The sequence below is a fragment of the Mesocricetus auratus genome, unplaced genomic scaffold (genome assembly GCF_017639785.1).
Source record: "Mesocricetus auratus isolate SY011 unplaced genomic scaffold, BCM_Maur_2.0 Super-Scaffold_6730, whole genome shotgun sequence".
Lineage (NCBI taxonomy): Eukaryota > Metazoa > Chordata > Mammalia > Rodentia > Cricetidae > Mesocricetus > Mesocricetus auratus.
Genome location: NW_024429184.1, coordinates 26637778 through 26709866, shown reverse-complemented (window position 1 = coordinate 26709866; position 72089 = coordinate 26637778). Strand labels below are relative to the sequence as shown.

General features: G+C 38.4%; 1 pseudogene; it reads left to right on the top strand.

The window, feature by feature from the left end:
• Positions 1–37386: 37386 nt before the first annotated feature.
• On the top strand, positions 37387–38011 carry LOC101841020 (annotated as a pseudogene).
• The last annotated feature ends 34078 nt before the right edge of the window (positions 38012–72089 follow it).

Genomic DNA, 72089 nt, shown 5'->3' with positions numbered 1-72089 from the left:
CAAAAACAGTTTCCAACAATTTTAATAACCAGTAACATATTAAAATCCTTCCCTCCATTAATACCTAAAGTGGTAAACTTTGGATTGAGGAGAGGGCATTTTTTTCTCCCATGCTCACCCTTTAACCAAACAAACACGGCAAATGAACCTATTCTTAAGCACAGATACAGCTTGTATTTTTAGGACAGAGTGTGTCTAGGAGATTTTCCCACTCAACTACAGCCATTTCTCAAGGTTTATGCTATTCATTTATCTTTCTGAGGACAGTGAAATGGGTGAAGAACCAAATATCAAAAGGAGATGAGTAATAACTGAAGCCGAACACATAATGAATAGGTAGTGAGGGTTATAAGCACACATTACTTGTCTGTATCGTAACTGAGGGAACCATGGATATTAAACTTAGAGGAAAAGAATACATACTAAGACCCCAAATATCCTCAAATATTTAATAAATTTTCACATGAAAGGAACATTAAGTGTCTTCTACAAGATACCTGACATCCAAACTATGTTTTCCAGATAAAACTTTTAATAAAGCAAATTATGGCTCAGTGATAATATAACCATGAGTTTAGGAAGTCATGCCACCATGTCAGGCACTTCAGGAGGTGGGTGAGCAGAGCCAAACTGAAAGTGGGGATTCTGTTCTTACAGCATATGCTAATAAGAGATAAAAGTACAAACAAGTTATTGGTTCTCATTTTGTTACAAATGAGGAGATCAGGGCAGACAGAAGCCTGAAACTTCAAAAGACCTGGCCTCTTAGGAGAGGCAGGGAAGTCTCGTTGAGTAGAAAAGGATATAAGCAACCACCAGATGAAAATCCTGCAGATGAAAGAAAAACAAAGACCAAGGCCAGGAGCATCAGGAGCTTGGCTTGCCCACTGCAGAGAGAAAACCAGGCCGATGAAATAAGGGTGAGAACAGTGTGGTAAGGGACAGAAAGCTAGAGCCAGACTCGGCAGCACTTCACAGGCCTGGTGAGGAGTTTGACTCTGATTTTCATCCCAAGATCATTGGATTGTCTCCCATGTGCTTCAAAACAAAGGCGTAAAATAATCAGAATGTGACAAGGGAAAAGAATAACAGAACTCCAGCAGGAGTATCTGAGCCTATAAATAACTGTAAATGACTTTTTTGTCTAGACACAAAAGGAAAGGAGTGATGAAAGGAAACAGAAGACAAACATGGCAGCCATCCACAAAAATAATTAATTCTCTCCTACTGAAATTAACTAGGGTTCTGTGACAGAAAGAACCCAGGAAGGCAATCAGCAATAAATTGCAGGGCACACCAAACGGGACAAGGAACAGAGAGTTTTCTATGAAAGAAAAAGGTTTTCACCCAGCTCTACCACTGAGGTATGATAATATGAGAAACTCAGCTCTGGGGAAGGGGTGAACCACTGTCAAGCCAAAGAGCAAACAGGGAACACTAAACTGGGAAAAGACAGCTGACTCCATGTTTACCAAAAGTTTGGAAATATTGTGAGCCCTAGCAGTGATTCAAATAATTCCAAGGCATATTCCCACTGAGAATAAAGTAAGAATAGAGCCTTATGTTGGGGCTTCCAAGGCAAAGTTGATTGTAGATGGTGAGAGTGGACTGGACATGTGAAGGACTGAATTCTGTATCCTCCCATTGGCATATGCTGAAATACTAGTTAGCCAGGTGATGGCATTTGGAAATGGGTTCTTTGGAAGGACCTAGAGTGAAACGTGGTTGTTCAAGTCAAGCATTCAGGATTCTCTTGCTCTGGTATGACTCCTAAAGACCTTGCTCAGAACTTCTCTGAGTCACACAAGTCAGGAAAAGCAGCAGCTTCCTGCAATGCAATGGGAGAATCCTTAACTAGAGCGAGCCATTCTTTTCCCTGGATTTCCAGGCCTCTATAACTGTGATAGATAAAAATCAATTATTATCATTGAAGGTCCGGTCCCCAGTCTGTGGTATTTTGGTGTGGAAACTTAAGCAGTCTAGTACAAGTAAATTGGTCTACAGTGAAAGGTACAATTCACTGGATCTTGTCTTTGGTGCCAGAGTTCATAAAAATGAGATGCTCAGTTAAAATCAGCATTTAAAAGAAAATCCTAAAGCATAAAAAATAGTCAATAGCTAATTGTGTTAATTTTTAGAATACTAGCTGTTCTCCTTGGGAAATAATAAGTATTTCCTCTCCCTTTGATATTGAAATTGAAACATGTGCAAAGATGGGATATTGCTTCCAGGTAGAAGCTTTAAGATACAGGCATTGTGCATCATGGTCCTTCTGTAATGTTAGCCCTAGGCCAGAATTCCTGCTGCTTGCAGCTAACCTCTATGTCCATGAAGCATGAGCAAGAGGTACTGTTCTTTACTGATGTACATCACCCGGACTTGGGATTACCTGTTACTATAACAAATTGGAATGTTCTGCTTTATACACTAATTATCTAGGCCACAAATCTGCAAAATTGAGAAAGATACTTAGACATTAGACTACACACATGGTCATTCTTTGGGCATGACTTCTTTGTGTGATTAAAGTCTAACTGTAATTCATTTTGCAAGATGATTGCAAGGATCCTGGAGCATGTTTTAAAACCAGAACACTCACTGTTGATGTTGGCTCCAGTACTGGTAAAAGTCCAGAACATCTCTAAGTAAATATTTCTGTTTCCTACCAAGAGTAATCTTGGCTGGCAAGGTAGAGATAAACTAAGTGTACAGAGTGTAGAGTGTTAGGAGCATCAACAACAAAACTTAAAAGGACCAGCTACAATTAGAAACACATTGGATTCTCTAACCCCGCAGCCTGGAAGAATTGTAAGATAAACTCCCGAAGTTTCCAGTAAGGCACAGAGGGCTGAAAGAAGAGTCCCAAACACATTGCACTCTTTTATCTTCCTTAAGACGTCTCTACAACTCTTGTGTGATGCTTGATGCTTGAGAAGTAGCTTCTCAGTGGATCTGACTGCCCCAAACTACCCAGATATTGGTGATGGTAGCACATCGGTGAGTCAACAAATCGGTGAGAGAAGGAAGAAACTGAAAAATTATGCATTCTTAGTTGAAAGGCAGAATGAATCTTCATAAATACATTGTGTGTGCTCTGGCAATAGAGAGGGTGGAAATCAAGTTACCAGGTGTGGCTGGCCTGTTTGGTTTTCACAGAGCACTATTCAGTAGGCGATAGGCATAGCATATGACCATATATTTTCTCATTCCTGAAGTTACCACATCTTTCCCATGAAAACAGCTTCAGGAGCTACACTGAAGTACTGTTTCCATTTTACAGACAGAACAACAGTTGCTCTCTTGAACTTAACATCTGCCTTGGAGCCAATGCCTGTACACCCTCACAGCTTCTTAGAAGATGACAGGGACCAGAGATTTCCAGACTATGAACTTTTATAGAACAGATCTCTATGGCCACTTTGGACTTGAGGATGAAAACATCACAGAAAAACACGGTTTCAGAGACCAATCCCAAACGACCCACCAATATAAAAGCATTTTAATCCCTAGATGCTCAGATGTGATGATGAGAAAATAGGAAAGGACATTCCTGCCAGGTGTAATCAATGAAACCACATCTCTGAAGTGTGCAGGGAGCCATGGAGTTGGCCTGTCCTGGCTGCCTTGAGAAGCATGTGTCATATGTTTCTCAGGTTAGAGTCCATGGTTCTTGGGACACAATATGCCTTCCAGTACCTGAAAGACCATCACACTCCCTCAGGCAGTGAAGCATTCGGGCCTCTTTGTGTTTCTCTGTATGTTCCCTCAGAAGTCAAGGAAACATGGAAGCTTGGCAGGACAATTGGTCTTAGACATTAATTTGTATACCTTGTATGGCTTACAAACTTCATTGTATCCTGGAATCTACAACTTTATTGATCCAGGCGTTTGCCACTATATTCTGTTTCTGATAAAGGTATAAAAAGTTAATTGCCCTCCATAAAATTGTCACCTCCTCAGTTTTGCTGTGGCCCCTCCAATTTGTTTGACTTAATTCCTCAAGGCTATATTGTAAGCAAGCACAGGTTCTTACAGACATGACTTTGTTTTCAATTATTATTGTTACACACACACACACACACACACATACACACTCCTACTGAGACCATTTAATATTGTTCTTACATACATGTGTCTAAGGCTGATGACTTGAGACTGTATAAACTATAAGGAAGAAGACTGGGTCACCCTCTCTCAGTTGCCATTGATGGCTTTGTATCTCTTCATAGACAAGCCAGCCTTGTGAAATTTCCCCCATCTATATTAGCATATTGACTAGCATTGCCATTGTATATCTCTGTTTAGGAAATCATGTTACTGAGGTTTCATAGCTTCAGAAGAAACCACTTCAGAGCAAGCATCAATGGAATTCTGCTAATTTGTGAAATAGGGTAAATACTAATAGATGTCAGAATTTTATGGGCACCAGTCAAAAGTTCTATTTCTTATATCCCGAAGCAAGAAATTATGAAGTTTAAAAAGAAGCAGAGAGAACTTATTAAGAAATCGTGTATTTTGAATACCTGAGAGCCGGCAGGCCATTCTAGCCAGGGAAGAAGTTAGGCTAGCAGAAAATCTCCACATCTCCCTCTGCACCCCATGAATTATTCCTATCTCCATAACAGACCCCTTCAGCATCCCCCTCAGCTCACTTAGATGAGCTGGGTGGGTATTATGATCTGATACTTACTACCCAGAAACACATGGAAGCCCCCAGTGGCCACACTTATCAGGATCCAAGAATTTGCTGACAGGCAACACATAGTCAACACACTCTCCTAAGAACCAGAGAGGGCAACATAAACCAAGGAACAAGAGACCCACTCAATAAAGACAGGACCAGATACCAGCAACTAGAATCATTATCTTTTCAAACACAGATAACTATATGCCAGTGTGAAAAACACAATCAATAACAGCCAGAACACTATGTATCCACTAGAGTCCAGCACCTACCATAGGAGGGTAGCTGAAGCACATGCAAAAAGCCTTAAAACAGCTTTTATGTCTGTAACAGAGGTTCCTGAAAAGGAAATGAATGAATCCCTTAAAGAAGTGTGTGACAACACAAAGAGTAGAAGGGAAAGCATAAAAGAGTTCAAAACCTGAAAGTGGAAATAGAATCAATAAAACAACCCAAACTGAGGGAAATCTGGAAATAAAAACATAGAAACTCAAATAGGAGTCTCAGAGTCACCAACAGAATGCAAGATCTGCAAGAGAGTCTCAAGCATTGTAGACACGACAAAAGAATGGATATGTTAGTGAAAGAAATGTTAAATCCAAAAAGTATAAATAAAGCCTGGTACAAAATTTCAAGAATCCTAGGATACTATGAAAATATAAAAATCTAAGGAAATAGGGATAGATAGAGGGAGAAGAAGACCAGGTCAAAGGTACAAATATATTTTCAACTAAGTTAAACAATAAAAATTTCCTAACCTATAAAAGGAGATGCCTATCAAATACAAAATTGTTAGTATTCAGGCATCTGTACTGTCCTGTCATTGGAGTTCAGATAGAATATACCCTAAGCTTGAAACACTAAGAACACCACCTATGCACATTCACTATGTTCCCTTTTAAAAGGGTCCTGCCTAACTCCCATCCTCTCTCTCTTTCTCGCCCTCTCTTTGTCTGCGCCCCCCTGTCTCTCTTCCTCCCTCCCCCCTCTCTCTCCCTTTCTTTCTTCTTCTCCCCCTCTTTCTTTTTTCTTTTTTTTCTTTTTTATCATTTTTTATTTTAATTTTAAATAGCTTGTTTTACATGTCAATCCCAGTTCCCTCTCCCTCCCCTCCTCCCGCACTCCCCTTCCACCCTCCCTCCCACCCTATTGCCAAATCCTTCCACATAGGGGATATCTAGAGTCTATCATTTTACTCTTGGTAGGGTCAAGGCACTCCCCTAAGAGTCCAGGCTGAGAGAGCATCTCTCTTTGTGCTATAGGCACATGAAGACAGATTGTATACCAGGGATAGACACTGATCCACAGCTCAGGGCCCCATAGGTTGCCCAGGCCTTCTCGCTGACACTCACACCTGGGGGGTCCAGATCAGTCCCATTCTGGCCTCCCCACTGTCGGTCTGGGGTCCAAGAGCACTCCCCTATTCAGATCAGCTGTCTCTGCTGGTTTTGCCAGCCCATTCTTTGCCAATTTGCTCATCACTCCTCTCTCTCTGTCACTGGGTTCCTTGGGTTCAGTTCAGTGCTTAGTTGTGTGTTTGCCTCTACTTCCATCAGTCACAGGATGAAGGCTCCCGGATGGTTATAGACATCAAGTTCATTATCAGGAATGGGCATTCGAGGTGGTCCTTCCACTATTGCTTAGCTTGCCAATTGATGTTATACCTGATGTCACTCTGGTGCCTGATCTGTCTTCGATCCTATGATTCCCTCTTCCCCCTATTCTACCCCCACCCCCTCAACTTCCTGTTCCCCCATGACCAACTCCCTTCCTCTTTACCCCCTCTATTCTTCCCAGGTCCCACTACCCCCCCACTCGCCGTGTTCCCCATCCATTCAGAGGATCTTGTCTCCATCCTCTTCTCTTGGGTACTATGCATATATGCATATCTTTTAGGTTCTTCCCTGTTTCCCAGACTCTCTATCAGTGGAAGTGCAGACTGGCACTATCCTGATCCATATTTAAAATCCATATATGAGTGAGTACATACCATGTTTGTCTTTTTGCGACTGGGTTACCTCACTCAGGATGGTGTCTTCCAGTGCTATCCATTTCCCTGCGAATTTCAAGATTCCATTGTTTTTTTCTGCTGAGTAATACTCCATTGTGTAAATGTACCACATTTTCTCTATCCACTCTTCAGTTGAGGGGCATCTAGGTTGCTTCCAGGTTCTGGCTATTACAAACAATGCTGCTATGAACATAGTGGAGCAGATGCCCTTGTTGTATGAACCTGCCTCATTTGGATAAATGCCTAAGAGTGGAATTGCTGGGTCTAGTGGTAGATTAATTCCCATTTTCCTGAGGAATCTCCATACTGATTTCCAAAGATGCTGTATGAGTCGGCATTCCCACCAGCAGTGGAGGAGTGTTCCTCTCTCTCCACATCCTCTCCAGCATAAATTGTCTTCGGTGTTTTTGATTCTAGCCATTCTGACAGGAGTAAGATGGTATCTCAGAGTTGTTTTGATTTGCATTTCCCTGATGGCTAAGGATGATGAGCACTTTCTTAAGTGTCTCTTGGCCATTTTAGCCTCCTCTACTGAGAATTCTCTATTTAGCTCTGTACCCCACCTTTCAAGTGGATCCTTTGGTGTTTTGGAGACTTGTTTCTTGAGTTCTTTGTAAATTTTGGAGATTAGCCCTCTGTCAGATGTAGGGTTAGTGAATATCTTTTCCCATTCTGTGGCCTGCCTTTTTGTCTTTTTGATTGTGTCCTTTGCCTTACAGAAGCTTTTTAGTTTCAGAAGGTCCCATTTGTTAATTGTTGATCTCAGTGCCTGTGCCACTGGTGTTATGTTTAGGAAGTGGTCTCCTGTACCAACTCGTTGAAGAGTATCTCCCACTTTTTCTTCTAAAAGTTTCAGTGTGGCTGGATGTATGTTGAGATCTTTGATCCATTTGGACTTAAGTTTTGTACAAGGCAATAAACATGGATCTATCTGCAGTCTTCTGCATACCATTACCCAGTTATGCCAGCACCATTTGTTGAAGATGCTTTCTTTTTTCCACTGTACAGTTTTAGCTTCTTTGTCAAAAATCAAGTGTTCATAGGTGTGTGGGTTAAAATTAGGGCTTTCGATTCGGTTCCATTGGTCTACCTGCCTATTTTTGTGCCAATACCAAGCTGTTTTCAGGACTATAGCTCTATAATAGAGCTTGAAGTCAGGTATGGTGATGCCTCCTGAAGTTCCTTTATTGTATAGGGATGTTTTGGCTATCCTGGGCCTTTTGTTTTTCCATATAAAGTTGATTAATGTTCTTTCCAGGTCCTTGAAGAATTGTGATGGAATTTTGATAGGGATTGCATTGAATCAATAGACTGCTTTTGGCAAGATTGCCATTTTTATTATGTTGATCCTACCAATCCAAGAGCATGGGAGATCTTTCCATTTTCTGGTATCTTCTTTGATTTCTTTCTTCAAAGACACAAAGTTCTTGATATACAGGTCTTTCACTTCCTTGGTTAACATTATCCCCAGATATTTGATGCTGTTTTTGGCTATTGTAAAAGGTGATGTTTCTCTGATTTCTTTCTCAGTCACTTCATCATCTGTATATAATAGGGCCACTGATTTTTTTGAGTTTACCTTGTATCCTGCCACATTGCTGAAGGTGTTTATCAGCTCTAGGAGTAACCTTGCGGAGTTTTTGGGTCACTTATGTAAACTATCATATCATCTGCAAATAATGAAAGTTTGACTTCTTCTTTTCCTATTTGTATCCCCTTTATCTCCTTTTGTTGTCTTATTGCTGTAGCTAGAACTTCAAGTACAATATTGAAGAGATATGGAGAGAGTGGACAGCCTTGTCTTGTTCCTGATTTTAGAGGAATTGCTTTGAGTTTCTCTCCATTTAGTTTGATGTTAGCTGTTGGTTTACTGTATATTGCTTTTATTATATTCAGGTACGTTCCTGTTATCCCTAATCTCTCTAGGACCTTTATCATGAAGGGGTGCTGGATTTTGTCAAAGGCTTTTTCAGCATCTAGTGAGATGATCATGTGGTTTTTCTTTCGCAGATTGTTAATATGGTGGATTACATTGATAGATTTTCTAATGTTGAACCATCCCTGCATTCCTGGAATGAAGCCTACTTGATCATGGTGGATGATTTTTCTGATGTGTTCTTGAATCCGGTTTGCAAGTATTTTATTGAGTATTTTTGCATAAATGTTCATGAGGGAAATTGGTCTATAGTTCTCTTTCTTAGTTGTGTCTTTGTGTGGCTTGGGTATCAAGGTAATTGTAGCCTCGTAGAAAGAGTTTGGCAGTGAGCCTCCTGCTTCTATAGTGTGGAATACTTTGACGAGTATTGGAATGAGCTCTTCTTTGAATTTCTGGTAGAATTCTGCACTGAAGCCATCTGGGCCTGGGCTTTTTTTGTTTGGGAGACTTTTGATGACTGCTTCTATTTCATTAGGGGTTATAGGTCTGTTTAGATTATTTATCTGTTCTTGATTTAGTTTTGGCAAGTGATATCTATCCAGGAAATTGTCCATTTCCTTTAAATTTTCAAATTTTGTGGAGTACAGATTTTCAAAGTATGCCCTGATGATTCTCTTGATTTCCTCAGAGTCCGTTGTTATGTCCCTTTTCTCATCCCTGATTTTGTTAATTAGCATGTTCTCTCTCTGTCTTTTGGTTAGTTTGGACAGAGGTTTGTCTATTTTGTTGATTTTCTCAAAGAACCAACTCTTTGTTTCATTGATTCTTCTCAGTGTTTTCCTGGTTTCTACTTGATTGATTTCAGCCCTCAATTTGATTATTTCCTGGCGTCTGCTCCTCCTGGGGAGTTTGCTTCTTTTGTTCTAGAATATTCAGCTGTGCTATTAATTCTCTAGTATGACTGTTCTCCAGTTTTTTCATGTGGGCACTTAGTGCTATAAACTTTCCTCTCAGCACTGCTTTCAAAGTGTCCCATAAGTTTGTGTATGTTGTGTCTTCATTCTCATTGAAATCGAGGAAGTCTTTAATTTCTTTTTTTATTTGTTCCTTTACCCAGGGATGGTGCAATTGTGCATTGTTCAATCTCCATGAGTTTGTAGGGTTTCTGCGATTTGTGTTATTGTTGAATTCTAATGTTAATGCATGGTGGTCTGATAAGATGCAGGGGGTTATTCCAATTTTTTTGTATCTGTGGAGATTTGCTATGTTTCCTAATATGTGGTCAATTTTAGAGAAGGTTCCATGTGGTGCCGAGAAGAAGGTATATCCCTTTGTATTTGGGTGGAATGTTCTATAGATGGCTGTTAAACCCAGTTGGGTCATAACTTCTATTAATTCTTTTGTTTCTTTGTTAAGTTTCTGTCTGGAGGTCCTATCTAGCGGTGAGAGCGGAGTGTTGAAGTTTCCTACTATTAGTGTGTGAGATTTTATGTGCATTTTGAGCTTTAGTAATGTTTCTTTCACGAATGTAGGTGCCTTTGTATTTGGGGCGTAGATATTTAAAATCGAGACTTCGTCTTGATGTATTTTTCCTTTGATGAATATGAAGTGCCCTTCTTCATCTCTTTTGATTGATTTTAATTTGAAGTCTAATTTGTTAGATATTAGGATTGCTACGCCCACTTGTTTCTTGGGGCCGTTTGATTGGAAGATCTTTTCCCAGCCCTTTACTCTGAGATAACGTCTATCTTTGGTGTTGAGATGTGTTTCTTGTATGCAGCAGAAGGAAGGGTTCTGTCTTCATATCCATTCTGCTAGTCTGTGTCTTTTTATAGGTAAGTTGAGGCCATTGACATTGAGGGATATTAATGACCATTGATTGGTGATCCTTGTTTGCGCTTGTTTTATTGTTAGTGAAGTCATTTTGTGTAGTTTCTCCTCCCTTTTTCTTTTAGTGTTTTGTAAAGTATGATTCTATATTGCCTGTGTCTTTGTGAATGTAGTTATCTTCCTTGGCTCTAGGTTTTCCTTCTAGCATTTTCTGTAGAGCTGGATTCATGGATACGTATTGTTTAAATCTGGCTTTGTCATGGAATATTTTGTTTTCTCCATCTATGGTAATTGAGAGCTTTGCTGGATATAGTAGTCTGGGCTGGCATCCTTGTTCCCTTAGCGTTTGTAGGACATCTGTCCAGGATCTTCTGGCTTTCATCGTTTCCATTGAGAAGTCAGGTGTAATTCGGATAGGTCTGCCTTTGTATGTTACTTGGCCTTTTTCTTTAGCTGCTCTTAATATTTTCTCTTTGTTCTGTAGGTTTGATGTTTTGATTATTATATGGCGAGGTGACTTCTTTTTCTGGTCAAGCCTATTTGGTGTTCTGTAAGATTCTTGTACTTTCATAGGCATATCTTTCTTTAGGTTAGGGAAGTTTTCTTCTATGATTTTGTTGAATATGTTTTCTGTACCTTTAAGTTGAAGTTCTTCACCTTCTTCTATACCTATTATTCTCAGGTTTGGCTTCTTCACGGTGTCCCATATTTCCTGGATATTTTGTGTTAAGGATTTGTTGGTTTTGAGATTTTCTTTGGTTGACGATGCTATGTCCTCTAATGAGTCTTCAACACCTGAGATTCTCTCTTCTATCTCTTGTATTCTATTGGTGATACTTGCATCTGTAATTCCAGACCATTTACCGAGCTTTTCTATTTCCAGCATCCCTTCATTCTGTGTTTTCTTTATCGTTTCTATTTCAGCTTTCAATCCTTCAACTGTTTGAGCTGTTTCCTTAATTTTCTTGGTTGTTTTTTCTTGGTGCTCTTTAGATTCTTTGAGAGATTTGTTTATTTCTTGAATTTTTCCCCCATTTCATGGATTTTTTGTTTGTTTTTTCTTCTATTTCTTTAAGGGATTTCCTCGTTTCTTCTTTGAGGCTCTCCATCATCTTCATGAAATAATTTTTAAGGTCTGTCTCCTCTTCTTCATCTATGTAGTGCTTTTCAGGTCTTGCTGGTGTTGGATCCCTGGATTCTGGTGGGGTCGTGTTGGTGTTTCTATTGCTGAGTGATCTCTTATTCTGTCTTCTTCCCATCTCTTCTTCCAGTGGGTGCTGGTGGGGGCTTTCTGTCTCCACTGGTCTCCTTCCTTACTGCAGCTGAAGCTGAAGCTGGCCTCGCTGGGGTTGGGGTCTTGGAGGGGCTGATCTCTTTCCTGTGTGGGCGGCTCTTCTGAAGCTGGGCTCGCTGGGTTGGGGTCTTGGAGGGGCTGATCTCTTTCCTGTGTGGTCGGCTCTTCTGAAGCTGGGCTCGCTGGGTTGGTGTCTTGGAGGGGCTGATCTCTTTCCTGTGTGGGCGGCTCTTCTGGAAGCCAGGAGCGGCCCCAAAGATGGAGGGGGATGGGTGATGGGTGGGTGGTCCCAGCCGGAGACCCAATCTCACCTGAAGCTGGGCTCGCTGGGTTGGGGTCCTGGAGGGGCTGATCTCTTTCCTGTGTGGGCGGCTCTTCTGGAAGCCAGGAGCGGCCCCGAAGATGGAGGGGGATGGGTGATGGGCGGGTGGTCCCAGCCAGAGACCCAATCTCACCTGAAGCTGGGCGCGCTGGGTTGGGGTCCTGGAGGGGCTCCCCCTCTTTCTTTTTTCCTCTCTCCTGCTGCTCCTGTCTCTGGAGACCAGACTCCCTGCTTCTCTTTACCCTATTTATAATAAATCCCTTTTCATAATAAAAAAAACCCTCTACTTGAATCCTATCACATGGTATCTTTCTCTCACATGCTGCTTTTCTTAAATTACAACACAAGTAGCATACAGAATACCAAATATACTGTACCAGAAAATAAAGTACCATCATCACATAGTAATCAAAACCTAAACATACATAAAAAGAAAGAATATGAAAAGCTGGAAGGGAAAAGACCAAATAATATAAAATCTGACCTAATAGAATAACTCCTTATAATAACGTCTCAGTGGAGACTTTAAAAGCAAGAAGGGTCTGAATAAATATTCTATAGACTCTAAAAGACCTCAGATCCCATCCCAGATTATTATACCCAGCAAAATTATAATTACAAAAGATGGAGAAAATAAGATATTTCATGATAAAACCAAATTTAAGCAATATCCTACCTATAAATTCAACCCTACAAGGAGTTCAAGGGGGGAAATTCCAAACTAAAATATTAACTACACCCCCCAAGAAAATGCAGAAATAAATTATCCAAGTTTAGCAAATGTAAAGAGGGGAAACACACACAGCACATCATACCACAACAACAAAATAACAGGAGTAAACAGAAACTTCTCATTGATATCTCTCAATGTCAATGACTAAAATCCTCCAACAAAAAGGCACAGGATAACAGAATGGATGTAAAAACAATATCCATCCTTTGCTGCATCCAAGAAACACAACTTAACATTAAGGACTGGCCTCACCTCAAGGTCAAAGGGTGGAAAAAGGTATTCCAAGTAAATAGAACTAAGAAGCAGGTTGGTATAGTCATTTTGATGTTTGACAAAACAGACTTCAAACCAAAACTATTCATAAGAGATAGGGAAGCACACTATATACTCATTGAAGGGAAAAATCCAGCAAGATAACACTGTCATTCTTAATACCTACAGATCAAACACAAGAGCAATTGACTTTGAAAAAGAAACATCACTACAGTTTAAATCACATATTGGCCCTCAAACACTAAGAGTGGGAGATGTCCATATCCTGCTCTCACCAAGTGATAGGTCACCCAGACAAAAACAAAACAGGGAAATACTGTAGCTAATTTATATTATAAATCAAATGGACCTAACAGATATTTAACAACTTTTCGCTAAACACAAAACAATACACCTTCTTCTCAGCACCTCATGGAACTTTCTCCAAAATTGACCACATACTCTATAACAACAAAATTTCAACAGATACTAGAAAATTGAAACTATACCCTGCATCCTTTATAATACCACAGATAAAAGCTGTATCTCATCAAAAATAGAATAAATAAAAGTTTATAAACTCATGGAAACTGAACAACCAAGTGAAAAAATGGATTAAGAAAGAAATTAAAGACTTCCTAGAATTGAATGAAAATGAATACACAACATAAGCAAACATATGAGACACAACGAAGATGGTTCTAAGAGGCAAAATCCTACATTAAATAAAATAACTAAGCAAATAAAATTGGAGAGATCACATACACACCTGAAAACAAAACAAACAAGCAAACAAAAAATAGCTTATGAGAAAGATCTTGAGTAAAAAGAACAAATCACACCCAAAATAAGTAAGGGGGAGAAGATAATAAAACTTTGGACTGAAATTAATAAAATTGAAACAAAAATATTACAAATAATCAAGGAAACAAAGGGTTGGTTCTTTGAGAAAATCAACAAGATTGACAAAACCTTATCCAAATTAAATGAAATACAGACAGACTGACAGACAGACAGACACACACACACACACACACACACACAGAGTATCAAAATTGACAAAATGAAAACAGGGATATAACAACAGATATCAAAGAACTCTAGAGAATCATAAGGTTATGCTTTAAAAAAAACTGTACTCCACCAAACTGGAAATTCTAAAACAAATAGATTATTTTCACGACATGCATCACTTACAAAAGTTAAATCAAGATCAGATAGGCGATTTTAACAGAACTATAACCACTAGTAAAATAGACACAACCATTAAAAATCTCCCAACAACAGCAAGCCCATAGCAAACAACAATATAAATGGAAAGAAATTCAAAACAATTCCATATCCTTTGCCATCAGGGAAATACAAATCAAAACTACTTTGAAATTTCATCTTACACCTGTCAGAATGGCTAATATCAATAACAAAAGTGACAGCTTATGCTGGTGAGGATGTAGAGTAAGAAGAACATATATCCATTTCTGGTGGGAATGCAAACTTGTGCAGCCACTATGGAAATCAGTATGGCAGTTCCTCAGGAAGCTGAGAATTGGCAGTTATTTTACTCTTGGGCATATATTCCAAGGATGCTCCATCTTACCACAAAGACACTTCAGCAACCATGTTCTTTTGTGTTCCATTTATAATAGCCAGATATTGGAAACAAATGTTCCTCAAGTAAAAAAATGGATAAAGAAATTGTGTTACATTTACACAATGCAGTATTACTCAGCCATTAATTTAAATAAATGAAATCCTCAGGTAATTGGATGGAACTAGAAAAATATCATCCCTAGTGAGTTATCCCTGACCCAGAAGGAATGTAGATGTATTGACTAACTTATATGTGAATATTAGCTTATAAGTCAATGATAATCAAGCCACAGGCCACATAATAATAGAGGTTAGGTATTGAATAAGAGACTATTGGGGAAAAGACAGATCTCCAGAACTCATATGGAAAGGGAAATAGAATAGACTGTTATAGGATGGATGAGAGAGGCTGGAATGGGAGTATCAAGTTTGAAGTAGGAGAGAAGAGTATGAGGAAGGAAATATGGGAAGAGATATAAAATTAAGGGTCATTTGAGGGGTAGTATGGTTTCCTAATACAGCAGAATCTTCCTAAAACATAAAAATATATAAAGGCAACCTGAATAAAATTGTTAATGTGGGAGAAAGAACCCAACTGGTTATCTCGTGCTACCAAATGAAGCTTCCAGGAATTGTATGCTTTGAAGTAGAGAAGGAAGGCTAGAGCAAGAAGGAAACTTCAGTCCTTAAAATATCAACACAATACAAGGGATAGAGGCAATTATGCCGCATGTATAGGGGTTGGGATCATTTGAGTAAACACAGGCTTTCTCACACAAAATCTCCAACAAGAGGGAATGACTTTTATATTATGTTATCCCAAGTCACCAGCCAAGATTTCAAAGTGCCAGTATCTATTGTCACTTCTAGTAAGCCTTTCCAGGCTCCAGCTTTTCTCCTGCACAGAGCGGTTTTTCTCATATACTAAAGTTGGAGCCCCAGTCACCTATTCTCCTGCTCAGGGTAAGGTCCACCAGTCTCTTAGAAGGCAGAGGTAGTAGTCTCTTGGAGAGAGGGAACTCAGTAGTCATCATCTGTGTAGACATTCTCAACTGGAAATCTTCTGTTTTTAAATCGATTCTTTTGCAAATGCATACACATATATAACACATTCATGTTATATTACACATACTGTGATGGCTATTCACTTTACTACATCTGCAACTAAAACTCAAAAATTGGAAAGCACACCTGTGAGGGATGTTTTTGCTTCATTTGAAGTAGGAAGATACACTTTTAATCCTGGTATTCAAGTAAGGAAGACACAATTTTATTTCAGATCTTCCAATCTGGGAAAAGGCACACTCTTAATCCATATCTTGAGGCAGGAAGACACACCTTTAATACAGGTCACACCTTCTACTAGAAGCCTATATAAGGGCATGGAAGAAGGAAGCTTATTCTCTTTGCCTGCTTGTCCTTGACTTGCTAGCAGGTCCATTACTTCACTGGCATTAGAGCTCATTTCTTCAGGACTCCAGCATATACTAAAGACCAGTTAAGACAACTAGTTTATTGAGGCTCCAAATGATGCTGTAATGATAAGCGACACACTTACTGAAAGTAAAACTAAGTATTTATTGTAGAAATTACTCACAAGATACCAAACAAGTAACCCAGATGAGCCAAGTAATTTTCCCCCTGCCGAACCGGTAGCCGAACTCTGGGAAAAGAGACCAAGACTTCCTGTATGCTGTCTTTTATGCCTTCCCCCGTAACACCCCCTAGCCATGCTCAAAAGTGGGCCTGGCTAGTGACGTAGTTCACCGCCTACGTATACGTCTTTACTTCCGGCCATATATGTCTTTAGTCATGCCTAAAGTGGGCGTGGTTAGCAGTGTGGTAAACCGCCCTTTAATTACCTCATCTGTATGCGCCTCTAGTAAGTCACATGGTTAATGGCGGCATACAGGCTTTCTCCTACAGCTTATAGACTGAGCAACTACTGAATTTATATATACATACATACATACATACACACATACATACATATGCGAAAGAGCAAGAGAGTATGTGTACGTATATATATGAGAGAGTGAGAGAGAATATATGATATGATATATATGTATATGTATATATATATATATATAGAGAGAGAGAGAGTTTCATTCTTTTAGATGTTACTTTAGAGAACCCTGACTAATACACACACCCTTTCTTTTTAAAGATTTATTTTACTGTCAACTGTGTGTATGTGTGTGCCATGTGGCTGTCCGTCTGCCCTGTGTCTGTATCTGTATGCCTGCAGGTAGGTGCCTACAGAAGCTATAATTGGGTACCAATCTCCTAGAGCTGTAGTTACAGGTGGTTAGGAGCTGCCTGACACTGGTTCTGGAAACTGAATTTGAGTCCTCTGGAAAAACAGCAATTACTCTTAACTGCTGAGCCTCTAACCGTCTCTGCATTCATATCTTCCTCCTACTTCTATCAATCCTTTCTTCCTACTTCCTACCTTCTCTTTCCAAGATTCAGGGAGTTTTGGTTTTGCTGTGTGACCCGTTTAGTTTCATCAGGGCCATTTGTGTGCTTGTTAGACTAGGACTATGTGCTGGCGTCTGGTGTGATAAGTAGCAAGTACACAACTGAGGAATCAACTTCCCCCTTTCTCTGCATCTATCAATACATGGTTCAGAGATGGTGGATAGGCCCCTTGAGTCCTCCTCTCATCCCAAATGTTGAGATCCTGGTTCTTTGCAATGACTTTCTTGGGGCTTTTGCTCCATTAACTATACATTATTTTTTTGGATCTGGTTAACTTTGACTGGCCCTTCCTAATTTTTTTCAGTTCATAAACACTTGCCAAATTCCAATGAACTGAGTCATATTAACTGAAGAGCTAGACCAATCAGGGCAGGAGCAGGCTACTTTATGTTCAGAGAGAGAAGAGACCTGCATTACCTGATTCTGTTCTCTCAGAAAGACAGTAATATGCATGATATCATACCTCACCCCAGGCAATATATCAGAGATTATCAGCAAGCAACTCACACTCCCTCTGTGCCAACACACATGCCTGGAAATTTACTCTTATCACCTTCTACTCCCATTTTTTTTTACCAGCCATGATCTCAAAGCTTTGAAGAAAAAATTAAAATATATATCTTTTTCTTTAAATTCCTATCAATATGCTTAGGGACCAGTGACAGGAGAAAACAGCTCTGTTAATGGCTCCCTGGGAACCTCTTTTTGATCTGAACTGTTCTCTTGCAGTCATCTTCACATGCAGGAGAGTCAAGGAAGCCCATCACCCACTTCCAAGGTCGAAAGTGGGTCCCTGTGGGTCTCCAGAGAGCTACCTGACTGGAAAGGAAAACAGATCTAGCCTTGCTTGCTTGGGAAAAGAATAAAGCAGGTTAAGACGCGCAATAGAGTAATCTGTGGCATTTGCAGCTTTAGCAAACCATGCAAGTAATAAAATAGATTAAGGAATATGTTATTAATAGCTATTCCAGAATAATAAACAACTAGGCCAGCAACTCACTCTTTTAAGTCAATTTATATAAATGTGCCAATAAGATCATACTAGGGAAACACACAAAATGTAGATGACACTGTCTATGTATGAATCAATTATAAGCCAAAAAGCAGCACTGACCTTTCTGGTTTACTTATATTAATTTCAGATACTAGCAATTACAAGTTGTGCTTTCAAACTCCATAAAATGCAAAGCTACCATGAAATAGAATTAAGAAGGAGCTTAAGAAATTCATTAAATTGAACTGTAGTGGCAGCATCATTTTTTCAACTAATACAGGAATGTATGTCTATGCATACACTATTTATAATACCATTTGAGACTTACATAAAATATAAGTTGAAAGAATGTGTTGCCTTCAATAATTTACAAGGGTACAAAATAACAGCAAAGGGAATTTGAAACAAATCTCGCCTTTGTTCATAGTGTAGCACACAGATATTGCATTTGCAGCTTCCAATACCAATTCTTAATTTGAACCCAACTATTTTTGTACTGTGGAGAGATTAAAGGGTGAGGAAAGACACACAAGACACTGGTTCTGGTGTGCTATAGCGTTTGCAAACACATTGATCAAATCCAGTAGCTTCCTAACTTGATGATTACATTTAAAAGTGACTGGAGACATTTGCCACAGAAAGGTTTAAAATCATTCCTGAAATCTTAAAGATGATCCTGGCACTACATCTATGCCTCTTGAGGGCCCACTACACATAGATGGTATTAAAGTATAATTAGTTTTAAGCAAGTCAGATTAAAATTCTCTTCCTTCTTTCTGTAGAACATTTAGGTAATTTCTTACCAGCCAAGCAAATTGTCAGAAATTCAAATGAAAGACCGTATAAATGCATCTGCATCCAATCCAAGTAATAGTTCTATAACGTTCCATCTTCCCTTAAAATTATGTATTTTGAAAAGAAATCATTAAATCTTGAAATTAAATAACATTTGGGAAGAGTCATCAACAGTATCTGAAATATGACAAACCATTAAAAAATACAAAAATCAAATTTCAAACAAAACTAAGTAGAAAGCAATTAGGAAGCTACCTGAGGCCACTATTTATGGAAAACAAAACAAAACTTTTCATAGCAAGCATGGCATTACATTTACATAACAAATTAAAGCATTCCAGTTAAATCATGATTTTTGAAATGATACATGCACTTGTAGCTTATGTAATATCTAAACTCTTCTGAGAGAGAGAGAGAGAGAGATTCAAATGTCTCAATCTTTAGTGCCTACAGCCAGCAGCCTTAAATGGTGTATTCTCTTGAATGTATACATTAATAAGGGGTGACAGGTTTTAGGAATAATTGGTTAGCAAACAATATAAATTATGCCCTGGTCTGACCTGGTATATAATTGTTTGCACAACAGAGCTGAAAAGCAACAACATAGCTCATCTAAGCATGTTTATTTCTGGCTATCTAGAGACCTTAAGGGTCAATATGATCTAGTAACATTCACTAAAGTTATTAAAAATTGTTGTACAAAGTTGATGGAAAGCTGTTATTGCTTCTGTAACAAAAATGACTTTCATGCAACAGTTTACACATAATTCTTTATTGGGGTTATCTTGCAGCTTCAGGTTCAGCTCTCAGAGTTCCATGGTTCATAAAGTTGGTTGTTTGTGTTGTATCCTGGCCCTCAGTTTTTGCTTACACAGTTCCCGGGATGTGGATAAAGCTTTCCACGACTTAAATTAGAAACATAGTAACTGTTTGCCCTGATAACTGCAAGGTTACAGGCTTTACTGAGAACCCCAGGAGGGAAGCAGTGGTTGTGCCCTTAGAGCAATAGGATCATGGAAACTATCTAGATTTAGAGATTTGAATGATACCAGAATCTCTGGGCTTCTCCAGATGACCCCAGGCAGTTAAAGAAGTGCTGTTTTAAAATACATCAAATAAGGTTCATGCCTTTCCCTCCTGAAAAATAGAACCACGAGTTTAGGGAAAACACAATAGCCATCAGCAGAACTATGAAGAACAGACATGAGCAATGCAGAGTCCAGCAACAGCTGTGTGTCCATACAGAGAGGAAGAGAGAAGACAAAAGAGCATCACCATCATCATAAAAAGTTTATTAAAATTGATATCAGGAAAAGTAGAACATAAGTTTCTTGCAAACTTGAAATTTAGTGTATGAATTTGACCCTTAAGGAAAACAAATCCAAGTGAAAATTGATAAAAGAAAGAAACAAAAGAACACAGTTATGAAGAGAAAGCCGTATCAAAAGATAAATAGGAACTAATAGTAAAATTGGTCTAAAAGGCCTAAGTTGGTTGAAACATTGCGCACATAACTCTAGCTAGACTCAGTGATGTACACCTTTAATCCCAGCACTCATGAGGCAGGGGCAGGTGGATCTCTGTCTGTTTGAAGCCAGCCTGATCTACACAGGGAGTTCCAGGACATCCAGAGCTACACAGATGAACCCTGTCTTGAAAAAACAAACAAAAAAACATAACTCTAAATTGTGACCATCATGTACCAGTATTATCTATTTAATGTGGCTTCATTACCACAGCACGTATCATTTACTATAGCTTCATGTAAAGACATACACCAGAAAACCATCCAACTTTAAGAGGTGTGGTCTTTAGGGAGATGTAACTGAATGATGTGATTCTAATTCAAACCACAGCAATGTTAAATAATGTGGCTCTGAGTTTAATAGTATTCATGAGGTTTACTTTGCTGTGTGAGAATGTGGTACATTTTTCACTTTAGGTACATTTCACTGGATTCATTCTATCTCACTCAATGAATAATATTTCAAATACAGAGAAATACCCATCACATTTCTAACACTAGAATTTAGTATAAGAATCTCAGCATACACAACATGTAATTATTAAGCAATTTCAAATTTTAATCTAAATTGTAGTTATTTTCTTCCTTTAGATAAAAATGAGAAGTTGTAATGAAATTCAGATTAAGTCAACCCTTGCAATACTATAGGCTATACACTCATGAGTGCTTCCAAGGTGATGAAAGTCAGGGGAGTTTTCAGTCTGTCATAATAATAAAAGGCCAAGGAAAATGTAATAGAGGCAGAAGAAACTAAGGGCACAAGAGTATCAAGGATTCTCCATGACACAAAATGGAGAATAAAACAAAATATCCCTGTATCAGGGAAATACTAAGGAAAAAGGCAGACAATTGAAAATAGGATTTAGGGATTAGAAAGTACATAAAATTGGGTGTTTTCCATTCTTCTCTGGGGATTCGCCCTCATGCAATAAGAGAAAAAGATCTGACTGCAACAAATCTACAGCCCAAAGAGTGATTTCTTTTATAAGGCACATGATCCTGATAGCAAGCTAAGCAAAGTAAAATAAGCAGAACTAAGAGAGAATCTGGTAAAACTTTGAATAGAAATAAGCAAAGAGAGCAGAAAACTCAAAATGAGAAATGAGCATATGTATGAATAATGAAAAATAACTGCAGAAGGCTAGAGAGAGGGCTCAGTGGTTATAAACACTGGTTGCTTTTTCTGAAGTGCTAAGTTCAATTCCCAGCACCTCCATGGCAGCTCACAACCATCTATAACTGTAGACCCATAAGATCTGATGCCCTTCTCTGTAGATGTACATGCAGACAAAACATTCAAATACATAATAATGAATCTTTAGAAGTTTGAAGAAAAAATTTAAAAATAATGGAAGAGAGTATTTAATAATGTAATTCAACAAATTTCTCAAAAGAAAAATGGCCTGAAATTTATAAAATATAGGTCCCAATCCACAATTCTAATGGAAGCCCTTGCTCCACCAGATGTCACAGAGGAACCCAGAACCTCAGGCAAGACCTGCCTCCAACATGCAGACCTCCAACACTCCCTGAAATCCTACTTCATCTTTCCCTCAACATTCCCCTCCTCCTCACCATATCCTAGCCCAAAATTCTGGCAGAAGTCCTCTGCTTTACCAAAGGCCACACTGGCACTCAGAACCCAAGATAAGCACCTGCAGATTGCCAATACTCACTCAGACCCCACCCAGTATATGCCCATCATCTGCACAACAAAATAACAGGAATTTAAAATAACTGGTCACTGATATCTCTTAATATCAATGAACTCGATTCCCCAAGAAAAAGACACAGACTAACAGAATGGATGTAAAAACAAGATCTATCCTTCTGTTGCATACAAGAAACACACCTCAACATCAAAGATAGGCATTACCTTAGAGTAAAAAGCTGGAAAAAGATTTTTCAAGCAGTGGATCTAAAAAACAAGCTTGTGTAGCCATTGTAATATCTAAAAACTAGATTTCAAGCCAAAACTAATCGAAAGAGACAGAGAAGGACATGTCATACTCATCAAAGGAAAGAGCCACCAAAATGATCTTTAAATTCTTAAGAGCCATGCTCCACACACAAGGAAGCCTACATTTGCAATGGAAACACTACTACAACTTAAATCACATATCTACCCTCATACACTGTCACCAATGGACAGGTAATTCAGATGAACACAAAACAGAAATACTACAGCAAACAGGTATTTTGAACTAAATGAACCTAACAGATATCTACAGAATTTTTAACAAACTCAAAAGAATATATAATGCCGAAATATTAAGATACACAGAATAGGGATGTCCTATATTTTCTTGAGGAAGAAGTAATGTGAGAAGCCAAGAAAACTGCGAACCAAAGGTCCACATGCTGTTCTCCAGGCTTAAAACCAGAACTCAAAGACAGTCTCCTCCGTCTAGCTCTTTATATCCCCCGTATGGTCTATGCACCTGTGAACACACCTGTGACCACATAGGTGTGGTCAGCACTATGGGTACATAAGATCTCCCCCTACAAATATACCTTCTTTTCAGCACCTCGTTGAATCTTCTCCAAAACTGACCGCATCTCAGTCACAAAGCAAGGCTCAGCAGTTAAAATAAAATTGAAATAACTCCCTATATCCTATCAGACCACTATGGATTGAAGTTGGATTTCAACAACAACAGAAACGATACCAAGGGAATATAAAGAATCATTAAGCCTACAAATTCAAGAAAACTGGACAACTCTCCACTGAATGGCATCTGGGTCAAATCATAAAGAAAGAAACAAATTAAAAACTTCCTAGAATTTAATGAAAATGAATGCACAACATACCTAAACTCATTGGACACAATGAAATTAGTGCTAAAAAGAAAATTCATAGCACTGAGAAATCACAGAGTTCTCAAACTAGCAACTTAACACCACACCTAAAAGCTCTAGAACAAAAAGAAGCAAGCACACCCAAGAGGAGTAGTCAGCAGGAAATAATCAAACTGAGGCATGAAATGAATAAAATAGAAACACAGAGAACAATACAAAGAATCAATGAAACAAAGGGTTAGTTCATTAAGAAAATCAAGAGGATGCACAAACCCTTATCCAAACTAACTAAAAAAGAGAAAGCATCCAAATTAACAAAGCTAAAAAATGAAAATGAGGACAAAACAGCAGACACCAAGGAAATGTAAAGAATCATTAAGTCATATTTAAAAACCCATACTTCACAAAATTGCAAAATCTAGTACAAATAGATAACTTTTTCAATATATACCACTTATCAAAATTAATATCAGATAAACAATCTAAGTAGACCTATAGCCCCTAAGAAAATAGAAGCAGTCATTAAAAGGCTCCCAAAAAAACCAATACAAAACAAAAATCCAAGGGTCAGACAGTTTTAGAGGAGAATTCTACAAGTCTTCCAAAGAAGAGTTAATGTTGAAAGACCTCAATACACCCCCCTTGAGACTCAGAATGTCGCCCCAGTGGAAAATTCCCCAAGGTTCCCTAGGCAGGGAACAAGGTAAGATCGAAAAGAACATCTGGTCCAGAGTGCTGTCACATGAAACTGCCAGACTGTTGAGATAAGCTTAATTTTGATCTTGTGGTTTCTCTAGGAAGGTTAAATTATGCCCGCGCTTTTTGCAATACCCCTATTGCTTGCCAAGATATAAAAAGTATATAAAAAGAAAACTGTCTGAAAGCCCGGTGTGCTCAGCTAGCTAAGGCTGCTGGAGTGCCCGCAGGCACCTGTGTGAACAATAAACCTCTTGCAGTTTGCATCCAACTGTCTGGTTATTGAGCTCAGGACGTCAGGATACATTGGACCTGATTACTCTGGGTCCTTCAATGTCAATGTTCCTCAAATTACAGTACCAAATAGAAACAGAAAGGACATTGCAAAATTCATTTTATGAGACCACAGTCACCCTGATACCAAATCACACAAAGATTCAACAAAAAAGAGAATTACAAGCTAAATTCCCTAAGAACATAGACTAAAAATACTCAAAATAATACTCATACCTAAATCCAAGAGCACATAAAAAGCATCACTCACCATGATCAAGTAACCATCCTAGAGATGCAATGAAAATCAGTCAATGTAATACACTAAATATAAACAAACTGAAAGAAAAAAACACAAGATCATAGATGTTGAAAAACATTGGACAAAATCAAATTCCCCTTCATCATGAATGTCTTGGAGAGATTAGGTATACAAGGGGCATACCTAAATATAATAAAGGCAATTTATAGCAAAATGATAGACAACATCAAATTAAATGACATCATGAAATTTGCGGGAAAATGGATGGAACTAGAAAAGGTCATCCTGAGTGAGGTAACGCAGACCCAGAAGGATAAACATGGTATGTACTCACTCATTAGTAGATATTAGTTATAAGGTGAAGGACAGCTACGCTACAATCCACATACCCAGCGAGGCTATGTTACAAGGAGGATATTGGGGCCCACTGTTATTGATTCCGTTCCATCTTGACTTAAGGTCAGAGAGTTTGAAACTATTCTTGTTCATCAAGCCTAAACAACAGGATGTTTGGCCAAAGGTGTGGCTACTTCATGTCCTGCTCCTTAAGACCAGATAACAGGATGTTTGACTTAGAGCATGGTTACTGGAAGTTTTAGGTCTGAAAGAAATAATTATGTTTGTTCCTTATATCACGGTAAAGAAGTCTTTTGCCCTCCCCTTTTTCTTGGGGTATATAATGGTTATGATTAGTAAACTTGGGTTATCTGCAGTATTCACTGACAGTCCTCCTGATTCTATCTTCTTTCTCTTGTCTCTTTCTTTTCTCAATCCTCACTCCCCTTTTCAGGCTAGTTCGGACAGGTTGGCTGGTTCTGACAAAAGGGCTCAAGCAGGTACATATGGATCTCCCAGGTAAAGGGAAAATAGAATAGATTATTGTGGTGGAGTTTGGGTGTGTGGAGATGTAGGAAAAGTAGGAATCAGATGAAAGTGGGATTGATGGGGTAGAAATATTGTTAGAGATGACTGGAATTTGAAGCACTTGGTGGGGGGGATGTAGAAATATAGCATAGTGGAAACTCCTTAGAATCCTTGACTGTGATCCTTGCAAAATCTCTTGATAATAGGGAATAAGAAGTCCAAATTGGCCATATTCTATAACTAGGAAAGGCTCCTAGCAGTAGGACTGGCATATCAAACCATCCAGAAAACCTTCCACCTATAATTTATCCTGTCTGCAAGATATAATGGGATAAAGATGTTACAGAACTTGTGGGAATGGACAACCAACGAATGCTCCAATGAAAAGGAACCCAGCCTGATATTGCCTAGATAGCCAGGAACCAGAGGCAGGACATCCAAGGGACCCAGGATAGAACCAACCAAAACAGGCCAAAACAAAACAAACAACAACAAAAGTTTCCTAATGATATTCTGCTATGCTCATATACTGCCTAGTCTAATTGTCATCAGAGGTGTAACATCCAGGAACTTATGGGAGCAGATGCAAAGGCTCACAGTCAAACATTAGGTGATGCCAGGGGAACCCCTCAGAAGAGAGGAAGGAAGATTGTAGGAACCAGAGGTATAGAAGACACCAGGAGAATATGATTCACAGAACCAATTAGATAGGGCTTCTAGGGGTTCGCAGAGATTGAAGCAACAAATATGGACCCTGTATAGAACTGGACTAAGTCCTGTGAATGTACCTTATGGTTTTGTACCTTGTGTTCTTGTAGGACTCCCAATGACAGGAGTTGGGGTGTCTCTGATTCTTTTGCCTGCTCTTGAGAGTCTTTTCCTCCTACTGGGTGCCTTGCCCAGCCTTGAAATAAGAGTTTATGCCTAGTCTTATTGTGTCTTGTTATGCCATGTTTGGTGGATATGCCTGGGAAGCCTACTCTTTTTTTGAAAGGAAATAGAGGAGAAGTAGATATGGCAGAGAGGAAAGGTAGGGGGAGGGACTGGGTACAAACATACAAGATCTCAAAAAAAGAAAAACAGACAGAGTAGATAATTCAAAGTATTTCTTTTTTTCTATTTTTTAATTTTCTCTTTTTTATCATTTATTTTTAAGTTTAAATTTAGATTAGAAACAAGGTTGTTTCACAAGTCAGTTCCAGGTCCATCTCCATTTCCCTCCCCTCCTCCCGTGCCCCCCAGCCCCCCAATATTCCCTCATTTCCCCAGAGAGGGTGAGGCCCTCCATGGGGGTGTCCATAGTCTGTCATTTCATCCAGGGCAGGGCCTAGACCCTCCCCCAAGAGTTCAGGTGAGAGTGCATCTCACATTGTTGGATGGGAGTCCAAAGTCCATGTGTATACTCGGGATAAATACTGATCTACTGCCCAAGGCTCAATAGATTACCTAGACCTCCTCACTGACACCCCCATTCAGGAGGTCTTCATCAGTCCCATGCCTGGGATTCAAGAGTTAACCTTTGTCTGGTCAGCTGTTTCTGGGGTTAAACCAGCCCAGTCTTAATCCCTTTGGTCATCATTTCTTAATAAAAAGAAGGACTGGATGTCAAACAGGAGCAATCTTAGGTGATAAAGATGTTATACACAGAAAATACTGTCACCTATATAAAAGAAAAAAGGGAAGAAATCTGACTTATATTAGACCTCTCCATAAGAACACTGAAAGAAGTAGATATTCTCTCAAAGTATTCAAAGAAGGAACACTTCATTCATTTATACTCCTATAAAAAGTACTTTCCAAGTTGAATGAAAAGATACAAGCATTTGCAAACCTACTGTTGAACCTAGAGCTAGCTATATAGAAAGTCAGTTCTGCCAACAAAATGATAAAAGGGAAATCCATGTGAATATATGTGGCCCTGGGTCTACTTAAAAGTCAGACTCAGATCAAAACCAACATGAGGATCACAGTAAGAGAAGAGTGTGATATGTGATGGTAATATCTGATAAGGGGGCAGGTCCAGGAGAGAAATGGGCAGAAGATCTTTTACTCAGAGAATCTTACTTGGCAAATCACATAGTGGTGTGGAAATTATGAAGATAAGCACCATAAAAAGAACTGAGGAGGAATGAGTTGTACCATTTTCAAGGAAGAATACTATAATGTATTAACCAAATGCAAAGGCAGAATATACTCATTTCAAATAAAAATGCAAATGAGATAAACTCACTTATTAAAATATACTCTCAGATCAGACTAGAAAACAAATCTCAATTAAGTGATATATGCAAGAAAGATATCTAAAATAAAGTGCTCAAAAAAGTCAACACTAATAAGTAACTGTAGATAAGTATAAACACACAGAGTGAGGGACAATGACAGAAACAGAGACAGAACTGATACATCAAAAAATAGTGAAGAAAATGACTGAAACACATACAAAATAAGAATAATTATACAAAACTGCTGTCAGACACAAGATTCTAATCACTTTCAATAAGTGATCTGGAAAAAGAGAAAATCTGTCATAGTCTATTATACATCAAAACATGTCTAGGGCTCAACATATTAGTCTGTTAGAGTGAGCAATAAAGGACCCACTGTAAGAATAGGCCCTCAGCCTGGATGGAGCCTGACATTCCTTTTAGATGGGGTCACTGGCCTGGACACAGGACTACCTCTTGGAAAGTGGGTTCACCTTAAGCCATGCTAGATAGACAGGCAGATTAGTCAGTCCTTCAATGAGATAACTGTATTTGTCTTTCCCAGGATCATCACTCCTAGCACACTCCACTATAGGCCACATGCATCTTTGAAAACTGTCCTGTTGTTCTGAATTATTCAGAAACAAAGCATTACTTCCATGCCAAATGAAGGGGCTTTTTTCCTTCTCCCCTCCATAATCATCTGCAGGTAGCTGGCCTGACCTGGGAGTTCTATTTTCAACTCTAATGAAATTGGTCTTGGGCTTTAGTTTGAGTTCATACTTAAACTGTTTACTTGAGACTAAAAATCCCAAAAGGGGACCCCATTTGTCCTTTATCATCTGGTGACCACATAGAAACATCAAAAACTTTCAATAACAAATTTACTACAGAACACAGAAATAAACAAAAATAATTTTGAGTAGCAAAGTATGATGGCAAAAATCATAAAACATTATACAACACAAAATAAAAAATAATAATTTTATATAGCAAAGTGTGGCTTATTTTGGAAGCTAAAGGAAGCCCTGTGTTTCTATTATATTCCATACTATCAGTAGCTTTTTGGACATCCTACTCCAAAGCTGCCTCCAGGGTATGCAAAAAAAGATCAGGAATGCTAGACTTGATCTATCTGAAGGCAAAAATTAGGAAATACAGATGCTTTTATGGCAAATTTCTCTTTTACCTTATCGTGAAAAAATCCTCTCTGAAAATCTCTATTGATCCTTTATACACACTACACAGTTCCCTACATAGATATACATACCTCCTCATTGTTCTACACATCAACTTCTCTAACTATCTCTATACAGCCAAACCCTGAACAACTCTATGTTGCATTTCAGGGTCCAACCCATTCTCATAACACAAGGTAAGTCATACAGTTTTTCTCAGACTAGCGGCAAGGTCACATTGACTGACCAATGAGTAACACTTGACTATGCGTATAGCTCTTTCCCAGAGAGACTAAGAAACATCGAAGTTCAGGACTTAACCAATAAACATTTAGTTGACTGAATCTTGAGGTTTGGAGTATGTGTACAAAGTCCCCTGCTGAGAAATCTGTGTCTACTAAAGTTGCTTCAAGCTCTGACCTTGAATCAGCAATAAACACCTGGGAAATTGACCTTGTGTATTTGTCTCTAGGGGCAACCAGTTTGCTTTGCATTTGTTCTGAAGTCTAAAATTAGTTGTCTTAGTGACTGGAAATGTTATTGCTTTCATATATCAGTTTGAGTAATGAAAGATATCCTGGTATTATTTCTATTCATCAGAATTATACATTTAAACAAAAATGATCTTCCTGAGCATCCACAGCTATATGTGCCCAGTAGATGTAAAATTTTCACTAGATAGACATATAAGCAGTAGAAACACACCCAAAGCTGTTATTAGAGCAGAAATATAGTAGCACACGAGAGAAATTACAGATAGAAGCAACCAGTCTCTTATAGTTAGTAACTCCATTTTTTGCCTAATGGGGCTCACCAACAGAGAGTCATTTGTCTGGTGAGTCAACCTGCTGAGTACTAGTTTGTCACCTGCTATATACTGCCATGGTCTCCTGTACCATAAGAGTAGATTTGGTATGAAAACTTATACCATGGAAACTGAAAAGTCATCTAATAAAATGTAATGTTGTGCTTTGATAGAACAAAAACTCTTATTTTAATTTTGCTCTTTTACATCTACTGTTGTTTTGCCTTCATATATTTGTGTGTGTGTGTGTACCACATGTGTACAGTGTCTATGGATGCCAGAAGAGGGTGTGAGGCCCTTTGGGATTTCAGTTACAGACCATCATGAGTCAATGTGTGGGTGCTGGGAATCAAACCACGGTCCTCTGCTAAAACAGTTAATGCTCTTAAACACTGAGGCATCTTCCAGCTTCAGAAACAAAACTCTTTACAAAATGGAAATATCTATATATTTCCTGATACTATATCATGTACATAATATATTAACACATGAATAAATATGACTCCACTTGCATGATGATCAATTCTCATTGTCTAAAGCAGTTTATCCCTTGTTTTTGTCTTGTGATGGGGGAAGGCTGTCTTTATGGCTGTAACTGCTAAGGGAAGACCTAGTCTGGAAGTGGGCAGTGCCATACACCACTGGCTTGGGGCTCTGGATTACATGAATACTCAGCATACAAGTTTTAACTGCTCTCAACTCTGGATGTGACCTGACCAATTGTCTCAAGCTCCTGCTGCTTTGATTTCCCCCACAGTGCTAGACTCTAACCCAGAACAGTGAACTAAGAGAAACTCTTTCTCTTCTAAGTTATCACAGTATTTTATCATAGCAACAACAACAACAACAACAAAACAGCCCAGGATAGAAGTTGGTAACTAATGAAATGGGACTTTGCTGTGATAAACATGCTGTGATAAACCATGTGGCTTTTAAGCCTTGGAGTATTTTTATGGAAATAACATGGAATAATTGGTTGATTAGGCTGGAAAATTCATTGAATTCTGAAAGCAGAACTTAATGGGTCATTCTAATGGAACCTTGGAAAATACGAACACTGAGAGGATCCAGAGTGTGGAGGTGTATATGTGCTTATGAGGGCAATAAGGCCTCTATTAGGAACTAAAATAGGGAAATTTCATGTGATATTTTAACCATGAACTTGGTTTTATTCTGCTCTCTTCATGAGAACCCACATGAAGATTAAAGACACTGGGTAGATTGGTTTGTAGAGGAAAGTTCAAGACAAAGAGCATTCCTGCTGATGTTCAAGAAGCAGCTGCAATTTACAGTAAAATAAGCACCAATTAAGTGAAATTGTCTTTCCTTCATTTGAAGAATAGGAAAGTACTGCCTTAGGGTCATCAGAATCTGACACAGTAGTCATCTGAGGACAGGGCGATACATTCAGACTGGCAGAGTTTGGAAGTGTAAGCATCATCCATGTAGCACTGGCTTGGGAGGCAAATAAGATGTAAAATTGAAGAGATTGTGGAGAATAGCTAAGGCTAGGCATGATGTAGCAGAGTTGGAGTCCCTCAGTTAAAATGGAGAACTTACTGGAGTTGTCCACCTAATACAACTGTATGTATATAGTGGAGATGGTCCAAGCCTAGGAGAGATGTGTGCACTGCAGGTAGAAGAGTTGGTGAGATAGAGATAACCACAAGCACTTTGCATCTCAGAAGATTATAATCTGAGGCCCAGGAGTTGAACATCCTAGCTCCAAGAGTTGATGTTTTCCCTTCTAGATTCTGGTTTTGTTTTGATGTTCCTTTGATGCTATGATTCATCAATTTGAAATAAGAGTACTTCTTTACTGCCATTATAAATTGTAGATATGTAATATTTTAGTTTTATAGTCTCTTGCTCTGGTCTTGACTGTTGGTACGATGGCTGTCTAAAGCTCCTGTTGCTGTGCCTTATCTAGAGTGATGTGTTGTAACCAGAAAATGTGAGATAAAATAAACCCTTTCTCCTCTAAACTGCTTTTTATCAAGGTATCTTAATCACATCCATGAAAATAAAACTAGGACATCCTAAAGGTAGTTGCTATGTAATAGTTACTTCTGTTGCTGTGATAAAGCATCAGGAACAAAGACAACTGAAGGACAGGAAAGTTTATTTTAGTTTATGGTTCCAGAGAAATAAAAGCAGAACAGAGGAGAGATATGGCAGTAAGATGTAGGCTTAGTGGTAGGAATAAAAGTCTGTGAGTCACATGGTGAACCAAAACAGACAACAGAAATAACAAACTGGAAATACTGGGAGCCTTTAAACCCTCAAAGCCCACTGTCAGTCACACATTTCCTCTAACAAGACCACACTTTTTAAACCTCCCAAAACAGGTCCACCAAATAGGGTTCAAGTGTTCAAAAATATTAGCTTATGGTATATGTTCTTGTTCAAACTATGACATATATTAAAGGAAAACTTTAAGGTCCACTATAGATTCAAAAACATAATTGTCTGAAGTTATTGGGCAAACTACTTAGATAATATGAATTGATTAGTAGGCTAAGAACTATAAAGGTGTATATAACATAAGTATCAATGATTATTAAACTTGAAATACAAAAAATAAGCCCTAATAAAAAATACAAGATAATTCAAAAGGAGATTATTTGGCAAAAATGGCAGAATATAAAATTCATATTGAAAATAATCTTTTTAAAATATCTTCCTGGCAAATAAAAAGATGACCTTTCCAACAGATTTTTATTGCTCCACATGTCATACCCTCTTTCCTTCAGCTATGTTAAATTGTGGAGTTCATCTGACTTCTGGATGCCTTACTGGAAACTTTCATGTCTGAGCTTTTTCTGCAAATATCTGTGGCACATATCTCTTTGGCATCCCAGTAAAACTTATCAAAAGTAACATGGGAAAAGCCCTGATCACTGCCTTTTAGAATATGGACCTCAGTTAGACATCAGCCATAGCATACGGAAAGCTGAGGCAAGAATATCATAACTTCAAGGCCAGTTCCAGGTCAGCCACATAGATCCCTCTTTACTCAACAATAGCCTAAGAAATGGCTGACATGTTAGTGCACTGGCTTTCATGACAATAACAGAAGAATGCCCTAAGGATGGAATAACTAGAGTCTCCAAAAATATCAAACATCAGCTCCAACACAGCCATTCACTTCTGAGTGATTGTTACACAAAGATCAATTTATCTTATTTCACCTTGTTTTGTTACATTTATTTACTTACAAGAGCAGTAGAATCTATACTACAAGTAATACCCCCAAAGGAAGCTCTCCGTGTGCTCCAGGTGAGCAATACTACTGAAAAACTAAGCTTAATCCAGGAAGCAGTGGAAATACACATCCTAACCCCAGCCGTTAGCGTGCAGAGGCAGGAGGATCGCTGAGTCCTAGGCCAGCCTGGTCTACAGAATGAGTTCCAGGGCAGACAAGACTACACAGAGAAACCCTGTCTCAAAAAAAAAGAAAAACGTTTGAACAATCAAAATTAATTGTCATACTGTGCTTATATAAATAAGAAAACATAATATATATGAATTATATATATACATACATACATACATATATGTAAAAGCAATTCTTCTCAGGCTACTCTATGAATCTAACACAATATCAAAAAATAGTAAAACTATTTCTTTTAAAATAGGTAAGGTAAAAAGAAAAACGTAAAAATGTTAAACAAAACTTTCCATTGAAAATTCTTTAATACGACAGTGCTTTAAAAATCTAGTCCTATTATAAGCTGGGTGTGGTGGTGCACACCTTTAATCCCAGCACTCAGGAGGCAGAGGCAGGTGGATCTCTGTGAGTCTGAGGTCTGCCTGGTCTACAAGACCTAGTTCTAGGACAGCCTCCAAAACCATAGAGAAACCTTGTCTCAAAAAAAAAAAAAAAGGAAAAAAGGAAGAAAGAAAGAAAGCAAATCTGTCAAAGCTGTCCCTATTATAAATAAACACACCACCATCTCAGTGGATTAAAATATAAATTTCTCAAGCACATCTTTGAAATTTCAGTAAGGAAAGGGTAGATTATTTAACCAATTGTATAAAGATATACTTCTAAGTATATGGGAAAACTAAATTGGATTCACATCTTATGCATGATATAAGAAAAATTCCAGATGACAAAATTTATTAAAACATCAAAATTTGTTTGAAGAAAATCCTAATATTTGTACTCTTAATATGCCAGAATTGAGAAAGCAAGTGCTCAATATGAATGAACTCCAAATGCTATAAAGTAAAAAAGATAAACACTTTGAAAATGAGGGCATAAAATCCATATTAAGTAGTCAAATAACAAAACAACAATATTTGAATAATTGGCTAATGTCTAAAATTCATATCATAAACAAAAGCTAATTTTTCTACTCTCAAACAGAATTCCTGTAAATTCATTAAAAGAAAGCTAAACACACTGTAAGTAAAAGTAAGCAAATACTCAGTTGGGGAAAAAGAAGTCCTAATATGTCTTAAAATATGCTAATCTTCCCAGTAGGGGAGAAAACACAAAAGTTCTAATGAACAATATACTGTACCATACTGAAGAAAAAACTAAACAAGCTATACCTGAGACATCTGGTTGTATCAGAAAGCAACAAAACTATTAAGGACTAAATGGGCCATGTCAGAGAAACAGGAGCCAATATGAACAGGATATTTCAGGCAATATAAAGTCATTTGACCTTAAAAGAGTATGAAAGCAAATAATGAGCAAATATTTAATACCAGAAATCAAGGACCCCATCAAAAAATAAGGAATAAAAATTTTAACCAAAACTAGGAATACCACTGGAAATAACTGGGTCTCTAAATCCGTACTCTGAAAATAGACACATGAGGATAAGTAATTATCCTAAGTTTCCGACATCAGAGAAATCAATTATTCCTAATTAGGATGTTTTACTGAAAAATTCTAACTAATAACTATGGAATGAAAGGTAGAGATTTTAAAATACCCATTCTTCAGCCAAGCAGACCCAGCTGTCTGTTGAAAGTTAAGTGGAGACCTTTCCAAGGGAGGCAAGTCCTCTGGCCCTTCCCATCCCTGGCTTTCCACAGAGGGCAGAGCAGGTCCTGTGCCTCTTGCTTAGATACAGTATGAAGTATACTTGGTATTGGATACCATGCCAAGCTTCCACCTAATCAGATGCCAGGTGCTGTTTGTCTACTGAGGATGGATGAACAAGCGAAGGAAGTGAAGAGATACATCCTAACTCTTCCCAAGATGGCCAGTGTGGTTTGTGTTAGTCACCATCAAGGAGTCTAAAGAATAGCGACTTCTCTGAATTGAAAATGAGTCAAGAGACAGAAACAAAGATAGTGAGTTCTCTGATTCAAATAAACCATTGGGAGAAGAAAGTTTTCTTTCTCACAACTACATTTTCCTAGAATATTTTCTTACACAGTCTGGAACAGGAATTGTTCAGATGAAGTATATCAATGGCAGAGTGACTGCATAGTGAAATGTGCACAGGTTTGGGAAATTGGGGATTACTAAGCCTCACTGGGCCTGACAGCTGTCCTGGTGCATGTGCAGTAGATATCTCCTGACAATCAGCATAGACAGGTAGTAAAAGCATGTGCGGTAGATATTTCCTGACAGCCAGCTTGGGTCTACCCGAGGGGCTTGACAGCAGCAGATGAGTCTGATGAGAGATGACATGGACCTATGGAGAGCAACCACATCATCTCAGCAGATGCCAGCTCAGTGGATCTCCTCTACTGGGTCAGGGTTGAGGGGTATATAAGGCTTACCCCTCCCTGGAATAAACTGAGCTTGTTGTTTCAACTTGTTCCCGATGCCTGTATGGTTGGTGTCATGCCTACTTTCCCCCAACCCCAAGGGATGCCCATCAGGATCTGCTACAGGGGATGCTTGGTGGAATATGCAATGAAATGCTGCCAGGGTCCTTGATAAATAGTTCACTAGGAAAGACAAAGAGAGCTAGAGGATGGCGCTCTCTGAAACCATTGTGATAGAATACAGTATGTTTGTCAATATATAAGAAACTTCATGCCTTTCCTTCCTGTGAGGTTCACTTGGTGCCTGTTGGGTTGAATGCAAAATTATACAAGGAAGTTACTTTCCTGCTGTCGGTGAACAGTATTATTAATATATCCTATATGGGTACATGACAATTTTTACCAAAACTTAAAAAGCACATGCCTAGAACTTAAATCTGTAGGTATCTGTTCTATAGATACAGTCTCATACATAAAACTGGAATTTATTTGAGAAGTTTACAGCAAATAAGGAAATCCATAAGACCCTTAAAGTCTATAAATATAGACTAATTAAAATGTTATATGATTTATCTAGAGAATAAGACAGAAACCAGTAGGAAGAAAACTAGTTTAGAATGAAATATCAGACAAGAAATTGCAACTTTCTATGATAATTCAGATAGTTTTTAAGTTCTTATAAGTACATGAATGGGACCTCAACAGAGACCAGAGTAAAGCAGCACAGAAAGCTAGACCTGACTGCTCTGGAGACAATTCTGTGTTATGTCTGTCTTTCACACTGTATGATTCCCACAGCGTCTTCCAGTTTACCAAGATGGAATGATGGAAGTTATCTCCAGTCTTCAGTGAGTGGCCCCCTGGAAGCACAGCCATCAGACAGATACTCCATGGCTATAGCAAGGATTCAATAACAACCAGTCAAGGAACACAGCCGACTTTCTTCCTAGAAATTTGGAAACCAAAAGTAATGGTTAAATGGAAAATCTCAAACCAGACAAAACTAGCTTTGTCTGTGAGTAAAAGAAAAACTCCACATGCAAGACATTAGAGTAATAAACCAGTCACGACATGGCCCTGGGTTCCCATGTGGGTTCATTGCACAAATTTCAAAGAGAGAAAATGCATGGTGATATTTCCATTTAAAGCCAACATTCTCAGGAAATGAGAACTAGCAAGTAGAAATGCAGTCACTCACAAAGAAAGTAACAAAAGAAACAAGAATCCATGAAGCTAACAAATAAATAAATATACATGTGTGTGAGTTATTAAGTACAAACTACAAAATAAATCTATTCAGTCTATTTTTAAACTGAAACATTTGCAACATCAATAAGAAATAGTTATTTTAAGTCATCAGATTAAAGTAGTAGAAGTGAAAAAATGTATAAAATTTAAAATGCAATTGAAGTAAAAAAAAATCCCAGGAGACTAGGATACAACAGTATTTTCAACTCAATGAACAATCAGTAAACTAAAAGCTCAGCATATAAAATGGGCACAAGGAAACTGAGTTAGAACACATTACATATGCCATGAGAATAAGCTATTAATCATAGAATTAGAATGTTAAATATGTGTCCACCAGATAATGAGGAAAATCATGGAAATAACAAACACGAGGTAACACTTTCAGAGATGAACTGAACTTCTAATGAGTAAAACTTTGCCAGAATTGTTTTTTAAAAATTCAAATAAAACCAACACTCAGATCCACAAACCGCAATAAGATTTCCTTCTTCTTTTGATTTTCTATTGAAAAAAAAAAGATACAATATATTCTTATCATAGTTTCACCTCCTCCTACTCCTCCCAGAATCTCCCCCACCTTCCCACTCACCCAAATCCATGACCTTTCTTTGTCTCTCTATCATTATAAAACAAAGACAAAATTTTTAAAACATGGGAAAATCCACAAGAAACAGACACAGAAACATACACACATGCACACACTCCATAAAAACACAAAATTATACAAGCAAAAGACCACTAAGACAAAAAAAATGCCCAACCAATGCAATAAAAGAAAGAAGTCTAAAAAATGTCAACTGACTTTGCTTTTGTTGTTTGTTTTGGCCCTCTACTGTTGGGCATGGGACCTACCATTAATTGTGGTGAATATACTCAGTAAGAATCCATTGGAGAGTTTCCATTCGGCCGTTCTCCTGTACAGGAGGCAGCCATGGCGTCCAGGCAGAATGGCAAGATTCTGAACCCCACTTCTACAAGGATTGGCAACGGCGAGTGGACACTTGGTTCACCCAGCCGGCATGCAAGATCCGCAGATGCAAGGCAAAAGTGCACCGCATTGGCCCTCGCACCGCGTCCGGTCCCATCAGGCCTATAGTGAGGTGCCCTACAGTGAGATACCACACCAAGGTCTAAGCTGGCCAGGACTTCAGCCTGGAAGAACTCAAGGTGGCCAATATCCATAAGAAAGTGGCTCGCACCATCGGGGTCTCTGTGGATCTAAGGAGGTGAAACAAATCCACTGAATCTCTACAGGCCAATGGGCAGCGCCTGAAGGAGTACCGCTCCAAGCTCATACTTCTCCTCAGGAAGCCATCTGCTCCAAAGAAGGGAGATAGTTCTGCTGAAGAGCTTAAACTGGCCACCCAGCTAACAGGACCTGTGATGCCCATCAGGAATGGCTACCAAAGGGAGAAAGCCAGAGTTATCACAGAAGGAGAGAAGAACTTTAAGTCCTTTGCCAGTCTTCGCATGGCCCAGGCCAATGCTTGGCTCCTTGGCATCCCAGCAAAAAGAGCAAGGAAGCTGCAGAGGATGATGTTGGAAAGAAAAAGTGATGGGCTATTGGGGTATCGAAGTAAAATTTTCCATAAATCAAAAAAATAAAAAATAATTCTTTGGAGAAAGGCTGGGTGTTAGTGTCCCATATCTTTAATCCCAGCACTTGTTAGACAGAGGAAGGAAAAATCTATGTGAGCTTGAGGCCAGCCTGGTCTTCAGAGTGAGTGTGAGTACAGGTTGCAAAGCTACAATGAGAAACCCTGTCTCAAAAAAACAAAAAACAAAAAACAAAAACAAAACACATACACACAAACCAGGTGGGGGTAGATTCCATTGAAGAAAGCTAATTTTTCCTTTGCCAGTGGTGTCAGTCTATAGATAGCATCTTGGTTAGGGGTGGGAGCCCTTGTTTGCTTTCTCTTCTCAGTACCCGAAACGTGTCTGGCTTGAAACTGTGCAGGCCCTGTACATGCTGCCATAGCATCTGTGAGCTCATATGAGCACCATTCTCAAAGACACTCTTTTCTTAGAGTCATCCTTCCTCTCTGACTCTTATTATCTTTCCACCTCCTTTTCCACATAGATCCCTGATCCCTGACAGGAGGACTTTGATGAAGACATTCCATTTAGGAATGAGTGTTTCAGAATCTCTGTATTAGTTCCCATCTATTGCAAAAACAAGCTTGTCTGATGATGTTTTGCTGGGAGCCATGGACCCATTAGGAGCAAGGCTCTCCGGAGCATTGCCTGATTGAAGCACTGGTGTGTGGGTATAGAAGACTATCCTTAGGAGTCACTTAATTGTTATTTTCCTTTAACAAAACAATAATTGGTTTTCCCCTGCATCTATTGCCTTTCTGGTCTTAGGATCTTGGCCACCAGAGCAGTATCACATATATGTTCCTTCTCATGGAGCAATCAGAGAGTAGTTAGTTATTTCTACAATGTTTTTGCTACTATAGCACTAGCATATCATGTAGGCACATCACCATTGTCAATCAAGGGGTTGGTAGCTGGACTGATGGTTACTTTTCTCCTCTGGTAGAGTGCAGAGCACAAATCGTAATAAGGTTGAAGTATAATCAATGCCATGAGACATCATGGGTTGGAGAGATTCCTCAGTGATTAGGAACACTTTCTGGTCTTACAGAGGACACAAGTTCAATTCCCAGCACTCACATCCAGTGGTACACAATTACCTGTATCTCCAGTTTGAGGATACTTCATGTTCTCTTCAGAACTACATGAGCATCCTCACATTAGTGTAGTAGCCTGCACACACACACACACACACACACACACACACACACAGAGAGAGAGAGAGAGAGAGAGAGAGAGAGAGAGAGAGAGAGAGAGAGAGAGAGAGAGAGAGAGAGAGAAATATCCCAGGGGCATGAACTGACTTTTTGTGCCCACTCTCTAGGGTGGGATTTCTTGCTCAGCCTTGATTCAGGAGGGAGGGTCTTGTTCCTGCCTCAACTGGGTATGCCAGACATTGTTGATTCATCAAGACAGGTCTTAACCCTTTGGAGGACAAGGGGATGAGAAAGGTAGGAGGCAGGAAGGGGAGGGAGGGAGAACTGGGGTTGGTATGTAAAATAAAAACAAAAACTTTTAAATAAAAAATGTAATAAAAATCTTTCTAAATAGAGACATCATGATGAGAATACAATGAACAATGACAACTACCATATTATGTATATGCACTAGCTCTTCTTCCAACAACGGTGAGATATTACCTTAATTCACAAATAACATTTTAAAAACTGTTCCGCAAATTAAATTAATACTAGTAGACATTGTTGATTCATTCTATTTTGGAAATTTTTCCATGAGACTGCAATGTCCTTGGTGTTCTTATAGGACAATTTTATGATGATTTAAACCATATTTTAAAATCTTTAGATGAGTCGGGCGGTGGTGGCGCACTCCTTTAATCCCAGCACTCGGAAGACAGAGGCAGGCAGATCTCTGTGAGTTCGAGGCCGGGCTAGCCTCCAAAACAATACAGAGAACCCCTGTCTCGTAAAAAAAGAAAAAAAATCTTTAGATGGGAGTATTAATGTATACACACAGAGACTTGAATGTCTCCCCATCTCTACTAGCTTAACACCGGAATCCTAATTTGTAAAGCACAATCTGTAAAAAACTTTTCAAATACCTACCTATGGACTTGCTGGGAGCCGTGAATATCATCTCCTAAATCACTGCTACCTATTTATGGCACCTGAACTAAGTAATCTGAAGCAGGGAACTCTGGGAGGGAAAAGGAGACAAAGAAGATGGAGGGAAAAAGATAACCTATTAAATAGAGATGTCTGAAAAAGTTCTAACAAATCATACTATCACCAATCTAACTAAAAATAACTCTGATACATGGAATTCAGTCTATAAATGCCCATATATAGTTTAACAGAAAATTTCCCATCTGGGCTGATAATGCTCCTCCAAGAGGCTATAGACCACCTGATTAAAAACCCCAACACTAGGTATGAGAAAACCTTTGGAGTTATTGGTCAGCGTTGTCATAACTCCATTTGCTAGATACATTTCCTTGAACTTCTTTTCAGATAAAAAAATCTCTTTATCCTTCTACTTAAAGTATCAGTAAATCTCCATGTGTTTTAAATTACTTGGTTTGGCCTAGCTCCCTCTACCCTCCCCCCATGCTCCCAATTAGCTCAGGATATCTTGTCCTTTTCCCCTCCTCCGGGTGATCATGTATGTCTCACTTAGGATCCTCCTTGTTTCCTAGCTTCTCTGGAGGTGTGGATTATAGGCTGCTAATCCTTTGCTCTATGTCTGAAATCCATATATGAATGAGCACATGCCATGTTTGTCTTTTTGTTTCCAGGTTACTTCACTCTGGATGGTTTCTTCTTGTTCCATCCATTTACCTGTGAATTTCAAGATTCCATTGTTTTGTTTTGGGTTTTCCCTACTGAGTAGTACTCCATTGTGAAAATGTACCACATTTTCATTATCCATTCTTCAGTTGAGGATCATCTAGGTTGCTTCCAGGTTCTGGCTATTACAAATAATGCTGCTATGAACATAGTTGAACAGATGTCCTTGTTTAATAATGGGCATCCTTTGGGTATATGCCTAAGAGTGGAATTGCTGGGTCTTACGATAGACTGATTCCCATTTTCCTGAGAGAAGGGGAGAAAAGGAAGGGAGAGGAGGACATGAGGGAGCAGGAAGACTGAGTCAAGGGACAAATAGAGGAGAGCAAGAAAAGAGATACCTTAATAGAGGGAGCCATTATAAGTTTAAAGAGAAATCTAGCACTAGGGAAATGTCCAGATATCTACAAGGATGATCCCAACTAACAATCTAAGAAATAGTGGAGAGGCTACCTACCTTATATGCCCTTTTCTGATAATGAGATTGATTACTACCTTATATGCCATCCTAGAGTCTTCATTCAGTAGCTGACGGAAGCAGAAGCAGACACCCACAGCTAAACACTGAGCTGAACTCCTGGAATCCAGTTGCAGAGAAGGTGGAGTGATGAGCAAATGGGTCAAGACCAGGCTGGAGAAACTCACAGAAACAACTGACCTGAACAAGTGGGAGCTCCTAGACCACAGACTGATAGCTGGGAAACAAGCATAGGATTGTTCCTGAACCTGGATGTCAGTTAGGAGGCCTGGGAAATCTATGGGGCTTTTGGTAGCAGATCAGTATTTATCCCTAGCATACAAATGGACTTTGGGAGCTCATTTCCCATAGAAGAATACGCTCTCAGTCTAGACACACAGGAGAGGACCTAGACCTTGCTCCAAATGATATAACAGACTTTGAAGATCCCCCATGGAAGGCCTCACTCTCCCTAGGGAACAGAAAGGGGATAGGATAGGGGGTTGGTGGGGGGAAGGGGAGGAGTTTAGGGAGAGGGAGAGGGAACTGTGATTGACATGTAAAACAGGCTTGTTTCTAATTTAAATTAAAAATTACCAAAAACTCTTGATTTATTTACTTAGAGGAGAATATCTAGGAAGGTCATATATGGCAAGTAAGATCTTGTTAAAAAGGCTAGCTATTTCATCATCAAGTCCCTACTCAAATGATTGACTATAAGATCACAGGTGTCTTGGAGTCTGTCGGGAGCCAAAGTAAGTACCAAACATAAAAATACTTAACTCTATACACAGGTTCATTTGCTCATATGAGTTATGCTTCGCCCATCTGATACTCCACACAGTCCCACAAATTTCGAGCAGTACAAAGGAAAGAGAATGAGGGGGAAATTCCTGTTACCTTGAATTCATATGGGAACCTTACCACTCAAAACCGTCTATCACAAATGACAGAGAAGAAAAATTCGAAGTTGGTCATCATAAAACTCTCTGGGAGTTTGTGTTACCAACAATGTGTTTTTTCTAAAGTGACTAACATCATTTCTAAACTTCAAATCTGGAATTTTCTGTATTTCAAATGTGCCGCATTAAGAATGAAAGAACTGTCACTAAACTTACATTATCCATCTTAGTCACACATTTAAAAAGAGATTTTTGGCAAGTCCTGATACAACTGTGTGGGAGGGAGATTAATGGAGAGCAAATTGGGGAGTAATTAATCACACTGCCTAAGAAAGTGAAAAGAAGAAACAGAGATGCAGGATTTGACAGGGAAATTCTAAGCTCTTTGTACTTGGCACTAGTCAAAAAAAAGGAGGCATAATAGGGCTGAGAAGTTCATGAATATGCTCCAGTTAATCTGTATGTGCACTGAAATGCTTTTTAGTTTGGTTCATTTGAATCTGAAATTCCCTTCCCCATTGATGTCAGCTAGTTAGCCAAGATGGTGCATTACTGTTATGATCACTGCAGCGCACATAATTTAGATTTATCTCTTTGGGGACTCAACTCCACCCCCTGCTAGCTAATATGCTCACCATGTTTAATGATGCAAAAAATTTCCCTGAGTACAGGTTATTTATCTTTATCAGGGGCTGCGTTTGGCTGGCTGTCTATTATCAGCCAGAATATTTGTTCCTAGGTGATTGGTTCTCACACATATCTCAGGATCATCCTGAGGACCATATTATCTGTTTGATGTACAGTAGAAGTGTCTCAGTCCTTCAGATATACCTTAGTAATTCTGATTTACGAATTTGAAATCACTGAAATTATTATTCAATCCATGAATCCTCAAATCACTATGCTGAATGCAAAATCAATTTAAAATCTGGGAAAGCACTTTCCTTTGGAGAAGCTTGGGAGACATGCAACAAACAACATGAAGTATGGATGTATGATAAGGAAAAGATTCGCAAATTGGGTTCCAGCACTCCTGCTGCTAGGCCATAACCAGAAAAGAAAGTTCGAGAGATGAACAAGTCCCATCAGCATAGTAAGAAGCAAGCATTGTCACCACCAGTGAGTCAGTGAAGAAAATGAAAGTCAGTGCCCTTGACAAAAATGGAAAGAAGTGTAGGCAACTGAGGCTCTCCTTTTCACCCAAGCCTAATGTTCGCAGGAGCAAGAAGAATGATAGTTTTGAGAATACAACATCTCAAAATATTAGTAAATTATCAGAAAACAGAAAAGAGTAATGCACAAAAGCATAAGATGGCTTGGGGAAACCTTGTGTGTAAGGACAACAATTTTAGCTGATCTTCTTCAGAGTCCTCAGGTGGACTGCAGACTAACTAGTTTTCCAGCAAACAAAGTGGCATTCTGGTTCAAACTAGATGGTAAAGTATGATCAGAATGATGCCCTAACTGACAGGGCAGGAGGTAGACAGCAACCTTTGCCTACAAATCTCTAGTCCTTGTCTACACCCACACTGAACCTTGATTATAGGTAACTCAGATAAACAACAGTGTCATGAGTCAAGGAAGTTCTATCAAGTTCAAGTAGTCTTCTGGGGACAACAAATTAAGGATGCTCAAGTCTTTTGATAAAGGTAGAGGCTCTCTGCCCAAAGCATGGCCCACTCAGCCTCATGTTCCAAAATGCACAAGTAGAGAACATGTGGGAACTTCAGTATGCCCAAGAGTAGCAGCAAAGGGAAATCGTACAATTGGCTCAAGTTACTTCTGGAAACCTGGAAGGGAACCTAAAGAGCACTGAGTGTCTCAACAGATACTTCTAAAAAGAAAACCAACTGAACAAACTGTTTAAGGAAACAGAATTAACACTCAAAAATGAAAATTAAATTAATAAAAATGAGAATGGAGACATGAGTGTCAAGTGTTAGCTGAAATTGCATTTGGAATCAAAAGTGTTTTATATAAATGCTGATGCTGAAAATGCAACCTTACAAAGAAAGATTTGATAAACAAAATGAAGAGAAAACTTATATTCGAAGACTGAATAGCAAAAAGTCACAAAACACTTAGAAGTCACAAAAAATGAAGCAGTTATGAGTCATCCAGTATCAAAAGAAAAAAAATAAAGTTACAGATTATAGAAATGTTACTATCATATCTAAAGTAGAAATGCTTCAAAGAAAACAATTTGTTAATTTGTAGCTCGCTGGAAGACTGCATACTCAGCTTGAGTAAAATCATAGGTGAAATTTTCTGCTCACCCACAAACTAAACAAACCAAATAAGGGAAAAAGAGTATTTGGGGAAGGAGTTGATATTCTCCTGCTAAAGGAAAAAGGAAGAGAAATTTAATATTTTCAAAGAGGGAAAAGTAAAAATCTTCTTCATGGAGAACATAGTGACTTTAAAAACGATGATGGCTCAATATGACTTCAAGTTCCTCAAAGAAATGCTGGATACAAAATCAATATTCTCAAAATGAAAAGAATGGAATTTTGAACCTGAAATTCTGTAACACACTGTTATTCTTTAAAGTGAACAACATCTTAGCAGCCTAATGTCTCAGGAACAAAAGGGCCTGTAAAAAGTCCTTCAAAGGCTTTCTGTGAAAGACTGGAGGAATTGCTCAACAGTTAAGAGCACTACCGTTCTTTCAGGACCGCAGTTCAATTCCCAGCTCCCATGTTCAGTGGCTCACAGCTGACTGTAACTCTAGCTCCAAGAATATCATATACCTCTGGTCTCCGTTGCTACCTGAACTCATGTGTGCACGCACACACACACACACACACACACACACACACACACACACACACACACACAGAGAGAGAGAGAGAGAGAGAGAAACTTAAAAATAAAATAAATAAATACAAAAACAAGTCTTGGAGGTAGTACTCAGTCAGAAAATAAGAAATAAATTCAAATATTTCATAAGACATGTAGGGAGAAATCATAAAAATACAACATAGTTGAATTTATTGTTACATAAATGACATCGTGCACCACAGGAATTAAAACTAATTAAAGATTCCCTAATTTTTAAGTTCAGATGTCCATGGAAGTCATTTGCTTCTTATTACTACTAATATTATTATAATAACTCTATCAGATACAAACAGATGGTAACTTTTAAAAATGATAATACAAGTTGTATTTTAAGTCTGAGCAGAGACCACAGAAGCAAAGAAGAGTCGTACTTATTTTATAATCATAGAAGGAAAAGCTACATAAACACCCAAAGATCAAAAACAAATGTTAAAATTATACATCATCATTAAGTATGCTTTTTCTAGCTACTCGAAGTTAGTTTAACATTAATACATGATATATATGTGTGTGTGTGTGAAATTTGTTATAGGCATGAGCTAATATATTATATATAATAAATATATATATATATATGAAATTTGTTATAGGATGAGCTAATAAAAATACACATAATTGTCTCAGTAAGAACACTAAGCCTTGGAGCTGATATATTTCCATGTTAAAGGCATTCAATCAGCAAGCATAAGGACCTGAGATTGAATGTCCAGATTCTACATACAAAGCAAGGTACAGTTTCCCATGCCTGTGAGTCAAGCACTACAAGGAGCAACAGACACAGGTATATCCAGAGAGCCTCATGCCAAATTATCCTATCTGAAATAAGAGATCCTGGCTCAAGGCAATGATGATGTAAGTTACAGAAGAGTGGTTCTCAACCTGTGGACCTCTTTGGGGTTGAATGACCCTTGTACAGGGGTCATCTAAGACCATCAAAAACCACAGATGTTTTACATTCCTACTCCTAACAGTAGCAAAGTTCCAGTTATGAAGTAGCAAAGAAAATTATGTTTAGAATTATGTTTAGGGGTCACTACAACATGAGGAATTGTATTAAAGAATCTCAACATTGGGAAGGCTAAGAACCACTGATGTAGAAGAAGACACCTAAAACTTGTTCTGATCTCCTCTTACACACATGTGCATGGACCTTACACATGCTCCATAGAGAGAATACTGAATTTTATCAAGGGATATTTATGATACAGTAGGAATTGAGATAACCTTTTAAATTTAAAATAGCTATATGCCAAATATATGGCAAACACCATATAAAATGAAGAAACATCACCTTTAAATTAGAACAAGGCAAATGTTTTAAATCAATATTTTAAATCACCTAGTATAAAGAGGCAAAATTATTATTGTTTACATATTATCTGTTTATGGACATTGAAATTCTAAAGAATCAATACTTCCTAGATAAAAATCAATTTGACACAGCCCAGTAGTTTTTTTGTATATCAATAATAATCAAGTAGAAAATCAGCCATTATGAATCACATAAACAAGTCTATCTTTGCATTATAACCAAAAAAATATTCCTTAGACCTTTAAAGAAAATTCAAAGTTCAAAAGACTCAAAGAAAAAGACAAATATTATGCTTGCCAATGATATAAATATTAGATATAAATTAACCTATAAATTGAGGCCTAATTACAGTCCATAGAAACTGAGTAAATTACTAAACCATTAAAATTCATATGGAAAATTAAAAACCTGTTGAAAGTGAAGTCAGTTCTGAAAAATAAGCAAAAATATAGCTCACCTAACAAAAGACCAACGCATTCTTCTGAGTCCCTAAAATACATTAAAAGAAATAACAATGAAATACTAAGACAGGCTCACATAAATAGAGAAGCTAAAGATATTACAAAGATAACAAAGTAACTCCAAGTGTTGCAAGCAACAGGATACATCACAAATCAAGGGGGTGTAATATCTAGAAGTTAAAAAAAAAAGAATAGTCTGATTCAATATAAAACGCCTGATGATTAACTAAACCCAAAAGGCAAAATTCTAAAGGGAAACACAGAAATTTTCTAAAAAGAAAAGACTTGCTTTGTGCCATTAAATAAGATGTCAAAATGTAAGGACAAAAAATCATGCTCCATAAGGCCAAACTAGACTCCCTTAATAAAGGTGACAATGGGCCGGGCAGTGGTGGCGTATGCCTTTAATCCCAGCACTCGGGAGGCAGAGGCAGGCGGATCTCTGTGAGTTCGAGGCCGGGCTGGACCGACAGCCTCCAGAACAATACAGAGAAACCCTGTCTCGTAAAACCAAAATATAAAATAAAGGTGACAATGGTATGACTGAGACAACACATGAGGCCTATGGCAGTGGGCCTAAAATCTAACACAAATGCACAAACGACTTATTGGGGCCCATTCTAGGTAGAGAGATACCTTACCCAGTCTGGCTAGACACATGGTTGTGGGGGGTGGAGAGGTTCCTTGGTCCTGTCTCAACAAGATGATGGGACAAACATAGTAGACTTCCTAGGGGAGGCCTTACCCTCTCTGAGGAGCAGATAGGTTGTTTTGTGGGGGTAATGGAGGAAATAAGAGGAGGGATGGTGAACTGGGATTGGAATGTAAAAAATAAATTAATAAAAACAAAATAATCATGCTTCAAAATTAATGCTTATTCTAAAAGACCGATGTGTTTTTATTTTGTATGTATGAGTGTTTTGCCTGCATGTGTGTCTGTGCACTGCTTGCATTTACAGTGCCCTTAAAGATCAAAGTGCTCCAGACACTAATGCTTATTTTCTACCAATACATATCATGTATAAAATGTGATACACTGAGATAAAGTATTTTCTTAGAAAATCAAAGAATTGCTTTCTAAAACAACAAGGAACTCCTATAAATTTAAATAAAGTAGACAGGAGGTCCAAAGATACATCCAAACATCTAAAATGTATGTGATATCTATTCTCACCAATAAGAAATGGGAAATAAGAAAGATGACCTCTGGAAGAACTTGTCAGCCCACTGATTGCTGTACAAACGTTTTAGATATAAGTTGGAAAGTCTTAGAAAATGAGAGTTATTATAATAAGTACTTGAACTTAGATGCACACCCAAAGAAACAGACTGCCCATTGCACATGCAATGATTAGAATAGAACATTAAGATGAGTGGTCACTTCCCAGGAACAAATCGAAGTGTGGTTGTGATGTTGATTTATTGTTTTTACTAGGTCTGTGATCATCACAGTGTTCAAACAAACAACAAAAACTACAACCTCTTTTGTTTGGAGGATTTTCTCAGCATCTAGGTCCCATCACTACACCCGTTTCTGTGCATCCCCTCAACTGAGATGAGGACCATTCTGTTAATCATTGGCACCAGCAGACGGCTGATTTAGAAGAGAAATGGAGGAAAGGCTTTGAGAATCACTCTTGTAAAGATGGTAACCAATCACAGAGACAGAAGCAGTCTTCAGAGGGAATATTGGCAGAGGTCCAACACTCACAGCAGTGAACTGAGTACCAGGCAGGTTGTGACAAATAGTCCACATTGGGCCATCCAGGGCTGTAATTAGGATATTGGTCTTTGTTGGGCAATCATTTGCCCTCCCCCTCCCCGAGGCCTCTCCTCTTCCTCCCTGTCTTCCTCTGCTCCTCCCTGCCCCATCACTGTCAGATGATAATAGAACAAGCTGTCTGCAAGTCACAAGAAGCTGTGCTGGAAACTGACAATGATGACATTGATCTTGCAGTTGACGGCACCTTCCTTTATACTGGAGGCCCTTTCAGTCCTAGTATCAAGGACTCAATCTCCCGATGAGTTCTTCCCCACAATATTCATCTCCCACTTCTCTCAGCACACAGTTCAATTCCATTCTCCTCAGGATATTTTATCTTATTTAAAAAACCCATGATTGTTATTAGGTGCCTAGAAATTCAGAATACAGTTCAACTCTGCAATGTGTTTTATCATTTAATTAATTATATATTATTCCATTACAATTCTTTACGTGTCATTTTTTGCTTGTGTGCAGATATTGTAGTTACCTCTTGGTATACACACTATGTCAGGAAATCCTCCAAATTGGGGCTAGCTGCTAGATTTGTGTTTTAAAGATCATGAGCATCTTCTCTGTCTCTGGGTATACAATCGGCATATGACATGCTATTGTCTTCACCACATTGTTATTGTTAACAAACCTAGCCATTTGGATTGTTATCCATGAAGGATTCTAGCTGACAGGGGATGTAAATAAATTGCAGTTTTCAAAAATTTGTAAAAACATTTTGTTAAAAAACCATGTTCAAATTCCATCCAAAACACTCGAGTGAAACAACTTTCAGAGTAAGTTGTACTCAGATGCACTCAGACCCAAATATGCACTTAGATGGACAGTTGGTATGCAATCATGATTCAAATTTTATCCTTCTAGTTATATCAGAACAGAACTAATAGAGGTCTGGAACTTCTTACACCACTGAAAGGTAGCACTTGCTGAACAAGGGGCATGGGTAATGCTAAAAAGGACTTAAGGAAAGGCTGAGAAACAGGCAGAGAAATGCTGAATCTTCATTAAAGAGGAAGGTTTACCAAATGAAAAGACAGCAACCAGTGAGAAAAAGGAAATGAAAATCACCATGCATATTATATTAATGAACATATTTTGGTGAAGTAATGTAAAAACTATAAGAATTTAGAGTTCATGATGTACAAGTAATACACTGAGCCTTACATTCTTGAGGAAATATTTCAACTCTACAACATGATTAGATGTTGATTATAGGCCATTATTTATCAAAAAGAACTTTGGCTTCTGACTACAGGGGCCTTACCTGCTTGATAAACAAGGCCTAAATATACCTTCCATAATCTTACTAAACCCCTATTACCAAGCTACCTAGATTGTATTATATTCACTTCCTCCAGTGGTAAAATGGAAGCCAGCTAATTTCCTTCTTACTGTGGTTGGTGATTACAACATGTTTGGATACAGTAAGTGCTAAATGCATGCTAGATAAATAAATGATTCTTAGGACCACAGATAATATATTAGGGTTGCATTTGTTTCCTCAAGATTATGCCGAAGTATTAATTCCCAGTAAATGGGCATGTGACCTAGCTTCACAATAAAGCCTTTATAGGTAATCATTAAAATGAGTGATTAAGGACTGAATGGGTCTAGAATGACGAGCATCTCTATAAAGAAAAGAGATGAACAGATGGAGTTTAGAAACAGACTCACACATGGGCAGAGCACTATGAGAAGAAGGAAGCAGAGAGATCAGGAGATCTCCGGATACTATCAGGTCACAGCAGAGACAAGGGACAGTGTTTTCCTCATAGTCCTCAAAAGGATTCTTTCTACAGACCTGCCTCTGTGCTCTATAGTGCTGACTCACAAGTAAGTGTAAGCATTCTACTAAGAAGAACCTGCTACTGTTACTTTTTACACTTGACTCCAAGGTCTGGGTCATCAAAGTTCTTAGAAATTCCCGAGTCATGTATGCCTTTGGTTTGTGCACAGTGGTAGTGTGCACAATGATGTGGGCATCATGGAGATGATAAACCACGAACCTGGCTCTGAGTATCAAGTCTACTGACTAAAACACACAATGCATACAATAGGGCTCAGGATACTGAATAATTTCAATAACACCTTTTAAAATCTGTATTTATGTGCTTTCTCAAATATTCATTAATTTTCTGGCCCTTAATTTGTAGATTAATTTTGGTCATTTATTCCTCCTTGAGTTATTTGTCAACACTTTGGAACTATTATCATGTAGCCTTTTCCAATAAATAAAATGTTTAAAGGCAAATTGATTTAAAAATAAGTATTTCTAACCACTAATTAAATAATATTTTTAATACTAGGTCAATTTCCTTCCTGTTATCAATTTTATCGATTTTTCAGCAATTGAAGACTGATTAAATTTTATTTTTCAGCTGATCATTACTTCTAAAATTACTTAACTATGTTTCAATAGTTCTCTAAAAATTAGTCAGCTACCACAAAATATTATTCACTTACAGACATATGACAAGGCTGAAGACATGATTAATGTCTATAGGTAAAAGCAGCATTGCGATTTTAAGTATCATTTTAGCATCAGGGTGTGAAAAAATGCTGAACCAGAGTTACCAGGATCATTTTCATTAATCACAGGTATTACTCCACCACTCACCCCAAGTATAACAATTCAAGGCTGGAAAGTGCTTTTGGCTATTTCAGCTAATTACTGTGCAAAGGTCAAGCACAGCTCAGTGGTTTATTACAGACAATGGAAACGATCAAGTTCTTCTTTGTATTTTAGCTTTGTTCAAGGAAACCAAACATTATCAGCAAAAATTTGAAGCTAGGAAATGACTAGAACAGTTCTGTTTTTAATCACTTGTTTTGCTTCTACAGTTTGAAAAACTAAAAGCCTACATCTAAATTTATTGGCACCTAGAAGACAAATAACGATGGGATAAATGGGTGCCATAATCAATTTCAAAATGCTAGCTTTTCAAATCAACTTAAATTGTTCTAGGTGAAACCTAAGTGTTAGTTTAGCCAAATTTGACAAGTCTGGTATGACAAAAGGAAACTAAAAATCAGTATAAAATTTTGTGCCTCTTAGTTAAGTGAATGACATATAAATTATAACTAAGCTCTGGATATCTTGAATCTATTATTATATAGTCAAAATCTCAGGCATAGTCTTACAGTCCCAGGAGCAAGATAAAGATTCAGTGATTCAGTGAGCTAAAGATAAAATGATCATCAACTTGAGGTGACTGCTAGTTGCTTCTCTGGGAAATGAGTAACTTGGAGCATCGGCAGAAATTATTAACACACTGTTGAAAGGAGATATGCAAAGAGAAAGATGTTCATGCTGGCTGCTGACCTCTTCATCTTGAGAAAGTCATAATGCATTCAGGCAGACATAGAACTGAATAATGACTTAGGTCAACAAGAAAATCTAGATAACTGCAAGCAAACATGGCTACTTCCTATTAAGTGAGGACCCTTTGGAGACCATGATTTAAAATGCAGCTCCAACATTTTGAAAGACATGATTGTGGGATGGTTGCTGTGATCTTAGGATATCTACAGGCTGTGAAGAGTCATCTGGAGTCTAGCAACACTAGCAGATGAGAGTGCTCATCTAACACTTGCTTTGAAAGGAACTTTTTTCTGTTGGGGGGCAAGAAACTAATATACAGCAGCATTTTCAAAATGTGTGAAGGGGGAAAATAAAAAGTTCAACTAAAATGTTTAAACCATTGTGGGAGTAGGCCCACTTTAATGTGCTTTTCAATTCTGAACACATTGGCAGTGCTCAAAACACATTACAAAAGTAATAACATGATAATGGAGTTGGGATTCCTATAAAGGTTATATAAAATTCAATTTATAAATCAAAATTCCTAAAAATCAAAGTTGGACCAACTACCTAAAGGTATTGGGTTTTTCAATACATTGAATAAGACAAGGATCCTATAACCCTGAAAATAAACAGTGACCAATATGCCCAGGATCTAATTCTAAACTACTGAGAGTCTCCTACTTATTTTCTCTCCTTTAAACCTTTTCCTGCAATTTTCATTAAAATGTGAGCTTGAGGGCTAGAAAAGATATATATTTGATAATAGTTAAATATTTCAATGTGATAATTGAAAAAAATGTATTGACCTGGGGAACTTAAGCAAATCAGTCACAAATGAGTGTTCATCGAGCCTTATGATCCCATGTGACTGTCAGTAATGGAATTAACCAAAATAAATAGTAAATAAATGAAGCATTCAATCAGTTCAAATCTTTTAAGTTGCCGTCCTTTAAATCTCTTAAATGTTATTTTGTTCAAAGGTAGTGCTGGCTTTCACAGTACAGGTTTTAGGAGTTGTTGGAAACCAACTCTAGAAGACGCTGGGACTGATGGACAGTGAAATAATCTAATTTAAATTAGAATATCTAATTTAAAATGAAATTTCCCCACTCTTCACATCATAAAGATAGTTTTATATATCTCCAAAGAGCAGAGAAAATATGTAATAAATAAAGAAAATAATTAAAGAAATAAAAGCAAAAGAAAGTTGATACCACAGAAAGAAAAATCTCAGTATTTTAGCAAAATCACTCCAAACAACTTTCAAATATACACAAGCATACATGAAGAAGCTCATCTTAATTTCTGTATATTTTTAATCAACGTGCCCAAAAATTCTTTATTGTCAATTGAGTTAGACATACAACATCTCTTCCAGAGAATTAGCAGATTTCTTAAATTGGCACAATATTTGTACATATTTGTGGGTTAAATTATCCTAATTTGATACTTATAATAGTGTTTAATTAGGAAATTTGTATAATTAACATATGGAGAATTTGAAGGGGAACATTCTCAAATGTGAATTTAAATAGGACATTAAAAATAATATATCTAGTAAAGGACACTAAACTACTGCTGCAGCAAGAGAAGGGTTGTTTCATGGTAAATGAATCGTATCTTTCCTCAGCTCCTATTAATGGATATAGAGGAAATAAATGAGGTTAAAGAGAAAGAAAAGGCTACAAGGAACCCCTTGTGCTCTGTTATGGAATAAGAAGAAAGGATACGCAATCCAGGGTTTGAGGACAAGATTCCAGGAAAAAACTCAGGTCTTCAACTTTACCTAAGATGTTCTAGTCACCCAGGAGCACATGAACCCCAAAATAAAGCTTTCCCAATAGAGGGAATTTCAAGAAAACAATGACATTATTTCTGAAATGTACATGGGTTTTGAGCACTTGCTCATAGAAGAAAATATTCCCTCTATATTTCTAAATGCATGCACTGGGAAATTTTATTTCCAAATGCATAGGTGACTATAGTATAATAGACTTAATGTCATTGTCTGTTCTACTTTCCTTTCTGTTACATTGGCAAACAAAATGACCAAAATCAACTCAAAGGAAGAAAGTGTTTATTTGGCTTATACTTCCAGGTATATCCATCACTGAGGTAAGTCATGGCAGAAACTTGAAACAGAAAACATGAGAACACCTGCTATGCTCTCTCATTCACGTACTGGCTTATCATCAGCTAGTTTTCTTAAACAGTAGGACCATTGCCCAGGGAATGAGCACAAACATTGGGGTGAGCCTTTTCACATCAATTATGATCAGGACAGTTCCCACTGACATGCCCACACCCCAGCTTGATGTGGGAAATTCCTCGACTGAGACTTCTTTCTCAGAATATGTCAGGTTATCAGTTAAAACTTCTTTGTCAAGATGGGGTGAAGTTGAAGCTAACAAGAACATTAGTACAGTTCACAAATGGAATAATCAAAATGGTAAATTAAGATATATAGCTATTTCCTAATTCTCCTTGCATTTATGTGGTGCTTGTTGATAAATTTTATTTTACTGAGATGATAGGTATAACTGGTTATAAAAAACACTTGAGAAGAAGTGAATGCATCTGGACTGTGCACACTGGTTCCCCAACATTCTCCACATTGTGCCTTTGCTTCTGAGGATTCAGTAACTTTATCAGCAAGATGAAGTCACAGTGTCCCCTGTCCAGATTAGGAAACAAATGTGAGAAACACACACCTAGAAAATTGTATCCATTCAAATGATAATTTCAGAAAGACAATAACGATTTTTTTCTAACTATACATGAAAATACATCTGGCTTGTTTTACTTAGTAATGGAATATAATTGAAGAATTATGGTTAAAAGTCAGTATTGTTAAGAAACACTAAGCCAGAAAACTTTATTGTATTTAATAATGTGTTATCTTTTCAACATTTTGCATATTTATCTACAAAGAGAACTTTAAGTTTAATACTTGAAATTGTCTTAACACTTGGCTTTTCTCTCATCCTATTGGCTCACCTCATTCTTAATGAATACACGGTACGTCGAGGTTGCAGGAATAACCTCTAGAATGTGTGTCTTACAAATCAAACTAAAAATTCCCAAAGTGTTACAGTAAGTCAAGTTTTTAAATACATCTCATACCCAAGAGTGCTCACAAGATAAATTTCATGCATATAGGATGCTAATAAGATACATAGCGAAGTCAGTGAAAAGTGGTGAATCAAGACATTTTGAAAGTAAAATGCAAGGAAATAGGTTGTGCTGAAGAACCAGATTATATCTGGCACAGTGTTTTGTACATTTGAATTACTTAAATATTTATTGCATTAAATGTATGCATGAGTAAAGGAGAATGAGAACTGAGTCCCCCTTTCTAGATAAGGAAAGTACACGAGAAAGTCATTCTGAGAAATTGTTCCCTCTTACCAAAACATATTGATTATATCCAGAAAGCAAGATGCTGAAGGTCAGCAACATCCAAACATCCCAACACAACAACTAAAAGCCTTCCTCACTCGGGAACCAGCCTTGGATGTTTTATAAAGACATGTTGGAATGCTGTTATCAACCTTCATCCAAGAAACTTATTTTGGTGACAGTTAACACAGAGATTTGCAGCTGGCCTAACTGGGGCAAACGAGTAACTATAAAGTGCATATTCCCGTAAGACGCAGTTGTCACATGCACACAAACATATCCCCAAAGCCCAGGAACATCAAGGAAAGGGACAGAAAGAATGTAAGTACCAGAGATTGAGGAGTGATGTGAGACAGTCATTTCTGGATATACCACAGTCATTGCACTCTTGAACCCACTGAAGCTGGAGTTACTTGCGTAAGGCATATGCAAGATGGGTCCCATCACCATTGCATCAAGCATACAAAAGGATCTCATAAGGCTCCAACCATCACTGAGGGACTGTTGTCGCGTCTGCTGTGCGGCCTGTGTCTGAGAACGTGCGGAGGGTGTTGGGGATTGACAACACAGAGACTTGTTCAACGATGTAAAGAAAACTTTAAGCAGGCCCCAAAAAGGTTCAAGAAAAATTCCTAAGAAAGGCTCCCACCAGAGAAGCTTCTGCTCTCTCCTCTCCCCTGGCTGGTTCTGCTCTGACACCAAAAACTGATCTGGGCGTGGCAGAAGAGGCCGTTAGTCTTTGGACAAGGTCAAGGGTGGTTTCTGTGGGCAGGCCTTTTCCAGGAATTTATTGCCCCCGGGCATTGTATTGTTTTTAGTAAACATGTTTTTAGTAAACATTGTCTTACAGCTGCCTACTCCCAGGCAGAAGGGGAAGTGGGTCTCTGCTCAAGGTCTGGTGTTCCCACAGACTGTGGGTAAAAATATAAGTGAGAGAGAGACCAAACTGGGGGATTGGGAGGAAGAATATGTTTTGAAATGTGACACAGGAGATGAGAGAATAATGGAAGTTGAAAATGCCAAAACTTAAGTGTATGTGTTGTATGTTGTGTGTTGTATGCTTAATATAGTCAATTATTTTTAAACTCATGCCTTTAAGTTGCAAACTCATGTATTATTACTTAAGTTATTCTATAATGATATATTTTAAAGTGTTAGTATGTCTGTTGTGAAATATTAATTTAAGATGTATTACATCTATTTATGCTGTGGAATGCTTTTTTAAAGATGTAAAGATGAGTCACATGTGTCTAACTCTGTGAAAATGTATTATTTTGCCAGTCAAAACATCTGATTGGTATAATTAAGAGCTGAATGTCCAGTAGCTAGGCAGATGAAAGGATGGGCAGGGCTGGCAGGCAGAGAGAATAAATAGGAAGAAAAATCTGGGAAGAGAAATGGGGATCAAAAGGAGAAGAAGAGGAGGACGGCAAGGGCCAGTCACCCAGCTACACAGCAAGACATGGTATAAGAAGTAAAGAAAGGCATATAGAAAGATGTAGATGCGGTAATTTAAGAAAAGCTGGCTGGGAATAACCCAAGCTAAGGCCAGACTTTCATAAGAAAGAAAAAGTTCTGTGTGATTTATTTGGGAGCTGGTTGGAGGGTCCCTCCAAAGAGTAAAGGAATATGAAAACAACCAACAGCATAGGACTTTAAATAACCAGTTCAAATATCAGGCAGCCCTACATTTCTTGAAATAATTCTGGTAAAGACTTTAAAATCATTTAACTGTAATTCATTCAATTATCCAACAAATGGTCATCACCAATATTTGTCGGAATGTGTATTATGTCATTTATTCTATTTTACGCATTTTATATTTTCTAAAGGTTTCATGTACTGTTTAACTTTTATAATAAATATGAATAGGGAAATTGGACAGAAAGAAATGTCAAGAGATAATTAATGGCAATATATCAGAAGTAGAGGAAGTCTTTGACTGTAAGTATTTTTTAATAATTTTTCAACAAGTCCGCATAGCCCTATTAATGCAGAACTTTTAATCCTGTCTTCATTTGCATATATCATTTAATTATATTATTATTTACACTATTGTATATTATTATGACTCAGAACGTTAACCTTCAAGGTAAATCAGGAAAATTATAAACACAAAGAGTAGTGGAATTTCAGAGATTTTCTTTTTCACCCAATGTGCCATCTTGTCTATAAGGGACACACACTTCCATTTGAGTTTCCTTGTCTATGACACTGTACTTGTGGAACTTTCAGCATATAATTTATAACAATTTCAAATGTGGCATTGACTGTGTATGTGTGTCTCTACTCTTTAGAACTACCCTATTTTCTAAAACTAAAATTATTGACTAGACAGAAAATAAATGATTAATTTCAAAAGAAAGAAATATAGTGTTAGTTTTATTGACATTGTGCCTAAAAGTAGAGGGTTCCCTGCTTATTACCAGCCCTCAAATTCTGTGCCATATACCCTTCTGATTTGATTTCTGCCATTTTAGATTTTGTCTCTCTGCTATTACCTCTCCTTCGTTGATTATTTCTGGGTTTGCTCTGATATCAGCAAGTCACAGCTCATGCTCTGACCCAAAAGATCCTTTATCTTCCTTCCTCATGTTTAGAGAGGCTACCTTGTTCAAGGTCATGCAGCTAGCTAAGAACAATACTCTCTGATTTAAAACTCAGCATTCCCCCCTGCAAATAGTCTTGAGTTTTAGGAGACAGGAGAATTCAATCTAGCCACTTAATGTTGTTCTCTTCTTTTGAAAGGACATATTTACATTAAGTATATAGAACCACTAACTAGAGGTAATCTCTGCCAAGGGAAAGTAGATAAATTAATATGTTCTGATCCACACAGAGCTAGAATTTTGAAGTCCCCAGTGTGAAAAAAATTACCTTCATGTTTTATAACAACAAAAACCTCATGAACAGAACTTAAAGAAGAGGTCCATTTGGGTAGACCACCTTGCTTTTCTAATTCCAGAAACTATTCTTGGGATTATCATTCAGACATTCAAGATAAGCCCTAAAAGACTGCACACAGTTAGCCCCCCCTAAAAAAATCTGGGCTTTTTTTCTCTCTCAAGGTCCAAGCATAAAATGGTAACAATTCATTTGAAAGCTGTTGTCAAAAATTTCAGTGTCTTCTTTTTTTCACTAATGGAATGCATAGCCTCATTTGTTTAAGTGGGGTGCAGAATGTAACTACCAGTATAACAGATATCTATACCACAAGTGGGTAAAACCACACAATATAGTAGGTGTAGGTGGATAAACAAAGGTGTAGAGACCAAACCTGCACAGGAATATTCACAAATTAAAAAAACCAGTTAGATAAGTACAGTGGGGATAAAGATGAATTTAGAAACTGCTGAAACTGTATCAAATATTGCATCACTGTCAGTAGGGGAGAGGAAACAGAGGTCAGAGAAACAGCAAACTCGTGCTGAGTTCAGTGGGAAATGGAAAGTATGAAGCAAGGAGATGGAGATTTACATCACCCCAGTCAGAAGGACTTTCACAAAGTGAATAACGACAGATGCTGCTGAGGATGTGGGGGAAAGGGAATCCTCGCTGGCGAGAAAGGAATTTCATTCTGTCACTGTGGAACTCTATTTGGAAGTGCCTCAGAAAAACTAAAAGGAGAACTTCCACATGACCCACCTATGCCACATCTGACTATGTACCCAAAGGACACTAAGTCAACACTCCACAGACACATCTGCATATCTGTGTTTTTACTGCACTATCTATAGGGAATCGGCCTGAGTGTCCCACAGCAGGTGAACCTGAGGGAAGTCATTTGCTGGAAAACGGATGCAACTGAGGACTATATCCAAGGAAACAAGCCAGACTCAGAAAAACAAATATGTATGCTTGTCCTGTTGATGAATCTTAGAAGATACACTCAGTTACACAGATGCACACGTGCGCGCGCGCGCGCGCACACACACACACACACACACACTCGCCTCACATGAAAGCAAAAGGGAGACCTGGAGAAGGAAGGGGAAGGGTAAATACAATCAAGAATACATTATATAGCTGAAAGAAATTGTCTCTTTGAAGCCCAACACGTTTTACAATGAATATACTCCTATAAAAAATTGACATGCTCAGATTAAAAGTGATCAGCAATTAAACAATGTGGAAAAAGATCAAATATCACAACAAATATGTGACAGCACAGGGTCAGTGCATCAGTACCTAAAGCTGACTTCTCTTTCATCTTCAAGTAAAACAGAATGTAAAACCATTCATTTAAATGAATTATGGGGCCAGCCTAACAGTGTGACAGCAATCGGCGCCTACAAAAGGAAAGAAACAAAAAATAACAGTAAGTAGGTATTTCTAAAAGCTCAAACATGGACCATTAAATGCAAATTTCTTTGCCTTTTCTCTTTTGTCCTAACATTTACTCATGAAGTGCTTCATAGGGAGTTAACAAAAATAAAAATAAATGGTAGGCTTTCCTTTCTTCTATCTTTCACATTAATAATTTACCCCAAATGGCCTAAAAACCCAAATCATCATAATTTAAAGCACTTCATTATAACCTGCCAACAAACTTAAGTGCAGGAATCTAAAACCTAAAGATGAAAATGGGAGTGAGTTAACCCTGAGCAGGAATAAAGGAAATAAGACTAAATTTTGTTCAATCCTTCTTAGAAATAATGGGTGGACATGACAGAGAAGGCGAGCATGAGCGCGACGATGAAGCAATAGCACGTGGGGACAGTCCCCAGTCTGCTTCTCCAGCCTGGCTGTACAGCCCCATCATTTGTTTCCTAGCCCCAGGACTCATTACTGAATGGAATGGAGATGCCCAAAGGACACGCTGAAATACTACAATAGAAATTAGAGAAGATGACAGTATGCCTTCCACATTCCCCATCTGGCTACCTGGAATTCCTAGAGCTAGCCAGGACAGAGCAGAACTGCATGTTTAAAAATGCCTTGAGAAAGTCAGGCTAAAAATGATTTGGGATTATACTTTTAGTTCTTATCTGTTGCCAAAAATAATGATGTCTAGTGTATTTTCACAGAGCTATGAGTCAGGCGGTCAGACAGGAGAAAGATGAATTTAGACTCTAATTGATTTTTCTGTGTATTTCAGCCTGAAAGAATGTGCTTGTGTCTGAGACAGCTTTGAGAGGCAGAAATAGGAGCCCGCCAAGTGCAAATACCACTGAGGCCTCTAATCCAAGGCACAACCCATGGCTGCTCAGGCTGCTGGCGGGTAAGCCACACCGGCCCTGTTCTCTATAGCTGACATAGAAAAAAATTCACAAACAGAATGGCTTAGAACAATAGGAATATATCCTCATAGTTCTAAAGGCATTAGAATGTCAACAGAGACCCTTCTCTTGGAGGCTCCGGGGAGAACAATCAACATTAAGCCCTCTGTGTTCCGAGTTTCTTGGCTCATAAACACAGCCCCCAACTTTTACATCACTTTCTCCATATCGCCATAGTTGTTTTCTGTCTCTTTAAGAGATCGCTTATAAGATTTGGGAACTCTCTAAAACAATAGGATTTCATCTTAACTCCTACACTAATCAAGCCTGGAAAGAGTCTATGTGTGATACTCTAGTGAACACATCTCTTAGTTAGGGTTTCTACTGCTGTGCTAAAACATCTTCCAAAAACAACTTGGAGAGGAAAGAGTTTAATTTGCTCACACTTTCAAGTAACAGCCTATCACTGAAGAAAGTCAGGCAGGAACTCAAGCCAGGAATGTGGAGTTATAAGCTGATGCAGAGGCCATGGAGATGTGCTGCTTCCTGGCTTCCTCTTCATGGCTTGCTCAGCCTGATTTCTTATAGAACCCAGGACCACCAGCCCAGGAGTAGTGCCCCCCCCCTCGTTGTACTACTTTCTCTCAAATCAATTGCTAATTAACAAAGTGCCCTTCAAATTTGCATGCAGGCCAATCTTACGGAGGCTTCTCCTGTAATTGAGATTCCCTCCTCTCAGACAACTCTAGCTAGTGCCAAACTGATATAAAAACTACCCAGAACACAATTCAGTCTCATACAGATGCTTACCAGGAAGAAAATCAAGCCAAGAGAAAAACATGAAGGAGCAATAATGACTCTCTGGCAGTTAAAAACGCTAGATTTAGCAAATTACCATTACCAGGACATGAAAACACAATTCCACATCAATCCCTCTTCTGGCAGAAGTAGAATTAAAAGAAATAGAGGCAAGTATGGGACTGGGACTTAGTTGTCAAAATGTTTGCCAAGCAAGCAGGAGAACATAAGTTCAATCGCTATAGCCCGAGTAACAAACCCAGCCATAGCCACAGGGGTCTATGGACCCGCTGCTAGTGGGATGCAGAGAAGTGTCCAGCCAGCCTAGCCTGATTAGTAACTCCAGGTTCTCACAAAGGCAGAAAGTGATGCAGGAAGCACTGTGATGTGGAGCTTTGACTTCCACAGATAGACATGTGCACCCATACGCATGTACATACACACATGAAAAGGTACACACTTACACAAAAAAGGGAGGGGGGAGTAGGATAGGTGTGTATGAATTAGATCATGTGACCGAAAGTAATAAAGGAGAGGTTAGAATAAATTATATCATGGCCGTTTCAAATGGAATAAACACATTTATTCAGGGAAACTAGGCATTTTCCTCAATTAAGCTACTAAATTTTTGAGACAAGTTCTCAACATATGATCCAGGCTAGCCTACAATACATGATCTTCATGTGTATATCACATGAATTCTAGGATATAAGGATAAGCTACCATAGCCAGCAATTTGGTCAGTTTCTGTATGTTGATAATAAATTATTTACTTTAAAATTATGGGATAGTCAATAATTCATGGAGAATTGTAATCGCAGCCTTCCCGACTCATAACAATAAATGGCAACCCCTTGGTTGCTGTAGCTCCCAGTATCAAATACACAATCTTCTGTGTAGATACATTCAATTCTTAATCATAAATTACTCCAGTCTGGCTGTTGGTTTCATGTAGACAGGAATATTGAGTAAGTGAAATCTTGTGTCAGGGTTTTCTATGGAAAACCATGAGTGAGACCAATAATTGAACTAGCCAATACATTATCACAAGTTCTCTTATATCCAAACTTTAGCATGGAAACATTTTTGTTGATATAATTTCTCTCACTCTTCTCATTTTATATTTATAATAATTCATTCTAGTTACTTTCATTGCCTCAAATTAAATTAAATAATTTTTAGTCATTTGTTGTACTAAACTCCCATGAATGTGTTAGTTTCTCTGAATATTCTCTTTAGATATGGGACTTCTAAATTAACTAAGAGTGATATATATTGTATTCTTTTGCAACTCACCACAAAACATGTGCAAAGCATCTGATTTATTATTTTTGCACACATTTGTGAATCTATAACACATTCCTTACATCTTCCCTGGTCATGTCTTCGTGATCTTTTCCTCTCCAAGCTGCATAGTTTTTCGTGTCTTTCAGACCCATTTGTTGATCTTTTTCATTGTACACTTGCATAAGAGTAATTGGTAATAATCACCCACAGATTCATGGAATTTCCTATGCCAAATTTAGTCCATTACTTTTCAATATAGCATTGGCCAGCATTTAGCCAGATTCTTTGACAAAATACCAAATGAACGGACTTTAGCCCAGGTGTAGATAAGAGACTTTACCCCCTGAAATGTCATGAGCTGGACTGTCACTGTCCACACTACTCTCAACATTACAGTCTTTCAGGATCCACCAGAATAATGCATTAAGCTCTACTTAGAGCATCCATTGGCTTTTCTATTTCCAATTTCCAGCCTCTTCCACATTCCTCCAAAGTAAAACATGGTTGGGTTCTTCACTGAAACAGTCCACTTTCCTGGTATTTATTTCTGTATTAGCTACTTTTCTGTTGTTTTGCTAAAATATCATGACCAGCAGTAACCTAATAGTCTACTTTAGCTTACAGTTCCAGTGAGGGAGTCTATCACGGCAGAAAAGGCATTACATGGCAATAGGAGCCAAGAGCAGGAATAGGCTAATCACATTTGCTGTCTACACACAGAAAGCAGGAAGACCAAGAAATGGGTCAAGGCCAAAAACCCTCAAAAACCTTCAGGAGTGAAACACTTCCTCTACCAAGACTCCATCTGCTAAAAGCACCACCAACTCCCTAGTGCTCAAATACATGAGCCTATGGGGACATTACTCATTCAGTCTACCCAGAAAGTAACAGTAAAAAGGCAGGCTGTAGAGTGTTATCTTCCTTGCCAGCCATCTAGGCCCTGCCAGAGTTGCAGTCCCCATATAACACACAAGACACTATATTAATTATAATGCTGTTGGCCATTTGCTTGTTTCTTACTGGCTAGCTCTGACTTAAGTATTTAACCCATAATTGTTAATCTAAGTATTTCTCTTATCGGAGAAAAGGGTCCAGACCTCTTACTGGTGGTCTACATTGTGTCTCACTATGTCTCTCTTTCCCAGAATCTTCCTTCACTCCTAGTCCCACCTATCTTGCTTCCCTATTGGCTAACACTGCTTTATTCAGCAACCAATAAGAAACAGATTTACAGAATGACCTCTCCCATTAGCAGGCAAGGTGTCTTAATACTTTATCAAGTTTATATTGTCTGTCTGTCTGTCTGTCTCTCTTTCTGCGTGTGTGTACAAGCACACATATAAAGGTCAAAGGATAACTTTGGACTTCTTTACTCAAATTCTACCCACCCACCTACCCTGAAGGTGAGGATGTAATTATTTCACTATGTTTATTGGGGAACAATTACACAGAAAAATACAAAGAACTGTGGGAGCATTTATCGGCCCTTCCTACCGGATCCCCTGACCCACCAGAAGGAGCACACAAAGGAAAGCCACACCTCTAGCTTCCCTCTTTCACTTCCATCTACCTGAGGCCACACCCAAGTGGGTGTGGCCAGTTACAAGGTCACTGCAAGACCTCTACACTACCCCTTTTTTGAGATATCTGGACCTCACCAAGTAGGCTAGGGTCATTACTCACCAACCGCCAGGGCCTACCTGTCTCAGCCTCCCTAGCACAGGTATCACCATGCAGCTCTTCATTACGTGGGTTGTAAGGATCAAACAGCAAACACTTTATTCCCTACTGTATCCCCTTCCCTGTCTTTGCATTCATTGTTTTTTACATATCTTTGCCACAGCCTTAAACCCAACACTGCTTCTTCCATCCTGACTCCCAGATGTCAACTGGCATATTTTCTCCCTCTTCTTAAGATCTTACTTTTGATAATAACATCTGTGAGTTAGAAAGTCAACTCACAATATTCACAAGATAATCTTAGCATCACCTTACCTTATCTGTGATGGTTAGTTTTAACTGTTACCATGAACAAAACAAGAATTACCTGGGAAATGAGGGTGAGGGGTTTTCTAGATCCTGTGGGCTGTGGCATGTATGTGAGATACTGTCTTAATTATGTTAAATGATATGAGGAGACCATATCAAGGTTTTTGGCCTTGACCCATTTTTGCTTCCTGTGTGTGAATGAAAAATGTGATCAACCTGATCCTGCTCTTGCTGCCATGCAATGCCTTTCCTGCCAAGATAGACTTTCTCTGGAAATGTAAGTCAAAGTAGACTCTTAAGTTATTGTTGGTAATGATATTTTATCACAACCACAGAAAAATGGCAAATACAGAAATGGGTACCAAAGTGGGTGGTCTCATTCTCTGTGTCTTGGTATTCGTGATATAAGAACAGTGAAAGCAAGTTGAATTAAAAAGGCATGCATGCATTTATGTCACTCTGCATTTGACTGTGAGTATGATATGACTAGCTGCTTCCAGCTGCAATCTTAACTTCCCTGCTATGGACAGTAACTTGGAACTATGAGTTAAAATCAATCTTTTCTCCTTTCCTAAGTTGATTTATATCAGACATGTTACACAACAACAGATGCAATTCTAGCCAGTTCTTCAGTTCCCTGGATTAAAACTCATAGATAATTCATTAAGTGCCAATAATCTGCAAAGCAGGGATTCCACATCCACAAAGGTTGGCTCATGTTGTCTTCGGAGATCATGCTCTGAATCCTACTTTTATACTCATGTAATCAGTTGTCACTGATAATAACCTCATGTAAGATGGCCAGTGTTTTTCTGACCATCAAAGGACATTGCTAACACTCACAGGCTTGTCTGAATATTCGTTCCTCACACTGGAAACAAACACTCCACACTCTGGTGTCCCTTGTCAATTCATACACAGCTATTTTTTTAACTATATAGGTATAGAGCTTCCTGCATCTATTTCTCTGGTTGAGTATATAACCCACCCATTATGGTAAGACTGACATCTAAGGTTTATCACTGCACAGTGTAATGTAAATCCTTTCAATTATAAGTATATAAGTAGAAAGCCATCAGTTTTTCTGGTCCTTGGCTCTGCTGGAACATCATTCCCCTTGGAAATACTACACTCAAAACAAATATGCTTCCAAATGATGCAAAGGCCATTAAAAGCCATAGGTCATGAGCTAACAATTTATTCCAACCCAACATGTTAGAAAAATACCACACATCAAAAAAGTAACCATAAAATGAAGTATTTCAGTTAGGTTCCATTGCATCTTGCTTTCTTTTCATCTCTGAGTGCAGTGCTCACTGACGCCGTAACTTCTTCCAGCTTTCTTCCTACTAAAGGGTATCTTATCCATCATGATGGAACACTTGAGTTACAGGCCGTTTACTCACATTAGATCCCATTAGCAATTACACTAGTGTTCAAAATACATTACCTCGTTTGTCTCATAGCCCATATAGGTTTTTTTACATAATGAATTAGATCAATTAGTCTCACATGACAAAAAGAAATCTTAAATAGTACCATCCTTGTTTTAAGACAAGCTTGACAGAAGACAATGAAAAAACTATAAAATTAATTTCCTTTGTAGGACACAAAAAAAAGAATTAAACAACAAAACTTGGCTGTAAATGTCTGTGGTGTGAGTTGAGTAGCCGAGAAAATAAGACATCAAGAGGAAGCATAGTGGCTCACTCAGCTTGGTTTTGAAAGACATAACTTCATTATTTGCATAGCTAGAAGCCATGTTTAAATGTCCAAACCAACTTGTTTATAGACTTTTCAATTGAGGCCATTATTGTCCTTTGGGGAAAACCATGCTGATTGTAATCAGCTAAGAAATTTACAACTATTGCACTGATCAATAGCTAGAGATTTTTGTTAGCCAGTCCTCTCTCCGAATGTTTATTTTGCCAGTACAGAGTTCTTTCTTAACACCCCTGGTCTCCATTCAAGTGATTCTTCCAAAAATCAAATCCAGTGTTGTCCTAACAACTATTGGTATCTGTTTCTTCCAAATTCAGTCATTACAAAGCACCTGAGATTGACAGAAAGCATCCAAACTATGGGTAATTTTGTCTGAAGACTCATAGCACTAATTGTGTGAAGACAGAACCTTGACAGAATTCTGTACCCCTGTGGTCATCGGTATAGCAATTGTCCATCATCTTTTCAGATCACAGATGTCTTCATTGTTCCATCAATGAGTGTGAGTGACATAAACTGGTTGTCGGTGGATAACTGAGTCAAGGTGTCCAGTATTCTATGTGTGGGTATACTAAAATGTGTCACCTGAGGAGTCAACAAAAGATACGTATCTGTGCTCATGGGTCCCTAAAACTGTGTTCAAAAACCTTGAGGTGATACTTGACTCAAGCATCCCTCTAGTCAGGGTGATTTCCAATATGTCTGTTAATGCCACAACAGTAAAAGGTAATTTAGTTCTGAAGGGGAAAGGGAAATGGGACTATGGGTCATTAGGTAAAGGGAACTCTCAGAGAATTCTCACATTTTGAAAATGAATTTTCCTTGTCTTCTAAACCAAGCATCCTTTCCCATAGAAATATAAATAAGATGAGATATGCAGCCAAGACAGTAAAGCCCAAGCCCTTTGAATGGCTGGTTAGAAATCTGAATTTCCTGTTTAACCACTTCTTTCTGCTTTTGCATAAATACCTCATATAAAAAGCATTATCTGACATACTTCATTGACACATGAGGCTTATCTTCAAATGGGATCTTTTACACTAAAATCTTTAAAATCATTTTTAATGCTCATCACTAGCAATTTGAAATACATTGACACTAGTATACACTATTCAGAAATGAACTCAAAAGTCAAGAACTTTTCTTTCATTATTTTACTTAAATGAGAAACAATCTTATTTTACATATCAATCCCAATTCCCTCTTCCTCCCATCCTCCCATGCCCTCCCACCTATTCCCGCTTCCCAACCTCTTTCTGCTCCCCAGGGAAGGGGGATCATCAAAATCTGTCACATCATTTGGGGCAGGGCCTAGGCCCTCCCAAATGTGTCTAGGCTGAGAGAGTATCCCTCTATGGGGAGTGGGCTCCCAAGTTCATTCATACACTAGGGATAAACAGTGATCCATTACCAGAAGCCCCATAGACTGCATAGACCTTCTAACTAACACCCACATTCAGGGATCCTAGTACTATGCTGGTTTTCCAGCTGTCAGTCTGGGGTCCATGAGCTCCTCCTTGTTCAGGCCAACTGCTTCTGTGTGTATCCCCAACCTGATTTTGACCCCTTTTCTCATGACTTCTCCCTCTCTGCATGTAAATTCCAGGAGTTCTGTTCAGTGTTTAGCTGTGGGTGTCTGCTGCTTCTATCAGCTTAAAAAACGCATGTCCACTAGGTGAATATAAATCAGAAATATAAATTCTGAATTAGAATCCTTAAGAGACCTTCAAAATCACATGAGAAGCTCAATCTGACCCACTTTTACCATAGGTAAAATGTGGAATGCCATCTACAACTGCGCTTGGAAACTCATTTCACTTAGTCTTTTTTTAGTAAACTCCCGATGTTTAGCTTTGGTTCATCATTTGGAGAGTTCTAGAATTGAACTGAAAGCCTCATCCTCCCCCACCACACACACGTAGGCTTTGCAGCCTACACAGAGACGCAGTTCTCCCAGATGAAACAAATAAAGAATTGTTTCAGAAAGTCTAACTTATGGTGTGATAACTGACAGTAATAGGGGAAAAAAAGACCAAATGGAAACAAAGACAATAGGAAAGACAGCACTAAATATCCTCCATGCTGCAAAGCTTTAGATGTTTGGATATGGTTCAGAGAGTCCATATGGTCTCTCAAAGGAATTTTTAACTTTGCCTAATTGATCTCCGAGTAGAACTCAGTCTTCTTGTGTCTAAGAGCCTCCCTGGCACAAAGACGCCTGTGGCTCCCATCTGCCTTTAATAAATGACTCACTCTATGTGGTCTGAAGCCTCAAAACAGGGCCATCTTCAAGAAGTGGGCATGGGATTCCTCTTAGAGCCAGAGCCAATGGCTGTATTAATGTAGGTCTGAACTGCTATCCTCAGACTGAGCCCAAGTGTCATCCTATGATTGTCTGTTTTTAAAATTACAAGGTCATGTAGTCTTTCTTGCTTTCTTTCACGATGTTCAAAGCCAGAGCAAGATAAATAAGATTGCTCACAAACATGGCTTCCTTTTACAGTTATTTAGTGTCTTGGGAATTTGGAAAGGAAAGGACAGACTATCTGCTTAAAGTTTGTTCAAGTCAGATGCTACCAGGGCAAGTCCTGGCTCCAGTCATTTAAGAGCCCTGTGAATTTGCAGAACTAGATCTGGATCTCGGTCCTATGAGCTTTGTTCTCCTCATCCCATTGCCTTTGCCAAGATGCCTTCTTCAGTCATTTCCAGGCTTTCATATTGCTATTCTCTGTCTAGTCCCAGGAGTATTCTCTTCTGAGAAGCTGGATCCCTAACCTGACCTAGACAGAAATAAGTGCAATAACAGTAATAAACATTCACTGTACATGGATTCTATGCCAGGCCTGTACCTGCAGATTATGTATAACGCCACAAAAACACTAACCTATCTCTATTACACAGACAGAAACCAAGACACAGAGTATAAGTGACTTCCTCAAGGCCATTTAAAGGATCATTCTGATAGTTTTCTGAGTTGGGCATTGCTTCAGTATGAAAACAAGCCCTTGTCTATCCTCTCCCTGAAGACTGTCTGCTCATCTCTTATTTGCTAGAGAGCCCATCTCTTTCTGGGTTCCATTATCCTCCACTTCTGGCTAGGACAAGGAGATAAGACATTTCCACATTTCAAAATGGAGGTAATATCCATTTGTATTCATATTACCTGGTGAAAATCAGCTACATGGCTGCATCTAAAATAAAATAAGCCTGGGAAACACATGCCCTCTCAAACAAATGCTTCCCCAGCAAAGCATCCCTTTGAGGAAGGGAAAACAGTCACTTGGAGAATACCCAGTCACCTTTGTCATATTTCTCTGCACGGATGGTAAACAACAAAAGCCAGTTTCAATGGTCTCCTTGTGACCTGAGTTAGAAGACCTCTAATATGCCTTAACAAGGCATACCTAAGCGTGGAAGAAGGCAATTTTTTAGATGTTTTTACTTGACTCAATGACCTGTGGTGGTAGAGAACACATTTCTTCAGGAGATGCCTTCTCTGCCCATTAAAAACAGAGAAACATGACAGTGTGATATTTGGTGGCAAGATTTTAAGAAACAGTGTGCTCCCCTGCTTCTGCTTTTGTTTCTCTGTTATCTTCCAGAAGAGTATCTTGTCACAATTAGTTAACTCTTTCTAGAACAGGAAATTATATGGAGGATACTAAACCTAACCTCAGGCTGAAACCAGGTTCAGATGACCCCAGCCATACCTGAATCATCCTAGTCTGCTTTCTAGCTGTGATAAACTCCTTGACCAAGAGTAACTCGGTGGAAACAGGGGGCATTCATCTAATCTTACATTTCATAGTCCATCATGATGGGAAGTCAGGGCAGGAATGCTATGCAGGAAGATGGAGACAGGAACTGAAACAGAATCGGCAGAGGAACACTGCTTACTGTCTGGCTCTACTTGGTTTGCTCAGCCTGATTTTTTTTATCATAGCCCAGAACTACCCGCCAAGGGATGGCAGTCCCCACAGTGTACTAGCCCTCCTCAGATCAACCAATAATCATGAAAATGCCCACCACAGACTTGCCCCTAGGCCAAACTGGCCTAGAATTCTTCAGTTGAGTTTCCTTCTTCCAAGATGTCTGTACTTTTGTCTACTTGAAAGGAAATAAACCAGAACACCAACCAAATTCTAGGCATTGAAAATCATTCGTTTTATAACCCATTAAGTATTGTAGTCTTGTTTGTTACACAGCATCATATTGTTTCAGCAAAAGTTAACAAATGAAGTGAAATTCTGAAATTATAAGTAATGAACAGCTAGCATTTGAAGAAGGAATCTCTTTATAGTTTGACTGACTTGGAATTCAAGAAAACCAAACATTTCCTAGAACACAAAAAAATTTTATTGTTGTGCCTATGAGTATTTCATTCTTTTACAAATTCCAAAAGAAAAACTTACTTTAAAGCATACATTTTAAGACAATGCAGGAGAGTAGCCATTCCTCAAGCAGGAAGATGCCACAGTGTAAGAAACTCATTGTCCCAGAGACTTTAAAAGCATGTCTCCAAATAAAATGTTTGATTTACCACCTCACAGAAACATTTCCCCAGACACAAAGATTAGATATCCAACTGCATGTCTCCAAATTGCTCTGATGCACATGATAATCGACATGTCCTTATCTCTAGAAAGCCAAGCAGCTCTGTCCATGGATGGATAGGCACCTACATTAGTGCTGAGAGCAACTACAGTGCTGACTTTCTGAATATTTACATGTCAAAAGAGACAAAGACCAGAACTCCAGACCTCAAAGGCATCCTGGGTTGGAGAATTGGAGACACACAGGGTTCTCTGGCTCCTAGATAAGGTTTATTTGTCTATACCAAAAAGTTTGAGTCTATTACATTTCCAAGGAGATGTCGCTAAAACAGGAGAAACTACTGCAGACAAAATTTGTTTCTTGCCTCATTTCCCAGCTGTGGAGTATCTGGTTACTCATGTAGAACATCCAACGTGCCTTTCATCACTGCATCCTAGGGATAAGGGATGCAATATGTGTATGTTTTTTTATCATAAAGTAATTCACAAGAAGCCTGCCTCTTATCATTAGTATTTCCAGTGTGCAATCACAGTAAAATTTTCTAAGATGAATATAAACAACCTGAGAATTACAAGCCAGACTAAGGGAAGTTCAAAATGTTCTTTGTCTCTTTTATAACTTTTACAATTTTCAAATTTGTCTCTATTCATTGACCAACTGGCATTGAGTAAACACTTTTTTTTATTTTGGTTTTTTCAAAACAGGGTTTCTCTGTATTGTTTTGGAGCCTGTCCTGGAACTGGCTCAGTAGACCAGGCTGGTCTCGAACTCACAGATATCTGCCTGCCTCTGCCTCCCGAGTGCTGGGATTAAAGGTGTGTGCCACCACCACCAGGCGAGTAAACACTTCTTATTGCAAATACATAGGTAGGCAATGAGTATAGACTGTACATCAGCTGTGTCAGAACCAGGCCTCATAGCAAAACTGTCAACTTTAACCACAGAACTTCTGCTGGCAACTAAGACTGAGTCCCCTCAGGCCATGATGAAATGAAAATCAAATGAAGGTGTCTGGTCTTCTGCTTGGCCTCAGGCCTGTGTAAGAGCCTTTGCCATAGTGGCCCAACTAAGGCACCCTTAGATTTCTGATTTTCAGAAATTATAAAATGGTATACATCTGTTGCTTTAAGCTAATAAATTTGGGAATAGTTTCTTATTAAAAAATGTACTGGCAAATTTTGTGTCGACTTGACACAAACAAGAGTCATT